Here is a 72,089-nt window from a genome sequence, read left to right on the forward strand (position 1 = left end):
CCCACCGAGTTGAAAAACTCGGTCTCACCGATTTGTCTTATACCATTGCACTAGTGACTCTCGGTCGGACCGAGAATTACCAATCGGTGCAACCGATTTGAGGATTCTGTGAAACCCTAGCAGTCTCGGTACCACCAAACTGAAACTCGGTCCAACCGAGATCATCAGTTTAGGTTCCAAAACTGCTTCGGTATCACCGAGTTTGAAAATCGGTGGATCCGAAATGCTTTCTGTGGAAAACTAAGACTGAACTTTTGAGTCATTCTTTTGGAAAAACCTCTGCATTTTGTGATGCTCATCTTTTCTATCTCATCTATAACTCTTCACAGGATCAGCAGTCAGCTTTTGCAGAATGTCTGATCAAAGTGACAGCCAGAACAGGCCAGAAGAGCAGATGGACTTGAGTGAGGGCCCTAGTCCCTCAACTTTAGATGAAGGGGGCAGAAGTACTCCTAGCAATTTGCCTACGGCTGCAACTAGGAAAAGGAGGAAAAGAACAAGGCTGAGGAAGATGAGGCTACTTCCAAGAAAGTGGTGCTCAAGAAGGAATATGGCTCAGCAAAGGATATAAAGCCAGGCATGAAGATTAAAAGGCCTGCAAGAAGGCAACCTATGCCCAAGGCCAGAGCATCAACTCAACTGCCTGAAAATCCTGATCCCAAAGAGCCAGCTGATGAAAGCAAGAAGAGGAAGGAAAGGGTCAAGAAGACCATGGCCAGAGTTGTTGGGAAACCTTCCATGATGGAAGAGGAAGAGCTTGCTGCACCAGCTCCAAAGGCAGCTAAGCTTATGGGTGATGCTATTAAATCTGGGGCTGCAACATCTAAGCCCAAGGAAGCACCCAAAGCTTCCCCCAAGGCCAAGTCTGCACCAAAGAGGAATACCAGGAGTATTCCAGCTGCTGAGAAGAACAAGGCCCCAGTGCCCAATGTTGTTGAGGAGGAAGATGAAGAAGGACAGGTTCTAAGAAAGCTCAAGCCCAAGATACCAGACCACAATGATGCCCATCCTGTGGCTGAGGACATGAGAATCAGGAAGGATTCAGGGCTGAGACTATGAAGGATGGCAGATCCATATGCCACAAGGAGAAGAACTGTTGTTGATTACAGGTTCCATACAAAGGAATAGCAGGACTTCTATGAGACAATCTTATTGGACAAGAAGCCCATAGTTTGTGATATGAGGTGGGTTGACTGGAAATTCATCAAGGAAAATGAACAGCACTATCCTGGAGTGCAAGACAGCTTTGTTGCTTGTGGAGTTGCAGATTTTGTTGGGCAAAAGCTCACAAATTGAAATGATGAACTTATCATGCAATTTTACTCCACAGCACATTTTTACCCAGATGGAAGAATTGTTTGGATGTCTGAAGGTACAAGGTACCAATCCACTGTAGAACAATGGGCAAAACTGATAAATACCCCAAAGGAAAATGATGATGATCTGGATGTATATGACAAGAAGAAAATGGGACACAATACCATGGCACACATGTACAAGGAGATCCCAAACAAAGCCCTAGAGACTTTCACTTTTGGATCAGTTCACTTTCTGCTGTCAGGGCTGCCTACCATAAATTGGATTCTGAGGCATACTCTGTTGCCCAAGTCAGGTGACCATAATATGATCAGAGGGCATGCCATCAACATGTTGCATGTGTTCGATGTGCCACAGAAGTTCAAAGTCATGAGCCTGATAATTGAAACAATCAAGAGGACTACAGCAGATCAGAAGAGGAGATGTGGATATGCCCCTCAGATTCAGGAATTGATCAACTCAAAGATGGGAACTGACAAATATCAGTTGGATAAGGAACACTTTCCACTTTATCCAGACTTTGAGGACAATGAGGTTGTCATGAATGAGGATGATCCATCATCAGTTCAAGCTCAGGAGAAGAAGGAGAAGGCAAAGAGGGAGAAGGCTGTCAAGATGCCAACTCAAGAGGAGGCATCTGAATATTTCTTGAAAACCAAACAGGAGCAGCTTGGTTACTTGATAGCATCATCTCTGAGGATTGAGAAGGGGTTGGCCACCTTAACTCAGTATCAGGAGAGCCTGGAAAGAATCATGGAACAAAAATTCTATGATCTAGATGTCAAGGTAACTGAGATTCAGTCAGTTGTGGAGCAGCTGCAGGATGACATGCAGGAGAGGAAGGGCAAGACTACCACCAATGTGTTTGCCAGAGTGCCCAGAGCCCAGAGGTCAGTTGTAGTGCCAGTGACAGACACTAGAGCAACATCTTCAGCACCAGCTACTGCCTCTTCAGCTCCAGTGCAACTAGCTTCAGCATCAACTCCAGCACCCTCTACATCAACTGAAGCCTTCATCCAAGGAGCCATCTCTACACCACCACCAGAAGATCAAGCCTGAGAGTCGATCTAGCACTATGCATTTTCTATGAACTTTTTGGTAACTTGTTGCCAAAGGGGGAGAAAAATGTATAGATCATAGGCTTCGAGAGAGAGAGAGTGTGTTGCTTTTGTTCTCTCTTGCCTTATTTGGTGGTTTTTCAATCTTTGTTTGTTTTTGGTTGAGATACTATGCTTGTGAGACATTGGTGATCATGTGTTTGATCATAAGCTACACTTATGCATGCTTGATATTATCCTATCTATCTTATGTGATCACTCACTATGCTTGGTGATGAGTGCATGTATTCATTGTTTATTATTTTTGAGCGCTCCACCAAGATGTATGTGACATGGAAGAGTAACCCATGAGCCTAATTCATTGTGCATTTGTAGTCCAAAGCAAATCTAAAACTATGCACAAATTTAGGGGGAGCTCTTGCTTATCACATAATTCTCAAAGCGCCGATGTTATTTAAATTTTATTATCATTTGTCGAAGCTTTGATCTATATGTTGTCATCAATTACCAAAAAGGGGGAGATTGAAAGTGCAACTATCCCTAGGTGGTTTTGGTAATTCATAACAACATATAGCTCATTGAGCTAATGCTATTCCAAGACACATATTTCAGGAAAGCTCAATGAATGGCATGGCATGGATGATGAAAGTGTATCCCTCAAAATACTAAGGACAAAGGATTGGCTCAAGCTCAAAAGCTCAAGACTCTTCATTTTACATTTTAGTGATCCAAGATCACATTGAGTCTATAGGAAAAGCCAATACTATCAAGAAGGGATGCGGTGTTGCTTAATGAGCCTCTTGCTTCATGTGCTTAGTGATATGCTCCAAAACCCTCAACTACTTTCCCACATCAACAAATGACCTAAACCTAAAGCCAAAATCAATAGCCACTGCCACAAACCCTAAGCAAATCGGTCTTACCGATAGGGATCTCGGTCTCACCGAGATGGGGTTGCAATCTCTCTGTTTCCCTTCGTAATGTTTCGGTCTAACCGAAGTGAGTGATCGGTCCCACCGAGATTGCAATGTAAACTCTCTGTTTCCTTTTTGTAACATTTCGGTATCACCGAAAAGAGCAAATCGGTCCCACCGAGTTTACCTGACCAACTCTCTGGAAAGCTTATTACCAAATCGGTCTCACCGAGTTTGTGTAATCGGTCTCACCGAGATTACGTTATGCCCTAACCCTAACCGAATCGGTCTCACCGAGATGCATGTCAGTCCCACCGAAAATCACTAACGGTCACTAGGTTTACTAAATCGGTCTGACCGAGTTTAATGATTCGGTCCCACCGAGTTTGGTAAATTGTGTGTAACGGTTAGATTTTGTGTGGAGGCTATATATACCCCTCCACCTCCTCTTCATTCGTGGAGAGAGCCATCAGACTAAACCTACACTTCCAACTTACCATTTCTGAGAGAGAACCACCTACTCATGTGTTGAGGTCAAGATATTCCATTCCTACCATATGAATCTTGATCTCTAGCCTTCCCAAGTTGCTTTCCAGTCAAACCCTCTTTCCACCAGATCCAAATCCTATGAGAGAGAGTTGAGTGTTGGGGAGACTATCATTTGAAGCACAAGAGCAAGGAGTTCGTCATCAACGCACCATTTGTTACTTCTTGGAGAGTGGTGTCTCCTAGATTGGCTAGGTGTCACTTGGGAGCCTCCGACAAGATTGTGGAGTTGAACCAAGGAGTTTGTAAGGGCAAGGAGATCGCCTACTTCGTGAAGATCTACCGCTAGTGAGGCAAGTCCTTCGTGGGCGACGGCCATGGTGGGATAGACAAGGTTGCTACTTTGTGGACCCTTCGTGGGTGGAGCCTTCCGTGGACTCGCGCAGCCGTTACCCTTCGTGGGTTGAAGTCTCCATCAACGTGGATGTACGATAGCACCACCTATCGGAACCACGCCAAAAACATCCATGTCTCCAATTGCGTTTGAATTCTCCAAACCCTTCCCTTTACTTTCTTGCAAGTTGCATGCTTTAATTTCCGCTGCCTATATACTCTTTGCATGCTTGCTTGAATTGTGTGATGATTGCTTGACTTTTCCTAAGATAGCTAAAATCTGCCAAACTCTAAAATTGGGAAAAGGTTAAGTTTTTAATTGGTCAAGTAGTCTAATCACCCCCCCCCTCTAGACTTACTTCATGGTCCTACAATAACAAAGCTCAATCACACACTTATTACATCGAGTCCTCATAAAGAGTATGATTACACAAAAATATGTTGGCTGAAGGCCATCTAATCTAAATAACTGCGGAAGCTTCGAAGGTAAATGAGTCCATTAACTCCAACGGCATAGCAGAGTGCAAAACAATGACCTATGGCACCTTATTCGCCGCCTGAGTAGTCTGCGACATGAAATGTTGCAGCTGTGTAGGTCAGCACATTGGATATGCTGGCAAAGTAACACTATAAAGCAATGAAATGCAAGAACTATATCTACATGCAATATTTGGCTGGTGGAGGCTCTAAGTTTATGATTTTGCATAAAGCTAGTTTTTCCCTACAACAAAGGAATAAATTTATTTAACTACTCCCAAGTTGCCCAATATTTGAGATGGTAACCCCAACTCAAATCCCAATTAAAAGTATCATCATTAAACCCAATCAATTAGTTAAAGAGTGATGAGATCAACATTAATATCCAATTCCAGATACTCAAGATGTCCATAACCGGGGACACGGCAAACCCAATCAATTAGTTAAAGAGTGATGAGATCAACATTAATATCCAATTCCAGATACTCAAGATGTCCATAACCGGGGACACGGCTAACCATGATTAGTTTATACACTCTGGAGAGGTTTGCGCACTTTTCCCCACAAGACTCGACCGCATCCATGATCGGATGATCGAGACATAGTCTTTCTGAAGTAGTCACTCTCTACTCTGGGCGGACCGGTACACCTACTTTCCCCACATCTGCTAGTCCACCTCTTCAAGAGCTCACGCAACTTACTCAACTATGCCAGAGCCCATAATGGCTTGTGGCTGCACGCGGAAGTTTCTAGGCATGAAATATCATATGATCCCTTTGAGCCTGGGTGGCGAACCGAAGGAAAAATCACACGGGTACTCCAGGATTTCCTTAAATAGGCAACATTGGGTTCCCTAGGTGCCTCAACAAATCCACCCAGATGTATATTAAAGTTGCCACCTTAATGTTATCCCAGATTAATAACTCTCAAACTTCCATGTGTAAATCACGATCCAATCCCTGTCTACGAGCATGGCTAAGCAATATGTAAGCAAAACGTATATTCCTGGGGTGATCAAAAGGTATTAGGTTCCTACCTCAAGTACTACAAACAAACCACATGTTCCCAAATCCTACTCATGCAAATATTTGAGGGGTGATACTAATGCATAGTAAAAACTGGGTATAGAAAAGTATGATGAAAGTGTAACTTCCTTGCTGACGATCTGCAAACTCTAGAGATTCATAGTAACAAGCTTCGCACTCCGGGTAATCTAGCATAGACAAACAGTAGCATACATAAGCAATCACTCAAACGAAACAACAAGAAAACCGAGAAAAGATCCAAATCAGACATGAAACAAGCAAAAGGCTTAGACTAACAAAAAGTAAAACCTAACAACATTATTATCATGTGGATTAGATCTTAACAGTAGGTACAAGTGATTAGCTACAATTTGCAAAAAGAAACAACTCAAACGGAGAAATGAAACTCAAAATACAAACGAAACAAGATCGTTTACTAATATGAACTAAACTCAAATTTTAAAGGTTCTAAATCATGTTCAAGATGGTTATCTGGAAAGAACAGAATGATACGAAGATTTAGGCGTTGGTTTCATCTAATTTGGATAAACGAGTAAAAAGTTACGCTAGTTTTAAGATCAGGGGCTAAATCATGATAAAACTATTCGCGGATAAGTCTGATAACCCACAAGTGTAGGGGATCGCAACAGCTTTCGAGGGTATAGTATTCAACCCAAATTATTGATTGGACACAAGGGGAGCCAAAGAATATTCTTGAGTATTAGCAGTTGAGTTGTCAATTCAACCACACCTGGATAACTTAGTATCTGCAACAAAGTATTTAGTAGCAAAGTAGTATGATAATAAAGGTAACGGTGACAAAAGTAAAGATAATTGTTTTGGGGTTTTTGTAGTAGTTGTAACAGTAGCAACAGAAAAGTAAATAAGCGAAGAACAATATATGAAAAGCTCGTAGGCAATGGATCAATGATGGATAATTATGCCGGATGCGATTCCTCATGCAATAGTTATAACATAGAGTGATACAGAACTAGCTCCAGTTCATCAATGTAATGTAGGCATGTATTCCATAAATAGTCATACGTGCTTATGGAAAAGAACTTCCATGACATATTTTGTCCTACCCTCCCGTGGCAGCAGGGTCCTAGTGGAAACTAAGGGATATTAAGGCCTCCTTTTAATAGAGAACCGGAACAAAGCATTAGCACATAGTGAATACATGAACTCCTCAAACTATGATCATCACCGAGAAGTATCCCGATTATTTTCACTTCGGGGTTGTCGGATCATAACACATAATAGGTGACTATAGACTTGCAAGATAGGATCAAGAACACACATATATTCATGAAAACATAATAGGTTCAGATCTGAAATCATGGCACTCGGGCCCTAGTGACAAGCATTAAGCATAGCAAAGTCATAGCAACATCAATCTCAGAACATAGTGGATACTAGGGATCAAACCCTAACAAAACTAACTTGATTACATGGTTAATCTCATCCAACCCATCACCGTCCAGCAAGCCTACGATGGAATTACTCATGCACGGCAGTGAGCATCATGAAATTGGTGATGGAGGATGGTTGATGATGACGACGGCGATGAATCCCCCTCTCCGGAGCCCCGAATGGACTCCAGATCAGCCCTCCCGAGAGAGATTAGGGCTTGGCGGCGGCTCCGTGTCGTAAAGCGCGATGAAACTTTCTCCTTCATTTTTTTCTCCCCGAATGTGAATATATGGAGTTGGAGTTGAGGTCGGTGGAGGTCCAGGGTGACCACGAGATAGGCGGGCGCGCCCTATAGGGGGGCGCGCCCCCTGTCTCTTGGACAAGCCGTGGGCCCCCTGGTGTATTTGTTTCACCCAGAAATTCTTATTAATTCCAGAAAGTGCCCGCGTGGATTTTCAGGACATTCCGAGAACTTTTCTTTTCTACACATAAAGCAACATCATGGCAGTTCTCCTGAAAACAGCGTCAGTCCGGGTTAGTTTCATTCAAATCATGCAAGTTAGAGTCCAAAACAAGGGCAAAAGTGTTTGGAAAAGTAGATACGTTGGAGACGTATTAACTCCCCCAAGCTTAAACCTTTGCTTGTCCTCAAGCAATTCAGTTGATAAAGTGAAAGTGATAAAGAAAAAAATTTACAAACTCTGTTTGCTCTTGTTGTTGTAAACATGAAAAGCCAGCATTCAAGTTTCAGCAAATATTATGAACTAACCATACTCACAATAACACTTGGGTCTCACAATTACTCATATCAATAGCATAATCAGCTAGCGAGCCATAATAATAAAACTCGGATGACAACACTTTCTCAAAACAATCATAACATGATATAACAAAATGGTATCTCGCTAGCCCTTTCTGAGACCGCAAAACATAAATGCAGAGCACCTTTAAAGATCAAGGAATTGACTAAACATTGTAATTCATGGTAAAAGAGATCCAGTCTAGTCATACCCAATATAAATAGTAATGAATGCAAATGACAGTGTGCTCTCCAACGGGTGCTTTTAATAAGAAGGGTGATGACTCAACATAAAAGTAAATAGATACGCCCTTCGCAGAGGGAAGCAGGGATTTGTAGAGGTGACAGAGCTCGATTTTAAAATGGAGATTGAATAACATTTTGAGTAGCATACTTTTGCTGTCAACGCAACAACTATGAGATGGATGTATCTTCCATACTACATGCATTATAGGCAGTTCCCAAACAGAATGGTAAAGGTTTATATTCCCCCAACCACCAACAAGCATCAATCCATGGCTTGCTCGAAACAACGAGTGCCTCCAACTAACAACAGCCCTGGGGGAGTTTTGTTTAATTATTTTGATTTGCTTTGATATTTTTGGATCATGGGACTGGGCATCCCGGTTACCGCCCCTTTCTTGTGAATGAGGAGCGGAGTCCACTCCTGAGAATAACCCACCTAGCATGGAAGATATAGGCAGCCCTAGTTGAAACATGAGTTGCTCGAGCATACAAAACAAAATTTCATTTGAAGGTTTGGAGTTTGGCACATACAAACTTACTTGGAATGGCAGGTAAATACCGCATATAGGAAGGTATAGTGGACTCATATGGAACAACCTTGGGGTTTAAGGAGTTTGGATGCACAAGCAGTATTCCTGCTTAGTACTGGTGAAGGCTAGCAAAAGACTAGGAAGCGACCAACTGAGAGAGCGACAACATAAACATGCATTAAAATTAATTCATACCGAATACAAGCATGAGTAGGATATAATCCACCATGAACATAAATATCATGAAGGCTATGTTGATTTGTTTCAACTACATGCGTGAACATGTGCCAAGTCGAGTCACTCAATTCATTCAAAGGAGGATACCATCCCATCATACCACATCATAATCATTCTAATAGCATGTTGGCACGCAAGGTAAACCATTATAACTCATAGCTAATCAAGCATGGAACAAGCAACTATAATCTCTAAATGTCATTGCAAATATGTTTACTCCATAATAAGCTGAATCAGAAACGATGAACTCATCATATTTACAAAAACAAGAGAGGTCGAGTTCATACTAGCTTTTCTCATCTCAATAAGTCCATCATATATCGTCATTATTGCCTTTCACTTGCACGACTGAACGATGTGTATAATAATAAGAGTGCACGTGCATTGGACTAAGCTGGAATCTGCAAGCATTCAAGTCAAAAGAGAAGACAAGTAATATGGGCTCTAAGTTAAATAAACAATCATGCATATGAGAGCCACTAAACATTTTCAATATGGTCTTCTCGACCCCCAAAGGAAAGAAAAGAAAATAAAACTATTTACACGGGAAAGCTCCCAACAAGTAAGAAGAAGAACTAGAAATCTTTTTGGGTTTTCACTTTAATTTCTACTACAAGCATGGAAATTAAACTAACTAATTTTTTTGGTTTTTCTGAAGGTTTATCAAACACACAAGAAGAAAACTAGAAAAAGAAATTTAAACTAGCATGGATAATACAATGAAAGAGTATGAGCACCGACGGCTAGTGTGTGAACATGAATGTAAAGTCGGTGAGAAATACATACTCCCCCAAGCTTAGGCTTTTGGCCTAAGTTGGTCTAGTACCAAGGGCCTCCGCTACTCTCCCCGGTGTACTGGGAAGTGTAGTCAGGATACCACTGGCTGGTCATCTCCGGATCCCACTGGACAGATGATGCACGATAGGGGTCCAGTGCAGGTTCTGGCTCAGGTTCATGTTCTGGAGTGAAAGCTTGGGCTCGATGATTGTACACCGCTTCTGGCGTGACAAGAAAATTTTCTGCAAGCAAATCAAACAACAGAGGCGCAGGCAAAATAATAATCTCAATGTGTTTCTTATTAAATATAAGTTTGTACAAAAGCATATTCTCTTCATTGTCAACAATAAACTTATGTGCTACCATGCTCTTGTAATCTAAAATGTGAGGAGGCAATCTTGTCTCCTCTTTCTCATGGTGCCTAATAGGTATCTGAAAATGTCTAGCAAGACGTGAAGCATAGATACCTCCAAATATGGAGCCTTTTGTACGATTCAGGGCTAGCCGTTTAGTAACGACGGCACCCATACTAAAATTGTTGTCTCCAAACAAGGCATGTTGAAGAACGATAATATTAGGAACACTAAAGTTTCCACTATTTCCACGACCAATCAAGCATCTACTAGCAAATATAGCAAAGTAGCGTAAAACAGGAAAGTGTATGCTAGAGATTTCTGCCTCGGAACCTTTCTTTGGCTCCTCTACAGCTATAGTGTTAACAAAGCCTTCCACATCTTTACGATGAGGTTCCTCTAATTCTCCCTCATAGGGTATCCTACATACCGCGCAAAAATCACGTAAAGACATTTCTCTGAATTCATCATATAAATGAAATGATACTGAAGGCGGTGAATTCTTAGGATAATAATAAAAAAATTGCACGAAAGTATTGGTAAGTAAGAGATACTGATCAACCCGGTCGTGGAGGAAATCGGTGAGGTCCGCATTCTCGATCGAAGAATAAAAATCTTCATGAATTCCAGCTTCTTTCAAGAAATTATCACATGGCCACCCACACGACCGTACTTCCGCTAAGCGAGGAAGATTATACTTGGCTTTTTCCTTCTCTTTAGCTTGTTTTTCTTGAGAGCCTTGGCTAGAAGAACCCCTTAAAAGTCTCCTTAACATTTTCTGAAAATTTCTGAAATTTAGTAACTTCAAAATAAAAGTGAATAAAACTTAACAAGAATGGTAGCAACTACTCCTACAAGTGCCTAGAGCCTATATCATGCATTAGAATTGCTTGGGACCTCATAAATTTAACATGCAAGCTCAAGAACATGGTCACCTATGCAGAAAAAATTTGCAATGAATAAAGCACTAGAACAAAATCTAATTGGACCCATGGATGAGTCACATACCAAGCAACAATCTCCCAAAGCAGTTTTGTGAATGGAGCTTTGAGCAAGGAGATCGAAAATCGCAGCAAAATGAGCTAGAACTCGTGCTTGAGCTGGATGGGGATTTTTTTAGGTAGAAGATGAAGTGTGTGGGTGCTGGCATAAGTCGAGGGGGGCCACTAGGGGACCACGAGACAGGGGGCGCGCCCAGGTGGGGTGGGCGCGCCCTCCACTCTCGTGGCCTGGTGCTTGCCCCTCCTGCAGTGTTTTCAGTGCCTAAAATCCTCAAATATTCCATAAAAATCATACTAAATTTGCAGGGCATTTGGAGCACTTTTATTTTCGGGATATTTTTTTATGCACGGATAATTTAGAAATTAGACGGATAATACTATTTTTACTTTATTTATTCTAAATAACATAAAGTAAAAAGTGGGTACAGAAGGTTGTGCCTTCTAGTTTCATCCATCTCGTGATCATCAAAATGAATCCACTAACAAGGTTGATCAAGTCTTGTTAACAAACTCATTCTGAATAACACGGAACCAGAGAAATTTCGAATAACACTAAGTTACCTCAACGGGGATATGAAAATCCCCAACAATAAGAATATCATACTTTTTCTTGACAGTAGGGAGAGGAAATTCAAAACCTCCAATAATAATAGTTGGAACTTTTCCAATAGAATTGATGCTATGAACTTGAGATTGTTTCCTCGGAAAGTGTACCGTATGCTCATTACCATTAACATGAAAAGTGACATTGCCTTTGTTGCAATCAATAACAGCCCCTGCAGTATTAAGAAAAGGTCTACCAAGGATAATAGACATACTATCGTCCTCAGGAATATCAAGAATAACAAAGTCCGTTAAGATAGTGACATTTGCAACCACAATAGGCACATCCTCACAAATACCGACAGGTATAGCAGTTGATTTATCAGCCATTTGCAAAGATATTTTAGTAGGTGTCAACTTATTCAATTCAAGTCTACGATATAAAGAGAGAGGCATAACACTAACACCGGCTCCAAGATCACATAAAGCAGTTCTAACATAATTTCTTTTAATGGAGCATGGTATAGTTGGCACACACGGATCTCCAAGTTTCTTTGGTATTCCACCCTTGAAAGTGTAATTAGCAAGCATGGTGGAAATTTCAGCTTCCGGTATCTTTCTTTTATTTGTAATGATATCCTTCATATACTTCGCATAAGGATTTACTTTGAGCATATCAGTTAAGCGCATACGTAAGAAAATAGGTCTAATCATTTCAGCAAAGCGCTCAAAATCCTCATCATCCTTTGACTTGGATGGTTTAGGAGGAAAGGGCATGGGTTTCTGAACCCATGGTTCTCTTTCTCTACCGTGCTTCCTAGCAACAAAATCTCTCTTATCATAACGTTGATTCTTTGATTGTGGGTTATCAAGATCAACAGCAGGTTCAACCTCTACTTCATTGTTTTTGCTAGGTTGAGCATCAACATGAACATTATCACTAGGTTCATGTTCATCACCTGATTGTGTTTCAGCATCAGAAATAGAAATATCATTGGGATTCTTAGGTGTGTCTATAGTAGGTTCGCTAGAAGCATGCAAAGTTCTATCGTTTTTCTTTTTCTTCTTTTTAGAAGAACTAGGTGTCTCTAAATTATTTATCTGAGAATCTTGCTCGATTCTCTTAGGGTGGCCTTCAGGATACAAAGGTTCCTGAGTCATTATACCAGTTCTAGTATCCACTCTAACAACAAAGTCATTTTTATTATTTAATTAATCAAGCAAATCATTTTGAGCTTTAAGTACTTGCTCAGCTTGAGTAGCAACCATGGAAGCATATTTGCTAATGAGTTGGAGTTACCTTTAACTCTAGCCAAGTTATCGCTTATGCGTCCTATCTCGAAAGCATTATTCTTTAACTCTCTACCAACATAAGCATTAAAACTTTCTTGTCTAGCCATAAATTCATCAAATTCGTCTAAGCATGGGCTATGAAATTTAGTGGAGGGTATTTCAACTTTATCGTATCTATAGAGAGAATTTACCTTTACTACCCGTGTTGGGTTATCAAGACAATGTGGTTCTTCAACAGGCGGTATATTAAGACCGTGTATTTCTTCAATAGGTGGTAAATTCTTAACATCTTCAGCTTTAATACCTTTTTCTTTCATTGATTTCTTTGCCTCTTGCATATCTTCAGGACTGAGAAATAAAACACCTCTCTTCTTTGGAGTGGGTTTAGGAATAGGCTCAGGAGTTGGGTTAATTGGTTCAGGAATTGCCTCAGGAATTGGCTCAGGAAGAGTCCAATTATTTTCATTAGTCAACATATTATTCAATAGTAATTCAGCTTCGTCGACTGTTCTTTCCCTGAAAACACAACCAGCACAACTATCCAAGTAGTCCTTGGAAGCATCGGTTAGTCCATTATAAAAGATATCAAGTATTTCATTTTTCTTGAGAGGATGATCAGGCAAAGCATTAAGTAACCGGAGAAGCCTCCCCCAAGCTTGTGGGAGACTCTCTTCTTTGATTTGCACAAAATTGTATATTTCCCGCAAGGCGGCTTGTTTCTTATGAGCAGGGAAATATTTAGCAGAGAAGTAATAAATCATATCCTGAGGACTACGCACACAACCAGGAGCAAGAGAATTATACCAAGTCTTAGCATCACCCTTTAACGAGAACGGAAATATCTTAAGGATATAATAATAGTGAGACTTCTCATCATTAGTAAACAGGGTAGCTATATCATTCAACTTGGTAAGATGTGCCACAACAGTTTCAGATTCAAGGCCATAAAAAGGATCATATTCAACTAAGGTAATAATCTCAGGATCAATAGAGAATTCATAATCCTTATCAGTAACACAGATAGGTGAAGTAGCAAAAGCAGGGTCAGGTTTCATTCTAGCATTAAGAGACTGCTGCTCCCATTTAGCTAATAATTTCTTAAGATCATATCTATCATTGCAAGCAAAGATTTCCCTAGCAGCTTCTTCATTCATAACATAACCCTCAGGAACAACAGGCAATACATAATCATTGGGAGAACTTTCATCATCACTATCATCAATAATAGCGTCTTCAATATTTTCATTCCCCCTAACTCTAGCAAGTTGTTTATCAAGAAATTCACCTAATGGCAAAATAGTATCACGCACAGAAGTAGTTTTATCATGCATAGCAGAAGTGGCATCATCAATAACATGCGACATATCAGAATTCATAGCAGTAGCAGGTTTAGGTGTCGCAAGCCTACTAATAACGGAAGGAGAATCTAGTGCAGAGCTAGATGGCAGTTCCTTACCTCCCCTCGTAGTTGAGGGCAAAATCTTGGTTTTATCGTCTTTCAAGTTCTTCATAGTGATCAACAGATATAAATCCCAAGTGACTCAGAGAATAGAGCTATGCTTCCCCGGCAACGGCGCCAGAAATTATTCTTGATAACCCACAAGTGTAGGGGGTCGCAACAGCTTTCGAGGGTATAGTATTCAACCCAAATATATTGATTCGAGAAAAGGGGAGCCAAATAATATTCTTGAGTATTAGCAGTTGAGTTGTCAATTCAACCACACCTTGATAACTTAGTATCTGCAGCAAAGTATTTAGTAGCAAAGTAGTATGATAATAAAGGTAACGGTGGCAAAAGTAAAGATAATTGTTTTTGGGTTTTTGTAGTAGTTGTAACAGTAGCAGCAGAAAAGTAAACAAGCGAAGAAAAATATACAAAAAGCTCGTAGGCAATGGATCAGTGATGGATAATTATGCCGGATGCGATTCCTCGTGTAATAGTTATAACATAGGGTGATACAAAACTAGCTCCAGTTCATCAATGCAATGTAGGCATGTATTCCGTAAATAGTCATACGTGCTTATGGAAAAGAACTTGCATGACATCTTTTGTCCTATCCTCCCGTGGCAGCGGGGTCCTAGTGGAAACTAAGGGATATTAAGGACTCCTTTTAATAGAGAACCGGAACAAAGTATTAGCACATAGTGAATACATGAACTCAAACTACGGTCATCACTGAGAAGTATCCCGATTATTGTCACTTCGGGGTTGTCGGATCATAACACATAATAGATGACTATAGACTTGCAAGATAGGATCAAGAACACACATATATTCATGAAAACATAATAGGTTCAGATCTGAAATCATGGTACTCGGGCCCTAGTGACAAGCATTAAGCATAGCAAAGTCATAGCAACATCAATCTCAGAACATAGTGGATACTAGGGATCAAACCCTAACAAAACTAACTTGATTACATGGTAAGTCTCATCCAACCCATCACCGTCCAGCAAGCCTATGATGGAATTACTCACGCACGGCGGTGAGCATCATGAAATTGGTGACGGAGGATGGTTGATGATGACGACGGCGATGAATCCCCCTCTTCGAAGCCCCGAACGGACTCCAGATCAGCCCTCCCGAGAGAGATTAGGGCTTGGCGGCGGCTCCGTATCGTAAAACGTGATGAAACTTTCTCCTTGATTTTTTTTCTCCCCGAACGTGAATATATGGAGTTGGAGTTGAGGTCGGTGGAGGTCCAGGGGGCCCACGAGATAGGGGGCGCGTCCTATAGGGGGGCGCCCCCCTGTCTCGTGGACAGGCCGTGGGCCCCCTGGTGTATTTCTTTCGCCCAGAAATTCTTATTAATTCCAAAAAGTGCCTTCGTGGATTTTCAGGACATTCCGAGAACTTTTCTTTTCTACACATAAAACATCATCATGGCAGTTCTACTGAAAACAGCGTCAGTCCGGGTTAGTTTCATTCAAATCATGCAAGTTAGAGTCCAAAACAAGGGCAAAAGTATTTGGAAAAGTAGATACGTTGGAGACGTATCAAAGTCCCTGGCCGAAAATAAACTAAAAAGAAAAAACTATGACGCGAACGTTCGCTAACAAAACTAATTCGACGAAAACCGTGTGTTAAAACGTACGAACGAATGAACATTCGTTAATTAAGTAAATCTAAAAAATAAACTGATCTAAACCGTAAAAAAGGGGAAAATACCGAACGATTTTATACCGTTAGCCGAGGTTTGACCGACGGCAGTGGGGCTGCGAGCGGCGGCGACGGCTTTGGTGGGGTGGAGAGGCGGCTGCGGGCGGTATATAAAGGCCCGGGGGGGCTCCCCGACTTGGAGGCGAAGCCGGCGAGGGGCGCGGCCGACCCGGACTCCGGCGAGTCTGGCTCTCGCACGAAGCGGGGGAAGGCGGAGGCGCTAGCTGGGCTGGCTGGGCCTTCGGCCCAATTCGGTCCGAAAAGACTTAAAAAAAATAAAAATTGCTGCAAAGGAAAAATCCTAAATAAATATAAAAAAATTCTAAAAATTCCAAAAATAATTTTCTCTGTCCAAACCTAATATTTAGGACAAGATGAACATTTTTCTGGACTAAAATGCAATTTTAAAAATGCAAATTTTTTCTAATTCAAATAAAATATCAATAAATAATAATTTGATTTTAAAATTCTTTCTCCAATATTTCTTTTAGGTTGAAGAAGGCATATTATCTTCTCTCATTTATTTTTAATATTGGAAATAATTGGAGAGAAAAAATAATAAAATCAAATTGATCCTCTTTTCAAATTTGAAATAAATTCAAATATGAATTTTTGTGAAACCTCCAACTCTCTCCTTGGGTCCTTGAGTTGCTTAAGATTTTTAGGATCCCAACAAAATGCAAAAGTAAATATGATATGCATATGATGATCTATGTATAACATCCAAATTGAAAAATTAGGATGTTACAATTTTGGTCCGTTTCGGGTGGTGCAACGGGTCGGCCAGGTCGCCTACAAGCTTCAACTTCCCGCCCCGTGCAGCATTCATCCAGTTTTTCATGTATCTCAACTGCGTCGAGCACTTCCTCCATCAGAACAGGCGCTGGAGGAATTACCAGCTGAAGGAGCATCCAGTCCCGAACCGGTGGAAATTCTGGGCACTCGTCTCCACCGCCGGGCCAAAACCCAAGTCCCGCAAGTGCTCATCCGCTGGACCGATCAACCGGCGTCTCTGGCGACCTGGGAGGACCGCGACGAGCTGCAACACCATTATCCAGAAGCTCCAACTTGGGGGCAAGCTAGTTCTCAAGAAGGGAGGAATGTTACGGCCCAACCCGCGGCCACTACTACACCAGCCCACACCAGCGATCAAGCCCAAGACAAGAATGAATGAGCCCGCAAGCCCAGCAAGCGATACAGAGGCCTAGAATGGATGACCTAACTACTTAAGCTAGCAGGCACCAGGAAGAGGCAAGCGGAGAGAAGACACTGGCGGGCGACGGCTCTCACTCCTGATCCCCTTTTCTCCTTGTATCCCATGAACCCTAGACAAATTCCTCCAATTCCTGTGTAATTCGACTGTGATTGTGCCAAGCTATCAAGTGTGATCGTAACAGACTTTGAGTAGTATTGTGTTTAAATAGGATATGGAGTCGTGTCCTAGTAGGACACTTGTATCCTAGGCCTCTCATATATACTGGGGTAGACACACGATGTAACATATGCCAACATAATAGCACAGTAACGCAGCAGAAGCCGGCGTCATGTGCCGGTGTCCAGGGCGACCGGGTGCGGTATTGTAGCGGTGTCATGGGAAGAAGCGCCCATAATCAGACCCCGGGGATGTAGCCATATCGGTGAACCTCGTTAACAAATTTTGATGGCGTGCTCGTATAATTGCTTGGTCCTCGGATGATTCATGGTATGCCTCAGATTTATTCTAATGCTTTTAATGAAGTACATGGGCTTAGATCGCGAGGCATTGTCATCAGTCAGTATGGAAGTGCTCTCTTCTTTTTGATTATTATATTGTGTCATATATTTTTTGCTTATGTGTCATGCTACCTGTAAACGATGGAACACTGACAAGGCCTTATCAGCCTCGGTAAAATCAGCGAATCTCAACCCCTCCACCCGTACTACCGCGCGTAATGAGTCAAAGAGACGGACCCGGCCATGCAAGAAGCTGAGTGTTTTATTTCCAACAACGTCCAAGCGCCTTAATCGCAGGGCTGCAATCTTCCTTCGGTCCTTTTTACTTCGCGTATTAAATTTGAATCAAATTCAAAGATTGTGACAGTACAGAAAAGCAATGAGCTCGTACAACTTTGCTGCTCCCTCGAAATCGCCAAGATCAGCGCAGCTGTTAGCTATCACGTTGTAGGCCTCAGTGCAGCCATCAGCCGTTTGCTTTGATAGCGCTAGAACCTTTTAGTACCAGCACATTGCTTCTCTGTTTTTTTTAGCGGGGTGAAAGAGAATTTATTAATCAAGCGGCGGCGATGTCTGCATTACAAACAGCAGGTACCTCGTCAGGACCTGAGTGAAGCCACACCGCAGTGCGCTTCTTTATTCTATCAAAGTTCGCTAAAAAATGGCTAGCGAGTTTTGTTCCCGTCTAACATGCTTGACTAAAATTTCTCTATCTCCTTTGAGAATCTCCTTGATCTCTTGCGCCAACATCAAGTTTGTTGACCGGTTCTCATCTGAGCTGGTAATAAGCTTAACAGCCTGCACACAATCTGTTTGGACAATGATTGGTAGATCACTCCATTGAATCGCTATGTTCAAGCCTTTCAGGCATGCAACTAATTCAGATTGCAGAGGCGAGGAGCACAGTCTTAGTTCCCGACAAGAGGAATAGATAATAGCACCGGCCGGGTCAGGCAAGACCATACCAGCTCCCGCCGTTCCATCATTTTCAGCATACGAACCATCACTGTTCAGGGCAGTCCAACCCGCTGGAGGAGGTTCCCATGTTGCCAGCTGCCTTGGATTCAAATTTGCATCCGATACTACCTTCCTGGAGGGCTGCGGTGCCACGGTCATCTCATTGCTTCTCTGTTCTGTCCCAAATTATGAAAGCAAACATACATGCAGATAATAATCGTCTCGTGCACAGCTGAAGTGCAGAATCCCCATCTATTGGAATAAATAGGATGATGTTCTACTTCCGAGTTAATTACTTGCCAATTGCTCATTCTGATTTCGCGCACTACAGAATCTATTCAAGTAGGGGGAGCAGTGATACAATTGCTTGCAGGAGTAACTTAAACGCATGGGGGAAATACAACCTAGATGAAACAAAATCAAACATTACACTTATTTCTTGGGATATTCCGACATTATGCTATGCTATTCTACATGTTAGTCATCAACCTTGTAGCGGCCTAACCAGAGAATTATATACTTAGAATGGTGGAGGGTCAATATTGACCAAATGCACTTTTGTTTATCAGCGACCAAAAACAATGTGATGCATGACTGTCATTATCAGGAAGAGGAAGAAATGAACCTAATCCTTGCACAGCTTTCTTGTCTTCAAAGCGATCTCCAGACTTGTCTTGGACTCCATTACTGCCTTATCAAGGTCTTGATCCTCATATAATTCTTTCCGCTTTTCAAATTTGCCACCAACTGTTGCTTCATGGGGATGGGATCAACAATAACCTCAGTTTCTCCTGCTCACCCTACATGCACATACGTAAGGCCGGGAACAAATGATTCAATCTGCGCCTGCACGCCACCCTCCCGTCTCTCTGCCCTTTCTCCCGTCGCCCCTGCCTGGCCGGCGCTCCCCACCCCTCCGGTCAGCGATGCGGGAAGTAGTGGAGCTTGTCGGGTGCGTACTGTCTCCACCACATGGGAAGGAGAGGAGGCCTCCAACTGCTTGCCGCCGTCCAGCGCCTCCACTGCCACTGAAGCCACTGTTCTACCCAAGACGGCAAGGCCCGCCATTGCCTAGGCGAAAGCCTCGACCTAGCCTCCTCTGCTGGCCAAAGGGACCGACTAAGCCCACGACCAAGTCAAAATAGACGGGACCAAATCCAAATCGACACAATCAGGGCTTTTTCCTATGAATTTTGTAGAATTTTTTCCTACGGTGCTCGTTTAATTCGTAGGATTGAAATTCTTAGGAATTTTTCTGTAGAATTCATTTGTACTACATTTTGGAGGAAAATTTACATTCAATCAAACCTCTTTGTTAAATCCCTTTGTTTTTCATATGCTATCAAACACTCTTCCAAATCCTCTTGGGTACAAAAGGACATGACACTCTATTCCTGTGGTGAGTCCTCAATTGGCTGTGAGGCCTTTAAAACCAGGGAGCATAGTGCTATAGATGATTGCGGTTTTCACAGTACCAAGTATCCAAGACTACTTGGCAGAGTTTTGGGTCGTCATAGATTAGCTCGACTTGTATGTATCCTGAGCTCTCGACAGTGTCCTGGCCGAATTGAAGGTGCATCTTCAAGGATAAAAGGGTCCAATTCAGATCGCAGTCAGCAAATTTATTGTAAAGATGCACATCTCTCAGTTTGTTGAATACAAGAATGAGTGTTTGTGGACCTCCAGGCTGAATCAAAATCTGCAACAAGAAAGAAAATAAAGAATGAAGCTGTTTGGTTCACTACCATGTTGAAGCACAATTAGTTTGTTGTGACAAGTTAAAGCCAAGAAACAACATTATTGTCAGCATTTCTACAATTATAATTATAATTCTTAACAGGTTTAATATCGGACAAATAAGTGAAATTAAGAAGAGCGCTGCTGCAGCACTACAACGGTAGGCTGCTAGAGCATCACAGTTTTCTCATACCAAATAAACCAAAAATTCTTTAAAAGAGAGTTGAACAGCAGGGTGAAGCAGTTCCATACCTTTAATTCAGAGTCAAGTCATCTACTCCAACATAAACAAGTTTTCGGTGTCCTTATTTCTTTTTCCCAAACGTAAAATTTGCAATATCTTCAACCTGTGGGATGACAGGGAAATTGGGGGAAGTTTGAATAGGTTGAATAACAGATCCACTAACATTTTGAGCCTGTGTGGCAGAAAAGAGAACAGTTTACCTATTCTGCATAACAATTCCAGGACAAAATACAGCAATTCCAGCAGAAAGTTAAAGGCTGCACTTTGCATATGAAATGAAATTGCCAGATGATGACATACCTGAGGGAGGTAAATATTTGTTTCATGTCCTCCTCGAAATTTTGCTCAAGTATGTGGTCAACTTCATCAATTATAAGGCACTGCAACATACTGTAAGTTATGTCAGAGAAATTAGGGTAGATAGAGAGGTCAGTTATGACATTCATTGCCTTCAACAGCAATTTTCATGTAATTCAATGTCATTTTCCTGCTAACTAGTGACCCATGGCACATGTGCATGCAAGCAAAGGTTTGGAGTTCCAGTGGGCTGACAAGCAGAGTTGGCAAAATATGCCAAGTTCCAGTGGGCTGACAAGCAGAGTTGGCAAAATATGCCATTTGACAAGGTATGAGTGGGCAACAAGGTCGATTCCATCCCTGCCCAACAATATATTTACAATGCAATTATACGTTCCTTTCATTAGAAAACAGAATTTCGTATTGGTGATGGCTATGGAAAAGAACTTTTATCAACAGATCCAACACTTCTACCACTGTAATTAGTTCCCACTTAATTCGGTTTACAGAATAACAAACAACATTTATATCCACTGGACTTGCCAATGCAACTACTCCCTCTGTCCCAAAATCAGTGCATTTCTAGGTTTGTCCTTAGCCATCCATTAAGTTTGGCCAAATTTAGATTCATGGAAAAAAGTATCATTAGAATCATCACGAAATATGTTTCATATTCTACCTATTTGATGCTATAAATGTTGATACTCTTTTCTGTACACTTGGTCAGAGTTAAAATAGTAAACTTAGGATAGTGTTAGAACTGCGGTTAATCTGGGACAGAGGCAGTAATAACCAACGAAGATGAAAACATGTAACACAGCTAATAATAACTTTGCAAAAATAGAAACCATTAGCTTTCACGATTTTGCATATACTTGGAATAATATAGGCTGAGATTTCATACATACTCTAATTCAGTATTAACAGGTAGACACTTCCAGTCCTGGACAAGAAAAAGGATAGACTGTAGACGCACACAAAAGTTAGTATATGAAATAACCAGGTGACTGATTATGCAAATAGAATAGATATAAGTATGAAATTGCTGGGCGCATTTGTTGTTATTTAGTATGTTAACTTAAACATGCGCACTACTTCGACAGAAATATTTCCTTGAAGCTTTGAAAAAATGATAGAGGCCAGAGTGCCTTTACCTTTAGCCCTTTGTAGTTGAAACCACCGGTACTTTTCAGATGGTCCAGAAGCCTGCCCGGCGTAGCAACTAATAGATTGACTCCCTTCACAAGCTGGTTGGCCTCACTTCTCATGTTAGTGCCACCAATTAAAATATCCAAGAGTTTGACAACAAGTTCAGGGACGGGGCAAGATCTTAAATAGAACGACCAAAGAATGAGAGGAATGACCGCACCTCTGCAACTCGCCGCCTTGAGCTAGGGCCTCCATCAGAACCTCGATGCCATCCCCTTCCTCCCCTCCTCTGCAACCATCATGGCGGCATGGTGGAACGTGAAGACCAGAAGGTTTGGGGGAGAAGCGGATCTGAGAATGCCTTGTCCAGTGGACAGCCCGAAGGAGCTTGGACGGGAGGCGGCGGCGGCCCCAACCCTAGCTATGCACGGCTTCGTGAGGAAGGGGTGACGAGCAAAACTTGTCCAGGTAACACCTCACTCATCGAGCACCCTACTCTTTTTGTTTTCTCTCCGATCGACACAGTACCCCTGATGACGTGTCTATTGCGAGACGGCGAGAGAGCACCCTTATTGTGTTTGATTACGAAATACGCAGATCTGAAAGTAATGATTTTTTTTTTGTCTTTGTTGTACAGCATGACAACCCCCAGTGGCAGGTTTTACCCTCACAAAAGGATATGCTTATGGGTGAGTAACTGTGAGCATCATGCCAATCACATCTTATAATTTCCTTTGTATTCAATCAGGGTTTGAATTACCATATGACTTTGTTGTTGCAGTTCATCCAGAATCGTGGAATCCAGAGTGGTCTGTAGCAAGGTATGCACGCACTAACCTGGTCAGTGAGTATAATGTGTTTTCTCTTCCCCGCAGAATATATTTCTTCATCGAGTTCCTTAATACGTACTCCCTCCGTTCCTAAATACTTGTCTTTCTAGGCATTTCAACAAGTGACTACATACAGAGCAAAATGAGTGAATCTACACTTTAAAATATGTCTATATACATCCGTATATAGTAGTTATTTGAAATGTCTAGAAAGACAAATATTTAGGAACGGAGGAAGTACATTTTTGGGGTATCTAAACCAATACATGCCGTTTCAGCTCCTAAATTTGAATGTGGATTTGCGACCATCAGATGTTCCTGTTTCAATTTAAAGTACTTGAGTTTATGGTCATCAGTTACTTACCATCAAATCATTCTTCAGTAGCAAGTCTTGTCATCCTATAGGAAGATTCATGAACCGTGATTTTCTGTTGCTTGCGAGTGAAAAAAACTTTATATGTAACTATAAGAGGGTGGAACTTGCAAGAACATCAAAGCGTACCTTCACTTTTCGAGCGATACAAATGATCTTTCATTATCAAGTTGTGCATGTATTTTGCCATAGAGAATTCTTACTATTTTTCATCACTGGTCTGACTCTCTGACATATATCTTTGTGATGCAGCATACTAACAGCGCTCCTATCATTTATGGTAAGTTACTTTTTCATCAGCTACAATTAGCAAAAAGAACAGCTTACTAGGAGATGAACCACTATTCAAGCCTAGAAATTTGTACTCTTAACAACTTACTAAGCACTAAACTGCTTCTGCAAGCAATTCTTCAGAGTGTTCAGATAACCAACACTGGCATTTCACTTAAGCAGTACTATGATCGATTTTTCTGTTCTACTGATAAATCTTACTTAATTTGCATGCTAGTCACCTAAATCAGTACTCTGGTGCTTAAGTGACAACGATTTGTTTCTTGCAGCTTACTATTTTCTATCCCTTATAACTATTTGGTTGTTTCACTAAAAACAATCATCCAAGCATTTTAGTCCACAAACTAAACAAGCGGAGCATTCATAGAGGATATAGAAAATCTCAGAGACTTGATGAGTGTTTGTTATGGTTCAGGCAATAGAAAAATGAAAAATTCACTGTTTGCATATTCATTTTTTGAAGCCCAAGGTCACACATTTTTGGAACTTTCTTGGTCTAGAAACAACGATCGGAAGTCATAACCGACTGAAGCTTGCAAGTGCCAATAATGAATTAATAATTTTACACAAGCAAGCAAACTCACAAGCATCCCCTGCCAATAGAGATGCAAGTGGGATCCCGCCAAAGTCACACTTCTAGTTCATTTTGCGATTTCTAGTATTCCCTCCGACCCATATTACTTGTCACGGATTCAGGGAGTACAAAATTTGAGCTAGAAAACACAGAATGAATTAGAAGTGGGATTTTGGCGGGATCCCACATTCCCACTTGGCACCTTACCTGGCAAGTCCTTGTAGACAAAGTGGCTCTGTAGTGTCATGTTCAGATAGTAAACAGGCAAGCCGTATATAAGAGAGAAGGAACAAATCGCATATATAAAGGCCAAATTTATACTACTCCCAGGACAACTAGAACCAAGCATAGCATATTGTTCTCCCTCCATGTACACACATCCGTGCATTCTTTTTACTTCTCACTTGCAAAGAGAATAACAGAAATTACCATAGCACTTCAATGAAAACCAGCATAATACATCAGGTAAACTCACAGGCTTACCTGTGCGACTTGAGAAACAAAATGACTAGGCAGACTAAAAGTTCGGAAGTTGAAACGTCACTCTTCAATGGCTAGAAGTTTGCTATACATATTTGTCTAGCTCAGTGAGTGTCACAGTTTCAATACAAAATTATTCCGTGAAGTAGCTGAATATAAAATGCATATATATATATATATATATATAACTGAGGCCGCAACCAAGTGTGCGAGTATACCTGAAACTTTGATCTGAATAATAGCTTGACAGTGCCAGGACACTTGCTTTGTTCGATGCAGAGTTAATAGTGCAAAAAGAAAGATCGGGGTGGCAACCATCACAACATGGTTGAACTCCTATTGGTCAACAATTCAGCCAAAACACCTTTCTCGATCCAACTTTTAATTTATCACCAAAAGCATCGAAGATTGCCAGCAGAAGAGGATCAGTTCAGAAGAGAAGTCTGAAGTCCCGGCATCTAACAGAAAATGTTTTGCTACTGGACCACATTTACTGGACATGGAAGAACAAATCATCAAAAGACTCAAATTATCACAAAATTGACAACTTCTATCTCCTTGTTATCATCTCTTGGTCGATTTTTATTTGGCCAGAATGCTTTTGTAGTAACTAAACAAAGATTGGTATTGATCTTCAAAGGATCTTTAGAAACACATAATGACCAATGAAACCAAAAAGAGAACACACCATGATATAGAGCATGAACTTTAATACTCCCTCCAATCCATAATAAGTATCGCAGTTTTGAATTAAGGTTGAACTAATCTTAGTTCAAAACATGTGATGCACAATTAACGAACATGTGATGCACATGTGAACATGTGATGCACAATTAACGAACATGGAACAACAGCAGAACAAGTAACTTATCACAAAATGTGTAGTGTAAAAAGTAGCTGCTAAATCATGTTTTGCACTAGCATAACAATTAGTTAAGGCTTTCTTTGGCAACTGATTGTAAATCAGTAATGCATAAAAGCAACTAAACATGGGATGATTTAGTTGCCAAGAAATAAATTCTTTGCATTTTAACAGAATGCAAATTGTAAATAAGTAGACCCGGCATTAGCCATGTCATGTACTCCCTCCGTCCCAAAATAAGCGTCTCAAGCTCTAGTACAAAGTTGAGACAGTTATTTTGGGACGGAGGGAGTAAAATATTATTTTATCGGCATTCTTCACACAAGCATCCTAATGAGTTTACATATCGATCAATGGTTAGCTTCTCCATAAAGTGAGTCCGAAACCTGATTGTGTTCTTTTATGAAACACAAATCTGAATCCTAAAGATGTTCGAAATTTAACCTATTCTTGGACTTATGGACAGGAGAATGTACGTATTACCATGTCAAGGAAAGGAAGCGACCATGAATTAACATTCTCCAGTCCATATAATAAATTAGTAAATGTTTGCGATAAGATGAGAATATGTCAGCTATATTCATCAAGAGAATAGATTCCAACTCACATCTATATTTATTATTACAGAAATTAACATAAGTTGCTGAAACACGGTTTCTGCATTTACAGAATTAACAATTAAGAGCTCCGAAAGGTTCCACACAATAAACGGTTTGCTTTTTATTAATTCAAATCATACTCCCTCTCTTTTCTAAAGGCCATTTCATAATTTGGGCTTAACTTTGATCATCAATTTGAGCAACAAAATTATATGTTATATGCCCATAGTTTGCGTGGAGTATACATATATTTTGTTGCTCAAATCGATGGTCAAAGTTGGACCCAATTTACAAAGTGGCCTTGTATATAGAAAAATGGAGGGAGTAATTTACAGATAGGATGATGAACATAGCTGACATACAGCTAAATAAATAAAAACAGCATGAGCAGTTTCCTTTGCTGTAGCTACATCCAGAACGCATGAGCAGTTTCCTTTGCTGTAGCTACATCCAGAACGCCACAGGGGAGAACGTCGAGAGTTGCTTAGACACACGACAAGAGGTAGTGTTCCTGTCTTTGATTCGCAGATTTCCCTCACTATCGTACCTGAGATGAAACGTGGTCATGTTGAGCACGCAGCCACGAGAGTCACCAAAAGCATCCTGGAACTCTAAACCATCGGCCGCCACACAATCAACAAGGAAAAATCTGGAGTTGCCCATGTAGGTGAGAGTAGGCCCTCGCCCTCTAGCCAACTGATGGTATGGGTTCCACATCCTGTGCTCCTTGGCCATCTTCCAGTTGGGCTGCTGCAATGTGCTGCTGCTATTGCTGAGGGAGGGAACTTGGCAGGAGCAGATGTAGCCATCAGGGTGTAGCCCAACCCATGCATCTAGGTCGGCGTCGAAGTAGCCTTCAAGCACGAAAGGGAACATCCATTCCCCATGGCGCCTCCACTCACGGGTCTTGGTGTCAAAGGAGAAGGTGCCACGGTTGATGTCGTTGATGTACGAAGACACAAATATGGTGTGTCCGTCCGGGTGAAGGGCGTAGGATTCGATCTTTTCATCCTTAGCGAAGGGTGCCGGCATGCTTTTCCAGGACCAGTCAGTGCTTGGGCACAAAGTGTTCATGTCATCCTTGGTGGCGGTCAGGACTTGAAAGGAGTGAGGCCGCCTCATGAAGTAGTAGGCAAACGCAAACAGCACGTCACCGGCGGCGGCGGGGCGCTGTGGCTCTTATATTTAGCGATCGTGGGGAGGTCGGGCCGGGCACAAATCAAATCAAATTATACTGTAGATAGTAGCTCTACACACACTGAGGCTGTGTTTGGTTGAGCTGCAGATTCTGTAAAAGCTGCTGTGAGATGTGAGCTGTGAACTTTCAGCTGTGGAAAAGCTGAAAGCTGTTTGGCTGAAACAGCTGCGAAACTGTAGATTTCACTGTGAATTGTCTGTAATGACCTTGGACAATGATTCAATATTTTTATGTGCAAGTAGACCGTAAAATAGTGTTATGTACATTGGTTGCAATAGAACGACCGTTTTGCAAAGAAAAATTATGACAATTTAGATGATTCATAGCTAACACATACGAATTCAACGATTATACTTTAATGTTGCATATTGCATATAAATAGATATTGACCCCATAATAATACTCCCTCCATTCCTAAATATAGGGTGTATCGTTCTCCACCTCTTCAACGGGATCCGCTTGTGTCGGTGCTACTTCCCGTCGTAGCACACAATCATCCAATGTACAACAAAATGCAGCAAGTATTCATCAATAAACAGCCAGTGTACTGGACATGCAACAATGTGCAGCAATACTATCAAAATCTCTTCCACTTCACATCAATACACAAAAATATGACAAGCAATATGCATCATCGCATCCAAATTTCATCCACTTTAAAACATCAATTGGCGACAATATGACATAGCAAAAAAAAATACATCCTCTTTCTACTTGTACAGGAGGCGGGAGGGGAATGGCGAGTGGGAGGAAAGGGGAGCATCTACTTTGGAGAATGGAGGGAGGAGGTCACAGCGGGGCAGCGGGAGGCGTCGCCGGCGGTGGAGGGCGGCGGCCCTTGCTGGTTGGAGGAGGTCCGGCAAGCAATGGAGGAGGAAGGAGGTCGCGGCGGGGAGGCGAACGCAGGAGGCGGCGCCGGTGGGTTGGCATGCGGCGGTGGAGGGGCGGCGGCAGCGCTGGCGGCGGCTAGGAACCCTAGCTGCCGCTCGGGTGGATGGGGATCGAGCAGGAGGTTTCTGGATGAGCCCTCCTCTCGTGTGGGCTGCCCTTGTCCATCGACCGAATCGTTTTCCACTTACCAGTGGCAAAGGTGGGTAAATACCATCAAACTCTCAGGGGACAGCTAAAAATGCATTGCTGAAGTTGGGGGTTCACCTGCTTCGAAAAATACACTACGAGGAAGTTGTAACTTCTCCAGATCCTGCTTCTCTTTTCCCCCCTTTGGTTAGCTTATAGCTTCCAAAAGCCAGGAGTAGGCTTCAAAAGCTCAACCAAACACAGCCTGAGCCTGAGCCTGAGCCCTGAGGCGAGGCAATCTGCTGATCGCGTGCCACTGACCACTGTGTTGTGGCTGTGGGCCTCGCTTGTCCTTATTGGCACTTTCACCCCTTCGGCCTTGTTTGATAGGAAGGGAATGTGAAGGTTTGGATACGACGGGATTTGGTGAATCCCCCTCTTCCACCCAATCCCCTTGAAACCTCAAACCCCCCTCTCCAGCCACACATACCTCAAATCCCCCTCCGTACAGAACACTGTTTGATTGGGAGGGATTTTCATATTGAACTAAAATGGTGTAAAACAGTTAAAAATCTAATCTTGCAACAGTTCTTCACATGAACAACATAATTTGCTTGACTTGGAACCAATATATCATCACATAATTGCAATGTCACATAACAGCAACATAATCTCTCACATCAGCATGACTTGGAACCAAAAATATCTCATACGTTTTCGGCATTCACAAGTCCAAGGAAAGACAAGCGTACATTTAAGCATGCTGAGAATACATAAGACATGCGTACATTTAAGCGTGCTGACAACAATAGCGTCGACACAAAAGCAACTGACGAGACTCTTAAACAGACGATTTCGAGGGCCCTGCAAACGTCCCATTCTTCCTCTGCTTTGTTCGACTTCTCAACCTGGTTTAATGACACCAGAAAAAACTGATGATATTGAAGAAAACAAGGTAATGTTGCTACTGTTGACAAAATTACATCTCATTTCAATTCAATGCAGATATTTCTCATTCAATTTCAATTCCAAGACCCACAAATAGAGGATCCAGTTGACAGAGGGAGTACTTATGTACAAGTAAATGATCAGGTATGTCTCAAGTAAATGATATTAAGAGCACAACAACAATCAGGTATATTTCAAGGAATTATATCATGGCCTTGTTAGAGCTACATCAAGACCAACAGAGGCTGTATACAGGCAACATCAAGGCAACAGAGGCTACACCAAGCAACTTTCTCAACCTTGTTAATCCTACATAGGTATGCTTCCCACATTTGCATTGCTATTTCATCCCTTAGAGTGTTCCCTAAGTCGTTGTTCCCATAGTTATTCTCGTCGCCATTCGGGAGATCAACAAAAACATTTGGCGCTATGTTATCGGGCTGGTTGTCAAGCCAAGTCTCGTCACCATTCTCCATTTTGATGATATTGTGACGAACTGCGGCAGCTGCGGGAAGTTTCACTTGGTTCTCGATTGAATGCAGTGTGCCAACATGAAGAATTGGGAAGCGCTTCTTAAGAATTCCTAGAGACCTTTCCACATGGTTCCGTAGAACAGCATGTCGATGATTGAACTATTCCCTGTGGTTTTGTGGTTGAGGATGTCCATGACCAAATTCCTTCAAATGATACCGGACACCCCGATAAGGTGCGAGAAATGACTGAGTGTTTGCATAACCCCCATCAACTAGGTAAAACTTTCCCTCGGGTACTCTAAATCCTTTGCTAATTGCAGAATGAAGAACCCTCGCATCCGTAGTTGAACCCTCCCAACCACATGATATGAAAGTGAATCTTAGATCGAAGTCACAGGCAACCATAATATTATGACTCAAGGTACCCTTCCTATTCCGAAATGGAGCAGCAATTCTAGGTGTTGCCGTTATAGGAACATGTGACCCATCAATGGCTCCTAAACAGTTCTGGAAGAAAAGATTGCAGGTCAATAAAGAACTATAAGTTAGATAAGAAAAGGAATTATGGAAGCATTAAAAATGGAAACCTGGAAGTAAGGATAAAATCTTGTGTCGGTGGAGATTACTGGATGTGGCTCATCAATGTTCGGGGGCTTCAAAAATCGACTAGCTAAAATGGGGACGATGTTGAAGAACTCATTGATGTACTCATGAAATGTTTGTCCACTATGCTGAAATTCTAGCTGAAGATCTTCATAAGATGCGTTGTGAGACACCATGTACAAGAAAAAGGCTAACTTCTCCTCCACCTTAATTCTTTTATTCAATATCAGATTTTCTCTTCTAAGGTAAGATGCCAAAGCCCGGAAGATACGTGGCTCCATCCTATAAGCTACTAGGTAATTCTTAACATGCCCTGTAAGGATATCATCAACCCGCTTCTTGCCATATAAGATGGAGCTATGTCGCTGAGTTCTCTCGATTGGCCCTCTACTACGCGTTCGATGCAATACGGGCAGAATAAAGGACATCATATCTTCATCATCCTTGCTTCTCCTCTTCCTAATTCGATCGATAATCTTGGAGTTCATCTCGGCACTAAAACTAGAATCAGGAAGCAACAAATAAGAACTACATTTCATGGTTTACTTGACTCGAAGCAAATTATTAATAAGACATACCACATAGTAAGACTACAAGAGCCATCAAGTAGGATATAGTACTTCGGTTAAGACATGATAGAAATGAGGTCAAGAGGCCAAAAAGTTGGTCTATATTACCGAATTTAGGCGTGACAACTGGATCCCAAGATGGAGGCAACTCGTCCACCCCAACAAGAATCCAAGCAGCAGGCCTCTGTCAAAATAAGAACATACCAGCAACATGTAAGATGACACACAATCATTCATATATACTATAGAAACAAACATCCCTACTGCATTGTTCCACCAACACTCACGGAGAATTAACTAAAAGTTACATCTTACTGGGGAAAAGGCCAGCTCTTCGGTCGGGGTTAAGGAGGCTGATGGTGGTGGAGCATGGAAGAGGCTGCAAGGTCCATGGAGGGAGAACAAGTTAGCAAGGTCCATTACATAGATTCAGTTCAATGGAAATGCTAGCTAGCTAGATAATAAATGAATGACAGAAATAAGAACCAATCTGCGTGATACCATTAATACAAGACCAAGTTAGCTAGCTAGCTAGAGGACTATTTGCTTCACTAAAAGTGCACAGAAATTAGACTTGTAACTTGTGTTGTCCATGGTCACAGGCTCACCGCACATACGAATAACAGTTACAACATCAGACCATCACCATCACCATCACTAATACAATTTGCACCACACTGCCATCACAAAGAGAACACAGAAACACTCTTTGGTAGCCATGGTAACATTATTACAGAGATTTAGTTTTATACAATAATACAAGTAGTTCTTCTACCTGCCTAATGCTTCTACAAGGCTCCTATAAGGATTTCATTGCCGAGTCACGCATACCAATTCTATTTACGCAATATCCATTGTGGAGAAGCTCAGGAAAATGCCAAAACTATCTGAATCAAAAAATCATCTAAGATTACGTAAACACAGTCAATTATACATGTGCAACCAACATATCGATCATCGCCCATAAACCATTGACTAGTCGCTCTCTCGAAACACACGACAACAGCAGTAAAGACCTCCACTACATCCACAACACACCAATAATGGAGGGAGGAGGTCACAGCGGGGCAGCGGTTTCGAGAGAGCAGATAAACTAGACTGTGTGGCTCGCTTTCCAGTTATCCCAGTTAAGCAAAGGGAAGAAGCAGAGCACTAGGAGTCTGGAGCTGGTGAACAGGACACGTATGCATGCAATCGGCTGGCCACTAAACCAATTAATTAACAAGGTCCGGAAATCTCACAGGCTCAACTTGAGCTTGACACAAGGTCCAGCAAAGGGAAGGAAAGCTAAATCACATGCAAATAAATCTTCTACTAAGCTTGAAAGTCAGTATGTGCCATGCTTATAATCTCAACCAAGGGGGAAGTTAAATCAGAACTTAAAATTATTGCATGTTAATCAAATTCTAAAAACAGAACTAGAATCTTAATTCACTGACAAGATGGAAACTACAAGAGTGAAAATAAATTGTAAACAACATATGCATAGAGCTCTGATTAGACCAACCCCACGCCTTTGAATACTTGCTCAAAACTGAAACTATTTGGTTAATACCAAACTACGTAAAATAGCAACTATGAAAAGACAAAGGGCTAAATGATGGCATCTGAAAGGATCGATATAGTTGACTAGAGGGGGGGGGGGGTGAATAAGCAACTAACAATTTTTAGCTTTTCTTTACCAAATTAAACTGTGCATCAAAGTAGGTTGTCTAGATATGCAACTAGGTGAGCAACCTATATGATGCAACAACAACAAATACACAAGCAAGCAAGGGATACAACACAAATAAGCTTGCACAAGTAAACGCACGAGATAACCAAGAGTGGAGCTGGTGAAGACGAGGATGTGTTACCAATTTCCTTCCTTTTGAGGGGAAGTACGTCTCCGTTAGAGCGGTGTGGAGGCACAATGCTCCCCAAGAGGCCACTAGGGCCACCGTATTCTCCTCACGCCCTCACACAATACGAGATACCGTGATTCCACTATTGGTGCCCTTGAAGGCGGCGACCGAACCTTTACAAATAAGGTTGGGGCAATCTCCACAACTTAATTGGAGGCTCCCAACGACACCACGAAGCTTCACTACAATGGACTATGGCTCCGCGGTGACCTCAACCATCTAGGGTGCTCAAACACCCAAGAGTAACAAGATCTGCAAGGGATTAGTGGGGGAATCGAATTTCTCTTGGTGGAAGTGTAGATCGGGGCCTTCTCAACCAATCCCGAGCAAATCAACGAGTTTGATTGGCTAGGGAGAGAGATCGGGCGAAAATGGAGCTTGGAGCAACAATGGAGCTTAGGGATGGAAGAGGTGGTCAACTAGAGGAAGAAGACACCCCTTATATAGTGTAGAGACAAATCCAACCATTATCCACTTACTCAGCCCGCGACCTGCGGTACTACCGCTCCAGACAAGCGGTACTACCGCAGGGGCTGACGGTACTACCGCGGCGGACCGCGGTACTACCGCTGCAAAGGCAGGAGCTAGTCTAGGCCAGAGCCGCCAAGGCTGAGGGCGGTACTACCACTCCCCCTTGCGGTACTACCGCAAGGCCAGATTGGACTAGCCTGGGAAGGGCGCGGATGAATAAAAATACATCCGTGCCTACTTCTGCTGAAAATCAAAGAGTGCAAAAATCCGACACGGTACTATCGCGCCTGGCATGCGGTACTACCGCGCAGGGAGCGGACGTAAAAAATTACATCCGCCCCTACTTTCGCTCATGTTGTTGTGCCAGACCAGGACTCACGGTACTACCACGCGCATGGGGCGGTACTACCACGTAGGACGCGGATGTAAAAATTTACATCCGCCCCTACAGCCGCACGAGAGGTTGAGTCTGATCTGAGGCCACGGTACTACAGCTCCTTAGGAGCGATACTACCGTGTGCGCCTACGGTACTACCACAAGGGCTTGCGGTACTACCGTAGGGTCCTGCGGTACTACCGCTCCTAGGAGCAGTACTACCGCATGCCTTAGAAAAGCAACACTAGGAATCCTTCTTTTTGCATAAAAAGGAAGACAAAGGAGGATGCTCCAAAGCGCAAAGGGAAAGGCGGTGCAAAGGGAGTAAATGTGTACGTGATGATTCCACCCGAACCTTTCCAACGCGGACGCCCCTCTTAATAGTACGACTTTCCTACAACTCAATTCCACCAAAAAGAAACGTAGAAAAATGCAATCTTCAATAGTCTTCGAGGGGCACCAAACCGTCTTGTGCTTAGTGATGAAACGTCTGAAAAACTCAAGGCACACGATTAGTCCGCAAAAGCATTGTCATCAATCACCAAAACACCTTAGGGATAAATATGTCCTTACAGCATCCATATATCATTCAACAATTACATCGGTTACAGTACGCGACATCACAACAGATGCATAATTGACAATTGTGTACAACATAAATTGCATTAGAACATACTAATCATAAAAACATGGCTACAGATTACAATAAGACCTAGACTATGCGACAACACCGATGTGCCGTGTTGTATAAGTACACAGAGCAACTATAAGAACTAATGAACAAGCTTTGCCTGTTTCATCACAGATTATTTGAAACATTATCCGGTCATGAAGAACAACACATGGATCAAACTCCAACCAAGTATGCAAAAGTCTAGCAAGTATATGACATATTTGATACATAGCATATTGGACGCATATTGTGAGGACACGTATGCATGCAATCGGCTGGCCACTAATACCAATTAATTAACAAGGTCCAGAAATCTCATAGGCTCAACTTGAGCTTGACACAACTCCTTTCTTTCCTTTCCAATGTTTCTTCATCTAGTTAACTGGCCACAAAAGCACCTTGCCAAGAAGATACATATGTCAGGCTCAAGAATATACTAGTGTTGCGGGATCAACAGCAGTCACCAAGAGGGGGCAAATTTGGTTTAGAATCTGCCAATTTATCCTCCTAGATGCATCAGACGAGCTAGGGTTAGGGTATAAGAGGGGCTAGAAGAGGACGCCGTCCTTGGCGAGCTATCCAGGTAGGGTTAGGGTAGGATACACCGTTCTTGGCATGCTCGCCGGTGAGGACGAGGCGGACGGAAGGCGTGCGGGAGGTGGCGGCCATGGCATAGACTTCTCCCGGGAGAGGAGGGGGGAGGGAGGGGGGGGGGAGAGGCGACGATGACTTACCACCGGGGAGAAGTCCAGTACGCCGGCGTCGAGGCGTCGGGTGGCGGGGAGGAGTCGGCGACGGCGGCGTCTTGCGAGGAGTGTCGGGCGACCAAATCCTTGCCCCCCCTCGAGTCTTCTGAAGCGCGTGGGTAGAAGGGGATCGAAGGGGAACCGAGTGGTTTGGCCCATCTAACCCTCGCGTACCAAACGGGTTGCCTGGGCCTCGCGGGGATAATCCCCTCAAAACCCATCCGACCCCCTTGTGCCAAACGAGGCCTAAAGGGATCTCATGGGAAGAGTTTGCATCTGTGTATAGTTTTTTGCTTTTTGTTGGGGGTTGGGGGGAGGGAGACGTGAGGGAGTTTGGTCATGTTACAGAAAGATTGTACCATTTTTTCTTTTTTTGGTTGGCCTGCTTGCTCGTGGCCTTGTGGGATTGTCCAGCCTTCGGACTCGTTGTGATCTCGCATATGGGGTCCATCTGGTTTATGTAGATCTAATGGTTGTACTCTGTTAAACGGAAATAGGCACACCGAATTAAAGGTCATTTGTTTCTAATTATTATGGAATTTTTAAGCTAATTATCTTTATTTTCGTAAGTACGTAAAATATTTTTTAAATATAATAGATGATGTAACTCTTTTGATATGAGCAATAAACTTTGAGGGTTTCAAATAAAAAATGTGTACAATTCAGTGTCCCAAGGACCAGGCCGTTGGAGGAAAATGCCGGGCCAAAACACAGGAGATCAAAAAACGCCGTCTGTGGGAATCGAACCCACGACCACGTGGTTAAAAGCCACGCGCTCTACCAGCTGAGCTAAGACGGCTCTTGTAAGAATGTTTCAACCTGGCTTTATAGTCGAATTCAAGTTCGCTAGCTTGATCTCAGACGCGCGAGGTTTCAAACTTTGGAAGTCACTGCAAGCTCCGTGGGTGGGTCCGCTTCTTCAATTTCGACACTAGAAAGTTCATCCGTGTCCGGCTCGATCTGTTCAAAGACTACTGCATTCTTGCACTTCATCGTTGCATTAAATGTGTAGCCTTTGCTACCCCAGGGCCAGGGACCAGTAATGGACTCTTTCAAGTTGGAAGATCCTGGACTGTTCTAGAATATTGTTGTTCAAAGGAAAGTTATACGTGGTGTCTAAGAGCAACTCCGACGTAAGGGGACGAGACTTGACTGCTCCCCGCGCGTGTGCTCATCCATGCTCCCGCGTATGTGGCTAGATTTGATTGGAACAAAATAAGGCCCGACCCCACCTCCTTAAAATCAGGGGGGGGGGGAGATGATTAGATTAGAAAGAAAAAAGGAAAAAAAAACAGCCGTAGGATGAAGTGGGAGTACGGATGGGAGCATAGGGAGGGAGCAGGCAAGCCGGATCCAACTTAAGGACCCAAACGGACACGGATTTTGTCCATTTCGTGTCCGTTTGGGTCACCTGTCCGCCTAGCGGATATGGGGCGGACAAGTGTTGTATCCAACGTGCGGCACAAAAGCAGACCCAAACTCCTCGCGCCGCACACCCCCTTCTCTCTTCCTCGCGCCGCCCGCCCCCTTCTCTCTCCCTCGCGCCGCCCGCCCCCTCCTCTCTTCCTCGCGGCGCCCGCCCCCTCCTCGTCGCGGCGCCCGTCCTATCTCCCTCACACCACCCCTTCTCTCTCCCTCGCGCCGCCCCTCCTCTCCTCCTCGCGCTTCTGCTGTAGCCACCCTCTGCTCGCGCCGCCGTTCGGGCCTCGAGCCCCAACAGGAGCGCGCGGAGGAGCCCTGCGCCGGTAGCCTCGCTGCGGCGCAGAGTAGCGGCCGAGCGCGTGGAGGAGACCTGCGCCGGTGGCCTCGCGGCGGCGCCGAGGAGCGGCCGAGCGCGCGTCGGCGACCTGCGCCGGTGGCCTCGCTGCGGCGCGGAGGAGCGGCCGAGCGCGCGTCGGCGACCTGCGTCGGTGGCCTTGCTGCGGGCGTTGTGGAGGCAGAAATCGCAATGGTGTTGTGGAGGTAAAAGTTGTAGTCGCTGACATATGGGACAAGGGGCCGACACGAGCGGGCGACAGCGGTGGACGAGAGCGTCCGCTTCCGTCCACTTCGTACCCATTTGTTCCCAGATTTGGGCCAGGTTTGGGTCGGGGACGAACAGCAGGCGGACACAGGCGTCTGTTTGGGTCGCCCCGTTGGGCCAAGTTTTCTGTTCGGATGACCCAAGTTAGTGCTAGATATATCCATTTGAAAGACAAGCTTGGGACAAGTTTTTTCGGACGAAGGAAGTATAAGTCTTTGTAGAGATCTCACTATGGACTGCATACGGAGCAAAATGAGTGAGTATACACTCTAAAATGCATCTACATACATCCGTATGTGATTCATAGTGAAATCTCTATAAAGACTTATATTTAGGAACGGATGGAGTAAATGGCTTTGCCCCAAGCCCATATAGTCTCATTCATGTTATCTTCACATGTTGCTCTAAAATGCAGTGGTATGTACTGTATTTAATTTTTCCAATGATCACCTTGATAAGAATTGCTCTTTGAAGATTCTTGTTTTACCAGCTGGCTAACTATGTTCTTTGTGTGTTTGCAGGAACAAAGGACTAATACACTATCAAGAATTATGCATATTCACACTAATACACTGTATCAAGAACAGAGGACTAATACTCTGTAACCCTCATTAGCTATATATAGCACAACATGGTACACAACTTTTTTAGCTTCCAAGTGTGGGCATATTGTCATTATGTAGTTAACTGCATTGTTGACTGTTTGAATTGATGATTCTTTTTTTGTGATTTATGTGCAACATTTGTTTATTGCACATGGTGTGAAGCAAAGCTAAAATGACAGCACCACTCTTAGGAAGTTGTAAGGTGTTTGAAAGTACATGTAGTCCCCATGTGTGGTTTTGGTAATTAATGACAATCCTTATGGACTAATGTTTGCATTGAGATATATACATTTGAAGGTTAGTCCCATTGGAATATGATTGAAGAATAATGTAAGACAACTCCTTTGAAGCAACAATTACATTGAGATGATCAAAATGAAGTTCATTGGAGTATCTTAAGGAGTGGCTCAAAGATATGATCATAATGGACTCATGTGTGAGTCATGATTGATCAAGTATTCAAGCAAGCTATTCAAGTGAAGAATTCAATATACCCTTCAAGACGTCAAGATTAAACATGGAGTAGAGATATAGGTTGACCAAGATGAAGCTCAAAGATCGAACTCTAAGTGGTCAACACACGAGCGCAAAAGATGCACCACATAGGATCTTGTGGTATGATAAGAAATTATCAATTGCACTCTGTGTACTAACCCATACTATGTGTTGTCTATGTTTCTGAGGGTTAGGTGATGCTCATGGGCTCGCATCGAGAAAGAGATTTCAAGTGTCTATGAGAGGATGACATCAAGTGTTGGTGATCATGGTTGACAAGGGCAAGTTCAAGATAACCATCCCAAAGGATTACATGCTTGAAGCTTGTGGATGATCACATGATGGATAAGTGAAGATGAATACAAAGCAAAGCTTCCCCACATTGTGTATGGGGGAGAGACTTGAAGACTTCACCAATGTCTTGCCTTCATCTTGAGCCAATAAGAAACATCAACATCAAGCTCAAGTGAACGGCTCGTGTCAAAGGTATTAGTTCCTTTGACATTAGTGTTGTGGAGTGATGACCACCAAAAAGAAACATATACACTCAAAAATGGATTCTCGATAGCTATGTAGTGTAGCTCTTTTATGATTCTTGAGTTATAGGGATCCCGCACTATTAAGAAGGGATCAAAGGGGTTTGTGATGGCTTTGCTCAAGTCAACATCTTTTATACATAATTCCACTCATATCCTTTATACCAAAGAAAAGTCAAAGCCAAATAGTTTCCCAAAATATATGATCTAACATTTCCATACTTTGTACCCTCCATTTTGGTTTATTTTGGGTGGTTCTCTATTTGAGGACCTGGAGCTTTTCCATAGCTTCAAAACGAGCCCAAGATCATCAAAATCGGAGTTCGTATGAAAAAGTTATGCATGTTTTACTTTCGGTATGCTGGCTGTTTTCTGCGGGGACGGAAGTTTCGGGCAGCCCGGAAGTTCCGGGGCCTGGAAGTTCCGGGCAAGTTCCGGGGAAAGTTCCGAGTTAACCAGAGAGTTTGCACATATGTGTTTAATAGGGGGCCTGGAAGTTCCGGGCTTGCCTAGAAGTTCCGGGCTGCGTTTTTCTGTGCGTGACGGGCAGATTTGGTGGGGCACTATATAAGGCACCCTTCTTCCCCATCGAGTGTGTGCTTTTGGATCTGAGATTTCCCCATTCTTTTGAGCTCTATCCTCCTCCCCCAAGCCTCAAAACTCCAATCCATTTGGGGGGAAACTACTCCATGGATCTAGGGTTCATTGGTTGACCTCCTCCATTGTTCCTCTCCTCTCCCATCCCTCCATAACATTAGTTGCTTTTGGTGTGATTTGAGAGAGAGGGATTTGAGCCTTCTCGTGCTACACCTCGAAGAGATTTGTGAGAGTTCTTGAGAGAGATTTCATCCAAGCATACAACCACTTCTCCTCTCTCTTTTTACCAAGCAATTCGTGATTTGAGCAAGTCTTGAGCATTCCCCCCTTAATCTTGTTACTCTTGGAGGTTGGAGACTCCTAGGCGGTAGGAGTGCTCCGGTGAGGAATCAACTTGTGATTTGTCCCCTGGAAAGTTTGTGAAGGTTTGGAGGCCACCTCAAGGTCTACCACTAGTGGTTGGGAATCGCCTTCATGGTGATATCTCAAGGAGAAGAGGGTGAGCCTTCGTGGTGTTGGTGTGCCTTCGTGGTAACATCCACCTCTCTAACGGTGACTATCGGTTATCCCTAACCCTAACTCCTTACTTGTGGTTTACCTTGGTCACTTGACTGTGCATTCACTATTCTTGTTGTCCTCATTATATTGTGTTGGTTACCATATCTTAGAGATTATTTAGGCCAACACTTTATAGTCCGCAACTCATACTTCCTACTATTGTTCTATCTTGTGTTTAGTGTGAATTGCTAGCTTGTAACATATCTTGTGTAAGCTTGTAGTGCTTACTTGAGTTTGCTTGTATCATTCAATTCCATATATTGTGATACAATTTGTGTAAGCTTGTATTGCCTACTTGTGGATGTGTGTATTATTCATTTCCATATCTTGTGATATACATTAAGTAAGTTTGTGTAACTTGTGCTTACTCATATCCTTGTTGTGCTCATCTTGTTTATGCTAAGTTGTTGGTGCACTTAGTGAGCCTAGTATATTTATGATTTGTGCTTGAAAAGTATCCGCTTAGTTTATTCCATCATTAGGATATAGCCAAGTCCGTAAAAGATTTTAAAATGCCTATTCACCCCCCCTCTAGGCGACATCATGGTCCTTTCAATTGGTATCAGAGCTAGGTCTCTCCTTATTAGGCTTAACCGCCTAGAGAGTAATGATGTCGACTAGTGAACTAGCGCATGATGACACATTTTGTTTTAATGGCACAAATTACATTATATGGAGATTGCGTATGCTTTGTCACTTTCGGGCCATGGGTCCAAATGCTTTGCGGATTGTGGTTGTAGGGAATTCAAATCTAAAGGATGGACAATCTCCATCACTTGATGATATGCATCTTGATTGTGAAGCTTTAAGTGTCATTCACCAAGCTATAACCTTCGAGGTGTTCAAGTCAATCTCGTCTTGTTTGTTGGCTCATGAGGCTTGTACAAAAATTGAAGATATATATGGTGGGTCCAATCTTGATGAAGACAATATTATTTTTGGGGAGTTAATGGAGGAGTTCTCCACATTTCTAAATCATGAAGAGCTCTTTATTGCTTCCACCTTCGATTACTTGCATACCCTCAAAATCTTTCACTTCACGAACATGTGGCTTACCACAAGGTAATGACATGGTAAGTGAAGACATATCTCGTGATGATGGTATTAAGATCTTCATTGATGATCTTGCTTATGTTGATATGAGTGATGTATCTTCTATGGACACGAGCATATCTAACACCGAAAATATCATACATTCTTGTGTAGAGAGTCCTTGCATATCATCTAATGATGCACTCATAAATTCGTGTGATGATATGCTTGGTCGTTTGTGTTGCTATATTCAAAATGCCGTGATTCCCTCTAGTTCTCTTTGTGAAACTAACCATGTAGAGGAAATCAAGAAAAATGAGGCATGCTTGGTTGATGAAGAACCCTCCTCTCCAAAAGAATCATCATCAACCCCTTGTGTTCACATGTGCCTCATGGCAAGAGGTAATGACGAGGTATCATCTTCTCTTAGTGATAATGATGATAGTTGTAATGAGGAAGATGATGAAGTCTTGACTCAAAATCTCTATGAGATTGGGAAAACTCTTCGTAGAGCTAAAAATAACACTTATAAAAGGCTCCAAGATGTTCTTGCCTGCTTTAAAAAACATAACGACTTATTCCTTTACGAGCAAGCAAAAAGTGAACAACTTGAACATGAACTTGCTATGGCTCATCAATGTCTTAGTGACTTGAGGTCTTTAAAAGAAGAGATTGAAGTTACTCATTGTAAACTTAAAGAGGATTTTGAGCACCTTGACCTTGACTACAAGAAGGTCAAAAGGAGAGCTCACCAAAATCTCTAAGTCTCATGAGGAACTTCAAGCTACTCATGCGGAGTCTCTAGCCTATACATGCTCCTCTCATATTGATAATGATGCTTGTGCTACTAACTCTATCTTGTGTGAAGCATCGATATTAAAAGAAAATGTTGAGCTAAGGACTCAACTTGATTTGCTAACTAGCAATTATGGGAAATTGGGAGAAAGTCATAAAAAGCTCTCAGGCATTCATGAGGATCTTCTAATCTCTCATGATGAGTTAAAGTTAGCTCATGAGGCTATGGTCACCAAGGTAAAATCATGTGAGACTCATGTGGATATTAGCACATCTTCTACTCGAAATGCCTTATTGTCATGTGCTAGTCCTTGCAATTCCTCTCTACATGATATTGGTATATCTTGTAATGAATTGCTCACCATGCCTTGTTGCTCTAACAATGAAGCTTCTACTTCCTCTAGTTCTTTTGTTAATACTAACCTTGTAGAGGAAAATAAAGAGCTCAAGGCCCAAGTCACTAGTTTGAAGAAAGACTTGGAAAAATGTTGTGATAATATCTTGAGTGTGCAAAAGGACCCTCAAGACAAAATAGGACTTGATTTCATCTACAACAAGAAGAAGCCCAAGAACAAGAAGAAGGGACAAGCTCAAGTCAAGAATTCGTCCAACATTACTTGCTTCAAGTGCAAGAATGTTGGACACCATGTGAGATCTTGTCCATTGAAGAAGAAGGCTTCAAATGTGAAGCATCAAGGGAAGTGGCCTCAAGTTCAATATCAAGATAATGAAAGGCCTCTTCCCATGACTAACCAAGATAATGCTCTCCAAGTTAAAAAGGTAAAGAAGAAGAGAAAGGGGAGCGCATGTTGCTATATTTGCCGTAAGAAGGGACACATAGCTTCATCTTGTCCCAACGGTAACATATCTAAGACTCCTATAGTCAATAATCATTATTCGCTAAGGAAGGATATTGTTGGCAATGTGTTTGCCAAGTTTGTGGGTTCCCAAAGAAGTTTGAAAGTGGACAAGACCATTTGGGTTGCCAAGCCTATTGTTATTAACTTCTTAGGACCCAACTTGGTTGGGGACCATCAAGCTCAAACTTGATCAATAGGTGTGTGGAGGGCATTGGAGACTTGGCTACTTCATGAAGAAAAACTATTTTCACCATATGTTATGGCTAATGCCAAGTCAAGTGGATTATCATCGTATCTATCAATCCAATACTCCTATTTGCGGTAACTTGTACTTGCATTGTTTACATTGAAAGTTACTATGTCCCTTGCATGTTTAGGTTTTGTACCTAGCATGTGCTTGTATAGTTGTGCTTCCTAGTATGCTTGATTTGTGTTATCTAGCATTTGTAGGTTCAATGCACTTAATATATTTGTGTGTGTGGTTTCAAGCCTTTATTGCTTCATTAGTTGAATCTTCCTTGGCTCTTTTGAGATATTTACGGATATCACAAACCTTAAATGTGTATGTAAGTGGGATACCACCCAGTATTGTTAGTGCAATATTATCTAGTTACTATGTGGTATGTAAAGCTCATTTGAAATTCAAATTCTCTCCATTAATTATCATTAGTTGGGTTTTATTTGCTTCTTGTGGATAATACATGGATCATCATATTATGGGGGAGTGATATGCTTTGTGCATATCACAATCCTTATTAATATGAACAATTATGGGATGCCACTTATAATATATTTGAGATTATCTTATATCTCTGTGGCATGCAATGCCTTGTTTACATATGGCATTTTTGTGTGGTTTTGCCCATGGCTATCTTCAAAATCATATTTGGAAAATCGGTTGATTAAAGCTATTCCAATTGTTGCTTTGCATGATGATCTATCTAATTGGAATGTTAATAATATACTATCCAAGCATTGTGTTTATTTCTAAAACTCTCATGTTATGCTTGTGTTAGTATAGATGATCATGTACTTATTTTGTTTCTACACCGAATGATAACCCAAAATGCCATTTTGTTCAAATTCATCTTATTGGTTTGTATGGAGGTATGGGATTTTGCTATCTCATTGTTTATAGTGTCCTACATCTACTTGAGTGAGATATTCCTATGAGTATGTGTGCAATGCATATCTTATACGTGCTCGTTGGTTTTCTTTGGTTCATATGTTGAACTTTGTGCGCTATCATATGTTGATTTGTCACTTTGATTCATTTTAGACACATTAATGACTAGTGATGTTATTGGAAGTATTAACGGTTATGTGTTCATTTGTCCAATTTGTATCTCCCTAGCTTTTGGTAGGCTTGTGCATGCATATTTACTATGTGTAAATTCACATGCCTTGTTTTCTTTATTTTATCCATCAAATTCTTAATAGCTAAGATGTGCATGAAATTCAAATTCATATCGATATGCACATACTTAAGTGGTTTTACCCTATGTGTTGTAGTTGTGCTAACTGCTTCGGACCCAATAAGTTTGGGGACCATATTATATTTAAAATGTTTTAGGTACATTTGAGAAGCATTGGGTGCTTGGCTTATTCATGAAGGTGGTGGCACTATGAGGAAATTAGAACCAAGATTGGACATATTATTGATCTACGACTTCATACCAATGCTATCTCGGTAACAACTATTTACTTCATGCATATATATATATAGAAATGGGGTCAACCGTGTGTAGGTTGCATCATGGCATGAATTTCTTGACTCATTCATGTGATACTTGTATCCTTTCTCAAAGCATCCCAACAATGATCTCTTGTTGCTAGTTATGATGTCTTTGATGGTTGTGTGTTTGGAGTTCATTAATATACAATAAGATTATATTAAGCCATGTGCTATGCTTTCAAGCAAAGATCTCATTGGTATATTTTATGACTCCCGTTTGGATATCTTATTCTTTCCTTTAGTAACTATTTCATGTGTACATCCTTCTTTGTGGATATCATCTACCTAGAATCTTATACACATGAGAGAAGTTACATCTCTAGTTGATATCCCTATTCTTTCATGTCCACCATTTCATTCTCTTTTTATATCTTTGGTGGCTCCATGGAAGCATTTGTTGTATGAGTGCGTTTATTACCTCTTTGCATCTTAGTGCACTCATTTTTGGTGAAGATTATTGTCCTCATGCTTGTCTTGAGAAACCTATTATTTCCTATCTTCATCATGGGTTGTCACAAGCTTTGATTTAATTTTCTATTAGTGAGCTTGTGAACCCATTTGCTTGATGTGTGTGTGACCTTCTTAACTTCGTGTGTGTGGGAAGGACATGTCTTGCACCTTGTATCTCATTTACTCAAGACTATGTTGATTCTTAATTCTCATCCTTATATTAGTCTTCTCAAGTGCTTTGACGTGATTCACACACATCATTTTGGTTGTGCCTATTCTTAGGTTGCCTCATTCACATGTTGCTCAACCATATGCTTGTTGCAAATGCTAGGCTTCTTTTCTTATCTATGCTTGCTTGCAATTGTTTTGTGTTCTTATTGATTTTGGGGGAGTGATGATCCTATTTTGTGCACTTGTATCCAAATACAGAAAATATATTCTAAATAGTGCACAAATCATGGCGAGCTTCTCTATTTTCCTTAGAACACTCCTTTGCCCAAATCATAATATTCTTTTATCCTTTTGGCTTATCGGATCTTTTGATTGCTTGCTTCACTTTGTGTTATGCAAATGAGATCAATTTGTGCCATGTGCTTTGTGCCATGTTCCTTGCTATTATGACTAGGTTTCAGTGGTATAATAATGGATTCACTTGTGTATATCATGTTCTTATCAATTGCGTCTATTTTGTGTATGCATAGTTTCTTTGTGGATACATATCATGATTATGATTGGACACTCAGAAATTTTTCTACATGAGAAAGTTCATATCTTTCCTTGATATCATTTATTCCTTGCCGGCCACTTTGTTTGTTTCCTCTTATTCTTATGGTAGCTTTGGTAAGAGGTTGTGTCATGAGTGCTTGTATGTTTGACATATAATCTTGCACACTCATGTGTTTTGATTGTTTTCCTCTCATGTCTAATGCTTGTTTTCATATCTTCATATCTGGTTGCATTCTATAGATTCTGAGCTCCTCAAATTTTTAATTATTGTATATGTGCACTTGCGTTCACTCACATTTTGTGATATGCACACATCAAGGAGGAACTCATACTATATTGGTCTTCTAGATGTTTTGTGTCACGCCCAATATGCGACCCTATCCAAAAGGAACTCGAAGGTCCCACCAAGGATAGACCCGCATATTGAAACGCTTTTGCAAGGTGGATATCATCACATTAACATTACATAATAGATGGGGATACATACATAAGGCATACAATGCCACACGAATACAACATCATCTTACATAAGAGCACCATCCGACTACGGATGAAACACAAACAGAAACTCAAACGACATCCACCCTAGCCCAGGCTGCCGACCTGGAACCTATCCCCTGATCGAAGAAGCAGAAGAAGAACTCAACGCAAGCAAGCATCGCTCTCGCGTCATGATCATCGCAAAAACCTGTACCTGCAACTGTTGTTGTAGTAATCTGTGAGCCACGAGGACTCAGCAATCCCATTACCATGGGTATCAAGACTAGCAAAGCTTAAAGGGAAAGGAAGGGGTAAAGTGGTGAGGTTGCGGCAGCGACTAAGCATATATGGTGGCTAACATACGCAAATAAGAGCGAGAAGAGAACAAGCGGAACGGTCGTGAAGCTAGCAATGATCAAGAAGTGATCCTGAACTCCTACTTACGTCAAACATAACCCAGAAACCGTGTTCACTTCCCGGACTCCGCCGAAAAGAGACCATCACGGCTACACACACGGTTGATGCATTTTAATTCGGATCTGGTATCAAGTTATCTACAACCGGACATTAACAAATTCCCATCTGCCTAGAACCGCAGGCACGGCTTTTGAAAGATTATACCCTGCAGGGGTGTCCCAACTTAGCCCATGATAAGCTCTCGCGATCAACGAAGGATATACCTTCTCCCAGGAAGACCCGATCAGACTCGGAATCCCGGTTTACAAGACATTTCGATAATGGTAAAACAAGACCAGCAAGACCGCCCGATGCGCCGACAATCCCGATAGGAGCTGCACATATCTCGTTCTCAGGGCAACACCGGATGAGCAATCCGTACAACTAAAACCAGACCTCAAGTTTCCCTGAGGGGGCGCTGCAAAGGGCTCTAGTTCGGACCAACACTTAGACAAGCACTGGCCCGGGGGGGGGGGCTATAATAAAGATGACCCTCGGGTTAATTACTCCCAAGGGAAATGTAGGTGGTGGTGAGGCAAATGGTAAAACCAATGTTGGGCCTTGCTGGAGGAGTTTTATTGAAAGCGAACTGTCAAGGGGGTCCCATAAATCACCCGACCGCGTAAGGAATGCAAAATCCGAGAACATAACACCAGTATGATGGAAACTAGGGCGGCAAGAGTGGAACAAAACACCAGGCATAAGGCCGAGCCTTCCACCCTTTACCAAATATATAAATGCATTAATAATATAAGAGATATTGTGATATCCCAACATAACCCTGTCCACCATGGAGCAATCTTCAACTTCACCTGCAACTAACAACGCTATAAGAGGGGCTGAGCAAAAGCGGTAACATAGCCAAACAACGGTTTGCATAGGAAAAGTGTCAAAGGTTAGAGGTTCATGGCAATATGGGAGGCTTGATAAACAGGTGATAGGTAGCGCAGCAAAGCGATAGAACGAAGCAACTAGCATAACAATGATAGTAGTGAGATCCAGGGTAGCGGTCATCTTGCCTGAAATCCCGCAAGGAAGAAGAACGAGTCCATGAAGAAGATGAAGCCACGAAGACGAACCAAGCGTAGACGAACGAATCCTCACGATCGCAACGAAATGGGAACTATCGAGAAGAAGCACACAACATAGTAAACACACCACACATGAACAAGACATGATGCTCAACCAAGTATGATGCAAGGCAAGACTACATGAAGCTTCTCATGGCAAGAGATGATGCAAACAAGAGCAACACATCAAGACAAGATTAAATGAGGCCGGGAACAACATATAACAATTGCAGTAAGTCCTCATATGCAAATTTCGAAGTTGGTACAGATCTGAATAAACCTTATGTTCAAGTTGTTAAACATCAAGTTAAGATGCACCATGATGATCTATACGAGATTCTAGTCAAGTTACATATAAAGTTCATTTAATTCGGAGCTACGGCCTAGAAAATATGAGCAAAACAAGTTAAACATGGCATTGATGCGAAATGCACCCAAACATCAAGAAAACACCTCAAAACAAGGATGCAACATGATAATATGAAACTACATGAAATTCTAAGCAAGTTTCATATAGAGCACACTCAAAACGGAGCAACGGTTCAACACACACTCTATACAAGTTTAAAGGACAAGCTGTTCAAAACATCAACTAGGCATATTGCAAGCACCAAAACAACATCCTACAGGACCTCAACATGAAAACAAACGACATGGGCATGAAGTACAGGTAAAGCATAACAAAAAATGAACACTGAGCTATCTCCAGAAATCACTAGAACATGCTCAAACACACATGGCAAGATTGCAAATAATAACAGTTTCAGACTTTACAGAAATTAACATCAGGTTGCAATGTTTAGAGCTATCAAACCACATGTTACAGGAACTTAACATGGCAAACAAAGGCATGTCATGAATCTACTAAACCCATAGATCAAAAGTCCCTTACTGACCATAAGCCAAAAAGGACCAGAAGATATGATGGCACCCATGTAAACATAGCAAGTTTCGTTAACAGATTCAGCAAACAGAGCATGGCATTGACAGAATTATGAAGGCATCTTCGTGAGCTCGATGCACTCACTATAGAGCATTTCATGATAAACTAAGCATACATACATCAAGAAGACATGGCATACAAGCTATACATGGCAAGAAGAACATCATAGCATACACGGATCAACTACAACAACCTTGGCAAAATTGAATAACATGTAAACAATCTGCCAGGAAACATTTCGAAGCAAAAGTAGAGCACGAAAATGACCTGCTAGACTACTCCATAATTGCAACCAAGGGCATTAATGGATAGAGAACAACCATATGTTCAAAACACCCTTACTAAAGTATCTCAAAATATGCATGGATCTCTTTGTAGCATCATGTTTACATGGCATCAAAATAATAGCAGAACAGGGACTGAAATCAGCAACATTACGAAGCCTAGTTTGCATGCTTGTGCTAGTCACCACATTGATCACAAAAATACATGGTAAGCACCTCTGTAAAGAAGACATAGCATAGATTAAAACACATGTAGACATCAACCTCATAGGATGCACACATCAATCATGGCAAAAATGACAAAAGAGCTCGTTATAACAGTTTCAGCAGATTAACATCATGAAGCACTCTTGCAACGATGATTCGGGCATCAAGATGAGCTCAAATGAATATGATGCAATGGAATGAAATGATTTACTCGTTGAGGCGAACAATTTGACATATTACACGCATGAAACGGAGCTACGGATGCAGAAATACACTGCGATGACCATGGCATGATAATGTAACAGATTCGGGGACAACAGTTTTCTGAAAAAGACAGACCGAGCGCAATATAGCAATATGTCGCCTGGGCGGGGAATAGGTGTATCTCACCACGGGCTTCGGCCTAGAGAGGAAGGAGAGGCAGGCCGGGGCTGGGCCGAGGAGATGGGCCAGCCGGGGGGCGCGACCCACGTGCAGAGGCACAGCTGCGCGTGTGCCCGCACGCGCGCAGGGTCGGGGAAGGTCGCGCTGGCGGCGGTTTCCGGCGATGGAGGGGCGGCGGCGGGGTCCGACGGGGCCGGCAAGGGCGGAGGAGGCCATGGGGCGCGGTTCCGGCCGGATCCGGACGGATCTGGCCCCGAGGAGGCCGGCGGCGAGCGGGATGCGGAGGCGGCAGCGACGAACTCCGGCAGGCCGGCGCGGGAGGCGTGCGGGACGGCGCCAGCGGTGAAGGCGAATGGCGGCGGGGCACCGACGAGGAGGCGACGTCCTGCGGGGCGCGGGGCGGAGTCCGGTGGCGGCGGCGAGGGCGGGACTCCCTCCCGATCCAGATCGGATCGAGGAGCGGGACCGCGGGCGACGGGCGCTGGCTGCGAGCGGGATCCGGGCTCGGGCGGGCCTCCCAGGGCCCGATCTGGGTCCTAGCGGCCCTGGCAGCGCTGACTGGTGGGGGGAGCGAGGCAGGGACATGTGGCGCGAGGGGATTGGAGGGGAGCTGCGGCTGGCTGAGGTGGCGCCCTAGGAGTGCTGGAAAGACGTGGTGACGGCGGCGCCAAGTGGCGGAGGCGGGATGGGCCAGCACGGAAAATGAGGAGAAGGTGGGAGGTGGCGGCTGCAGGAGGTTAGGGGAGGCTAGGGGCTAGGGTTGCCCAATTTAGGAAGGAGGGGTGTTTATATAGGGTAAGGCTAGGGTTAGGGGGGGTTTTGGAGGGGTTTCGGACCCTCGGATCTCGATCTGGCGGTCCGGAGCGGAGGGGGTTTTAGGTGGGCTGCAGGTGGGCTGTGACGAGAGGGTCTGGACTGAGGGGAGAGAAGAGAGGTGCGGCCCGGCGGCAGTTTCGGAAGCCGAAACGTCCGACGAAGGTACCGACAACGGTACCGCTATACATTTAATGGTTGGGCTATCAGATGGACTCCGAATGTGACGAAACTTGGCAGGCGGCCTGTCTACACTATAATAAGACCGCACGACAAGTTGCAACCCATTCCGAGAACATTTTTATGCCACTTATAAAATAATATTTCGGAGGTGCCGCGGGCGCGTGCGAGTGTGTCTAGGCTCCGAACGGACAACGGAGAGGACCGGCGGAACCCGAACGGATGCAAGTTTTGAAAAACATGCAAATGAAATGCAGATGATGACATGGCAAAATGTAACACGCAAGCAAATGACATGGCAACGACGGCAAATAACTAGGAAACACCTGGCACATCGAATCCGGGGCGTTACATTTTGTCTTCCATTTTGGCATTTGTTGCCAATGGGGGAGAAGTTTAGAGGGTTTAAGATAAATATATTTGAAGTTCTTGTTGTAATTCATGCATACCCACCCTAGTTATATATGCTTGTTGCATGAATGAATATATAGAAAAAAACTCCAACTAGTTTATATCAACCAATATATGCAATGAAATTCAAAGTTCATTCACACATGCATATATTGTGGGGGAGCTTGCTCTATATATTGAGGTCTTACTAACATCAAATGCTTGTGTAGTGTTTTGATGTTAGTACAACCGGTTTTGATAAACATCAAGTTTCTTTGTGATAATCAATGTTATCAAAGTCACCGCAAGTATACAATTTATCCTAGAAAAAGTGTGTGCTTGTGTAAAAATTCATTATATAAACCCTCTTGTTGAGATTGTCATCAATTACCAAAATGGGGGAGATTGAAAGTACATGTTGTCCCCATGTGTGGTTTTGGTAATTAATGACAATCCTTATGGACTAATGTTTGCATTGAGATATACATTTGAAGGTTAGTCCCATTGGAATATGATTGAAGAATAATGGAAGACAACTCCTTTGAAGCAATAGTTACATTGAGATGATCAAAACGAAGTTCATTGGAGTATCTTAAGGAGTGGCTCAAAGATATGATCATAATGGACTCATGTGTGAGTCATGATTGATCAAGTATTCAAGCAGGCTATTCAAGTGAAGAATTCAATATACCCTTCAAGAGGTCAAGATTAAACATGGAGTAGAGATATAGGTTGACCAAGATGAAGCTCAAAGATCGAACTCTAAATGGCCAACACACGAGGCGCAAATGATGCACCACATAAGATCTTGTGGTATGATAAGAAATTATCAATTGCACTCTGTGTACTAACCCATACTATGTGTTGTCTATGTTTCTGAGGGTTAGGTGATGCTCATGGGCTCGCATCGAGAAAGAGATTTCAAGTGTCTATGAGAGGATGATATCAAGTGTTGGTGATCATGGTTGACAAGGGCAAGTTCAAGATAACCATCCCAAAGGATTACATGCTTGAAGCTTGTGGATGATCACATGATGGACAAGTGAAGATGAATACGAAGCAAAGCTTCCCCACATTGTGTATGGGGGAGAGACTTGAAGACTTCACCAATGTCTTGCCTTCATCTTGAGCCAATAATAAACATCAACATCAAGCTCAAGTGAACGGCTCGTGTCAAAGGTATTAGTTCCTTTGACGTTAGTGTTGTGGAGTGATGACCACCAGAAAGAAACATATACACTCAAGAATGGATTCTCGATAGCTATGTAGTGTAGCTCTTTTATGATTCTTGAGTTATAGGGATCCCGCACTATTAAGAGGGTCAAAGGGGTTTTTGATGGATTTGCTCAAGTCAACATCTTCTATACACAATTCCACTCATATCCTATATACCAAAGAAAAGCCAAAGCCAAATAGTTTCCCAAAATATATGATCTAACATTTCCATACTTTGCACCCTCCATTTTGGTTTATTTTGGGTGGTTCTCTATCTGAGGACCTGGAGCTTTTCCATAGCTTCAAAACGAGCCCATGATCATCAAAATCGGAGTTTGTATGAAAAGTTTACGCATGTTTTACTTTCGGTATGCTGGCTGTTTTCTGCGGGGACAGAAGTTCCGGGCATCCCGGAAGTTCCGGGCAAGTTCCGGGGAAAGTTCCGGGTTAACTAGAGAGTTTGCACATATGTGTTCAATAGGGGGCCCGAAAGTTCCGGGTTGCGTTTTTCTGTGCGTAACGGGCAGATTTTGTTGGGCACTATATACGGCACCCTTCTTCCCCATCGAGTGTGTGCTTTTGGATCTGTGATTTCCCCATTCTTTTGAGCTCTATCCTCCTCCCCCAAGCCTCAAAACTCTAATCCATTTGGGGGGAAACTACCCCATGGATCTAGGGTTCATTGGTTGACCTCCTCCATTGTTCCTCTCCTCTCCCATCCCTCCATAGCATTAGTTGCTTTTGGTGGGATTTGAGAGAGAGGGATTTGAGCCTTCTCGTGCTACACCCCGAAGAGATTTATGAGAGTTCTTGAGAGAGATTTCATCCAAGCATACAACCACTTCTCCTCTCTCTTTTGACCAAAGCAATTCGTGATTTGAGCAAGTCTTGAGCATTTCCCCCTTAATCTTGTTACTCTTGGAGGTTGGAGACTCCTAGGCGGTAGGAGTGCTCCGGTGAGGAATCAACTTGTGATTTGTCCCCCAGAAAGTTTGTGAAGGTTTGGAGGCCACCTCAAGGTCTACCACTAGTGGTTGGGAATCGCTTTCGTGGTGATATCTCAAGGAGAATAGGGTGATCCTTCGTGGCGTTGGTGTGCCTTCGTGGTAACATCCACCTCTCTAACGATGACTAGCTTCCCTCCAATGAAGTGAACATCGGGATACATCATCGTTTCCGTGACTTCGATTATCCCTAACCCTAACTCCTTACTTGTGGTTTACCTTGGTCACTTGACTGCGCATTCACTATTCTTGTTGTCCTCATTATATTGTGTTGGTTACCATATCGTAGAGATTATTTTGGCCAACACTTTATAGTCCGCAATTCATACTTCCTACTATTGTTCTATCTTGTGTTTAGTGTGAATTGCTAGCTTGTAACATATCTTGTGTAAGCTTGTAGTGCTTACTTGAGTTTGCTTGTATCATTCAATTCCATATATTGTGATACAATTTGTGTAAGCTTGTATTGCCTACTTGTGGGTGTGTGTATTATTCATTTCCATATCTCGTGATATTTTGTGTAACTTACTTGTGCTTACTCATATCCTCGTTGTGCTCATCTTGTTTATGCTAAGTTGTTGGTGCACTTAGTGAGCCTAATATATTTATGATTTGTGCTTGAAAAGTATCCTCTTAGTTTATTCCCGCATTAGGATATAGATAAATCCGTAAAAGATTTTAAAACGCCTATTCACCCCCCTCTAGGCGACATCGTGGTCCTTCTAGTGTTGTACTATTGTTTTGCTGTAGGTGACTAGCAACAGAGGAAAGTTTTCCAGGGGGTTTCATTTACACCCTTGAAGCTTACTGATGTTTCGTTAGCAGGAGAGGAAACTTAAGTATTTGTATTAAGAACTGTAGATTCAATAAAATAGTGTAATATCTATGAGTTGTTGTGTTAGAAAGGTCGGTTCCGAACTAAGATTCAGATTTCAGAACATACACACACATTGCCCAGTTGCTACTTTCTAGAAGTTTTACCAAGTACAGTTACATGTCAGCTTTTAGAAGTTTTACTAAGTACAGTTACATGTAAGCTGTTAGGAGTTTTATTAGTAAGTACAGTTACATGTCAGCTGTTAGAAGTTGTACTAAGTACAACTACATGTCAGTTGTTAGAATAAGCTGGGATAAAAATATATTAGAAAGGCCTGATAATGCCATAGTCATTTTCCTTGTAAAAAATAAAATAAAATGTTACCCATTTTGGACTGAAAACATGTTGCACGATCAGGACTACATTGATGTTGTATGATTACTTCTTGCTACACAAACCTAAATCTTTCTTGTAGTTGGTGACATGTGCTTTAATGTCTTCACGTTTTGCTAGGCATAATTGGCTTGTCCTGAGGAGATAATCCTTGGTTGCTTCCTACTTGTTTCACCTTGAAGAGGATGTTATAGGTTTGACAAAATCTGTGGTGCATCACATACTTCTGTTGCTGCAGCATCAAACTATTGAGAGTCTCATTACATACTTCTATAGTTCTGTTGCTGCACCATCTGCGGTTCATGTTTGTTCTGCACATACCAAATTTCTGGCTTCCAGGAGCACCGAAGAATCTGCTTAGTTTTTGTCTGAGCTATGTGTTCGTTGACTGTAAATGCCTCTATGTTCATGGCTATGGATCATTCCCTGCAGAATTAGCAAATGTGTGATATTTTGTTATTCTTTCTGTTTCTTGCTGAGCATATAAATGAGCACAATCGTAATTTTTGTTGAAAGGGAGATGGCCCTAATGCAGTGGTAACTGTTGAGGTTGCTGCTGACAACAGGTAGCGAAAAAAGGGTACCAATATTTACATATTGTGAGCTTGCTGATAAATCATCGTACTTGCTTAATCATCCATTATCAACCAGTATATTAAATGTTTATTTGATGTGGATGCACCATAGAGTAGTGTTCTTCTTTTGCTATTGCTTTTAAATTTCAATGTCAGTGCAATAAAACAGTATGGCTTTTGCTGAGATTTTCAAAATTGAAGCTAATTGGTTTGATGTTGTGCAATGTTGAAAGTTAGAATCTTTGAAATAAATGGACAAAGTAGTTTCTTCTGTATACTAGATCAGACAATCCTTATCTACTGGAAGTACATTGTTGAATCTTAGAGGTTGATTGGTTTGCTACCAACATTTGGCAAGCGAAACATCTTGCAAAATCAAAAATTACCAACATTTAGCAACCTTTTGTGAGATTTACAACCAAAATAGACAAGCAACCAATCTCTAGCCAACATTTGACAGCTGCCAAAATTTAAACTTGTTTGACATTGCGAACAATTTTTGGAGAATATGGAGAATCTTTGAGAACACATAAAATCATTTTGAAATTCTTAACACATTTTTAAAAATGAGAATAAAAATTGAAATTATGTTTTTTTATTTGAAGCAATTTTGGAAACACGAACAATGTTTTCTTAAAAAATGAACAAACTTTTCTTAAAAGGCATAACTTAAAGACTTCGAATATTTTCTTAAAGAATAAACAAATTTTAAAATATATTAAACATTCTTTGAACTTTGTGATTTTTAAAAAGAAAAAAGAAGAACAAAAAGTAACATAAAAGAAAAGAAAAGAAAAGAAAAGAAAAAAGAAACAAAAAAAATCGATTCATTAACCTTGTGTAAGGTCCCAGACCAGTTTGTGCTTTTAAACATTTCTTTAAAATTTTAAAAAACATTTGCTTCTTCAAAAAAGTTAAAGAAATACAAATATTTTTCACTTTTTTTACAAAAATTTCAAAAAAATGTTGTCTTTCAAAATTGCTCAGAATGTCAGAACATTCGATTAAAAGGCCAATAAATGGCAAGACGTGTTGCATCGTGCAAACGGTGTTGAAATTCGATCAAACCTTGCATGAATGTCTACCATGGGCATGCCCACCATGTTGCCAAAGTTGGTGTCATTTCAAGAATGTCTAGAAATAGACCATGTTCAACGAAGGGTGTCCGAGTAGCCACAAGGCTCCGTTTGAGAGCACGTTATTTCTCAACATCCTTGAAATGACCCCAAGTTTTTCCATAGATTTGTATGACCAATTCGAGGTACCATGCCATGTTGTTTTGGTTTTTGACAAATTTTGCATTTTTTGGAGTTTTCTCGGCCAAGAAAGACCAATTAATGACCGGACGTGTCACAACATGCAAACGTCGTTGGAATTTGATCAAACCTTGCATGCATGTCTAACATAGGCATACCAACATTCTTTCAAAAGTTGGTGTCATTTCAAGAATGTACAAAAATAGACCATGTTCAACGGAGGGTGTCCGGATAGACCAAAAGGCTTCGTCTGAGAGCATGTCTTTTCTTAACATTCTTGAAATGGCCTCAATTTTTTCGTGTCCTTGTATAACCAATTGAACACACCATGCCAAGTTGCTTTGGTTTTTCACAAGTTTTGCGTTTTCTGGAGTATTCCTGGTGAAAAATGACCAATAAATGGCCAGACATGTCGTAGCATGCATACGGTGTCGGAAGTCATTCAAAGCAGGTATGTATGCCTAACATGGGCATGCCCACCTTCTTGCAAAAGTTAGGGTCACTCCTGAGATTTCCAAGAAACTACCATGTTCAACAGAGAGTGTTCGGGTTTGCCAGAAGGGTCCATTTGAGAGCACGTCGCTTCTCAACATTCTTTCAGTGACCCCGATTTTTTTTGTGGCCTTGTATGACCAATTCTAGGCACCATGCCAACTTGTTTTAGTTTTGGACAAGTTTTGCATTTTCTGGAGTTTTCTCAGTTAAAAAAGGTTGATAAATGATTAGACGTGTCACAACTTGCATACGGTGTCGGAAGTCGTCCAGACCAGACATAGATTCCTACCATGAGCATGCCCACCTGCTTGCAAATGTTGGGCTCATTTCAAGAATGTCCAAAAGTACAACATGTTCAACAGAGGTTGTTCGTGTAACCATGATACGTCTCCAATGTATCTATAATTTTTGATTGTTCCATGTTATTATATTATCCATCTTGGATGTTTTATATGCATTTATAGGCCATTTTACATGATTTTTGTGACTAACCTATTATCCTAGAGCCTAGTGCTTGTTTCTGTTTTTTCCTTGTTTTGAGTCTTACAGAAAAGGAATACCAAACGGAGTCCAAATGACCTGAAAATTTACGGTGATTTTTCATGGACCAGAAGAAGCCCCCGAAGAAAAAAAGATTTGGGCCAGAAGAGTCCCGAATCAAGCACAAGGGTGGAGGGAGCGCCCTACCCCCCGAGAGGGTGCTCCGATCTTGTCGTTAACTCGTGGACCCCCCTGACATGAAACCAACGCAAAAAATTCCTATAAATACAGGAACCCTCGAAAAGAAACCTAGATCGGGAGTTCCTCCGCCGCAAGCCTCTGTAGCCATGAAAAACCTCTCAGGACCTTGTTCCAGCACCCTGCCGGAGGGGGAATCCATCACCGGTGGCCATCTTCATCATCCCGGCGCTCTCCATGACAAGGAGGGAGTAGTTCACCCTCGAGGCTGAGGGTATGTACCAGTAGCTATGTGTTTGATCTCTCTCTCTCTCTCTCTCTCTCTCTCTTGTGTTCTTGATTTGGCATGATCTTGATGCACCGAAAACTTTGCTACTATAGTTGGATCTTATGATGTTTCTCCCCCTCTACCTTCTTGTAATGGATTGAGTTTTCCCTTTGAAGTTATCTTATCGGATTGAGTCTTTAAGGATTTGAGAAGACTTGATGTATGTCTTTCATGTGCTTATCTGTGGTGACCATGGGATATTCACGTGATCCACTTGATGTATGTTTTGGTGATCAACTTGCGGGTTCTGTGACCTTGTGAACTTATCCATAGGGGTTGGCGCACGTTTTCGTCTTGACTATCCGGTAGAAATTTTGGGCACCCTTTGAAGTTCTTTATGTTGGTTTGAATAGATGAATCTCAGATTGTGTGATGCATATCGTATAATCAAACCCGCGAATACTTGTGGTGACATTGAAGTATCTGGGTAACATTAGGGTTTCGGTTGATGTGTGTCTTAAGGTGTTATTTTAGTACAAACTCTAGCCAAATAGATCAATCAGAAAGAATAACTTTGAGGTGGTCATGTACCCTAGAATAATCTCTTCGTTTGTTCTCCGCTATTAGTGACTTTGGAGTGACTCTTTGTTGCATGTTGAGGGATTGTTATATGGTCCAATTATGTTACCATTGTTGAGAGAGCTTGCACCAGTGAATGTATGAACCCTAGGCCTTGTTTCGAAGCATTGCAATACCATTTTTGCTCACTTTTGTTACTTGCTACCTTGCTGTTTTTATAATTTCAGATTACAAAAACGTATATCTATCATCCATATTGCACTTGTATCACCATCTCTTCGCCGAACTAGTGCACCTATACAATTACCATTGTATTGGGTGTGTTGGGGACACAAGAGACTCTTTGTTATTAGGTTACAGGGTTGTTTGAGAGACACTATCTTCATCCTATGCCTCCCACGGATTGATAAACCTTAGGTCATCCACTTGAGGGAAATTTGCTACTATCCTACAAAACTCTGCGCTTGGAGGCTCAACACGAGTCTACAAGAAGAAGGTTGCGTAGTAGACATCAACCTCTTTTCTGGCGCCGTTGCCAGGGAGGTTAGTGCTTGAAGGTATATCTTCAAATCTTTCAATTGAATCTTTTAGTTTCTTGTTTTATCATTAGTTTAGTCTATAAAAAAGAAAACTAAAAAAATATGGAATTGAGGTTGCCTCATATGCTTCATCTTTTTAATGTCTTTCGTGAAAATAAGGATTCCGATAATTGTGCTCAATTGCTAGAGGAAGAATGCAATAAAATGTTTGGCACAAAATCTTTTTATGATGAGCATGATTGCAATGTTGTTAGTATGAATTCCTTGAATATCCATGATGCTAATGATATGCAAAGCCACAAGCTTGGAGATGCTATGTTTAATGAAGATGATATTTTTGTCCCCCAAGTTTTGACGAGCAAATTTATTATGACGAAAGCATGCCTCCTATTTATGATGATTATATTGATGAAAGTGGGTTTGGAAGAGTGTCAACTTTAGGAAGTAATGATCCCACTATTTTGGAGGGTGTTGAATCTTATTGTGATAATTATGAAAGTGGATTTGGAGAGGTCGTGACTTTATTTAGTGATGAATCCACTATTTCGGAAGAAGGTTCCCATTGATTATGAGAACAAAGTTGCTATCTATGATGATTATTGTGATGACATGTATGCTATAAAGAATAATGATAACCATCAAACTTGGCATCATGATTTTAATTTTCAATTGGATTATGCCTCACATGATAGTTATTTTGTTGAGTTTGCTCCCATTACTATTCATGAGAATAATTTTGCTTATGTGGACAGTAATAAAATTTCTATGCTTGTGGATCATGAAAAGAATGCTTTATGTGATAGTTATATTGTTGAATTCATTCATGATACCACTGAAAATTATTATGAGGGAGGAATATATGCTTGTAGAAATTGCAATAATATCAAGTTTCCTCTCTATGTGTTGAAAGTTTTGAAGTTATGCTTGTTTTGTCTTTCTATGCTAGTTGATTCTTGTTCCCATAAATTGTTTGCTCACAAAATCTCTATGCATAGAAAGTGGGTTATACTTAAATGTGATAGTAATATTCTTCATCATGCTCTCTTTGTGTTTCAGTTCTTATCTTTTATGTGAGCATCATTGACATCATCATGCCTAGCTAAAAAGGCATTAAAGAAAAGTTCTTGTTGGGATACAACCCAACGTTTACCCCTACTATTTTTGTGGGTTCACATGATTAAGCTACTATAGTAATCATGTTTTGTAGCTTTTGTTTCAATAAAGTGCCAAGTAAAGCCTTTGGGATAGTGTGGATGATAGTTGACTTGATTCTGTGCAAAAACCGAAACTTTTGCTCCCAGTCCTGGAATTTTGAAAATTCACTGCAACTTGATTTTGATCTGATTTTTTTATAAAATATTGATATACAAATTTTCCAGGTTGTCCTAATTTTTCAGAATTTTTGGAGTTACATAAATATGGAAAGTTTCCAGATTACTACAGACTGTTCTGCTTTAAACATATTCTGTTTTCTATGTGTTGTTTGCTTATTTTGATGAATCTATGAGTAGTATCATGTGGCACCCCGGCTCAGAGAAAACTGGAACACCCCGTATTCCAGCCCAGAGATCGAGGAGAAGTCTTCTGGAATACGGCACTGCTTAGCATAGAACAAACCAGCTCTTTATTATTACACGAATATGAACACATGGTCTCCAATATTACAATGAATAACATCGGTACGGCGACACTACACCATCCTCAGTTGCTCTATGCAAGCAGCAGAACAACTCGAAGCAGCGGAATAACTCTAGCAGCGGAACAACGATGACAGTGGTGAACTCCACTCCGCAGGGACTCTGGCTGGAACGCTTATCCTAGCTCGCACGAATGAAAACCACGACAATCAAGCAATCAAATCCGACATGACCTGCAAGCTAGCATGACACGCCAGGTCAGTACATTGAATGTACTTGCAAGCTCACAATAACTAGAAGCATTCAAGACAAACAACAACATGACAATTACAGGTTAAACAGGAATTATCATGATATCATCAGAACAATATAACATGGCATGACCAACATAAACACGATATAACTATCACAACATGAATATAATAATCCGACAATACTAGCATGCAACATGATGACACTTCATGCACCATTTATTCTGCTCGGGTTACCTCGTAACCAACATATGCATCACTTACCAACCTCGGACATCACACGATCATCTCAGGATCAAATCAAGCTTGGTATAAACAATACCGTAGTAATCGTTAAATGACCACAAGGAGCTTGACCTTTACCCACGACTCTCGTCCAACATCACGAATATACAACAACTCGGTATCCTCAATACCATCGTGATCTTTACGGCGATCACCACCCGACCAACACTTGGCCCGTGATCCTTACGACGATCACAACCCGACCAATACCTGGCCCGTGATCCTTACGGCGATCACAACCCACTTTTCTCACTGTTATTAAGCACATTATTCTTATTACTGTTGACTCATGGTGTGACCTACTTTCGACCTGGGCCCTTATCCGCGAGCACGGCTATCGATAGATTTAACATACACTCTGTAGAGGTTAGTACACTGTACCCACACCACGGAACCCATGGCCTCGCACTCCCATTCAGGTGGACCAACGGTGTTCTGACACAACCGATCTACTGCCATGACACTCTCCCGGCCAGTCCGACTCACTCCTCACTGAGCTAAGTCATGGGTGGCCCCGTGCCTACCTCCAGACACAACGACCACCGTCGTGGCCAAAACATAAACGATCCCACGCGGGGATTCGCCGGCTATAACAACTATGGGCACACAAGGATTATGTTCGCCTACCTGATCAGGGTAGCGCGCGCCCATAACCTTCCCTCGTTGGAGGCACCGGCGAGAGGCGCAACAATAGACCCAGTTAGGACCGTCCCATACCGGTAAGCGTGGTTGCACTGGTCAGCATCGATTCAGCGGCACCATGTATCAGCCAACAGTTGTTCAAGTTCAATTTAATCCGGTTAACTTGAATGCAAATATGCTGAGCCATGATAAAATGCATGAACATGATATCCACATCATCATGAGGATATCACATAACTATCCACCATATCAACAATAACTCATATCATCTGAGCATGGCAAACTGACTAGCATGACCATCTCCAACATCAACATGTACTACTAACAAGCACAGAGTACAAAACAACATAGCACAAAAGTGAACATGCAAATCTGAACATTACCGGAACAACGATAACCATCTTTTCAACAATCAAACATTTATTAAATATTCAAGTTGAAAACCATGGCTACTGCATGACTATCATGCAAGTGGGTATTGTGACTTGCCTGGGGATGAAGAAGGCACCGGGGAGAAGTGCGGTGAAGCTGCAGAATGATTCGCCGGAAAATATTCTCTCTCGGAGGGGGCTGAATAAGGGCAAGGGCATAAATGTCATTTTCACAGTGTCAGACCATAGTGAAAACATGACCAACAGAACAGGCTCGGCAAAACGAAGAAGTGAGAATTGGATTCACCTCAAACGGAGTTACGGATAAAAAGATATTGAGTGTTTTCTGCCAGGGACCCATCTGTAATGAAAATATTTTCAACTAGGGGCCTGAGCAGAAAAAGTGAAAACGCATTCTGGGAAATACGCCTTCACCTTATCCAAAGGAAAAGTGGCGGGGCTGACGCGTGCGGGTCCCACAGGTGGGGCCCATGACTTTTCCACGTGGGCTGGGCTGGTCAACGGCCAGAGGCCGACAAGTGGGGTCGAGAGGGGCGCAGGACCCACTAGCAGGGGCCATGCTGGCGTCGTCGTCTTCTTCCTTGCCCTGGCCCGACCGAAGCAGAGGAGGAGCGGTGAGGGGGCCGGCCAGCTTCGGCCATCTCCGGCCCGACCAAGGGCACCGACGGATGCGTAGAGGCCAGCCACACCCATTCAGAGGGGAAGGGGTCGCCGGGGAGGCCTACGACGGCGGCGGCGGGCGGCGCCATGAGGAGGATTGAAGCGGCACGGGCGGAGGTGGAGCTCGGCGATGAGCGCAACTCCGGCGAGGCTGAGGGTGTGGGGCGGCTCAGTGGGACGAGGGGAAGACGTTGGCGGAGTCAGGGAAGCACAAGGAGGCTCGAGACAGCCAGACGATGAGATGGCCGAATGGCGGAGGCCATGGCCGTGCATGGGGAGGCGTGGCCAGAGGTACTCCGGGGTCGAACGAGTGGGGTGGGGCGAACCTCAGAGGGGTGGGGAGTGTGGTGGACAGGCCAGGGAGGCGAGAGGAGGCTTGGCTTGGCCGGAATCATGCCAAAGCCAAGGCGGCATGGAGGAAAACGGCGGACTCCAGCGAGATGTGGCGATTCCAGAGGGCAAATGAGGCGAGGGGGAGATGGGTGAGCTGCGGGAGGGCTCGGGGCATGCTTATATAGCCGAGGGGAAGGCTCTGGAGCTCACAAGCGAGCTTGAGCAGTGCTCTAATGTTGGTCAGAGGCTGGGCACAACATGGGAATTGTTCTAGTGGTGCATTAATGGTGAACGAAGACGAGCCATCGATGCAGGGAGATGCAGGGCATCACGGGGCAGCTACTAGACATGGATGGAGGTCGAGACGACGAGGGAGACGACGGGCACAGGGCCGGGAAGAAGCCAGAGCACGAAATTTGCCTGACATCAGCATCATCACCACGCGCACTGGTGCAAATGGCTAGTTTTGGCGTGGCCGACCATGTCGAGTGGAATGACCTTAGTGACCTAAGTATAGATGAGGGAATAAATCATTCCAGGGGCAAAGAAGTGATTTGCACTTCGCTCCAAAGTAAACCAGCAGCCAAGTGTTTGTGCTGTGGAGTGGGGACACCAGCTAGGTAACTCAGTAACTAGCTTGTCTGGGAGGTTTAACTATCGAATGACATTCATCCTGGAGGTTTTGAGGGTAAAAGGATCAAGATTTACCGCAGTTGCTTCACAACTGCATTCTTGGTCCAGAAATGAAGATCAACAAGATGCACTCATATGGAGTGTCCAATTGAGCTAAAATTGGGCAAAGCTTAGTAATTTGGTCATATGATGATGCTTTAAAAAGCTCATGCTAGATGGACAAGCCAAAATTGCACTTTCTTCACAAACATCATTGCTGACCAGAAACTTGGAATAATTATGGTGGTCAAATGGATCATTGAAATGATGCCAAAATGGGTGGAGAGATGTTTTATGGGTAGAAGAATGATCTGGTAATTTGTCAGAATTTTTGAAGCAATATAAAATATACTTGCTTCACAACCTGGAAATATTGCCAGAAACAAAGATTTGCTCCTGTGCTCACATAGATGATTGGATGGGGCTGCAAATGGGTGTAAGGGGTTAATATGAGCACATTAAGGTGTGTGCAAAAGTTCAACTCATTTGGGTACTCCCAGCTAGTACTTCCTTCACAAAGCTTTCTGTTTGACATAAACTTTGAAAATTCACTGAGGAAGATTGGCTAGGAAAATAAATTTTAACTTGTGCATGAGGCAATTATGTGGACATATAAACATGCCCAAAAAGGTTGGGAGTCAATAGGAGAAATATAAATGATACTTCCTTCACAAAGTGGCATTCAGGGCAGAATAGAAAAAGGAATATTGGGGAATTATTTTTGAGTATGGCAATGAAAAGTTTTGCCATATTTGATCAAGATATGACCCAAAAAAATTATGAGAATTATTTGGGAATTTTTGGAGTGATGGAAATATAGGTTGCTTCACAACCTAGGGCAATTTGAGTTATTCCTTTAATAGAAAGGGAATATTCCCAATAAAAGAATATTGGGATTTGGGCTAGGATGGAAATGACAGGGTCTAGGGAAAGATTTGGGAATGGCAAGCCACTCTGGAAGCAAAGAAGAGGGCATCTTCTTTAGTTTCCAGACCACAAAGCCACGGAAAAAGAAAACTCAGGCAAAAACCTCGAAAAAAGAAAAGAAAAAGAAAGGGCCAAAAATCAGGCTGTCACAAACCTTACCCCCTTAAAGAAATCTCGTCCTCGAGATTTGGTTGCTCAGGGAACTAGTTTGAATATTCTGACTTAAGGAAATCGTTTCCAACTCGGGTATCCTTTTTTTTCCTTCATTGTTGTTCCCGCTAAATTTTTATCCGACTGGCCCTGGGGTGGTTTGCTTTACTGTATCCACATTCTGACAGATCTTACCTGGCTTGCTCATTTTTATACAGGCTCTAATTTCTTTTTAGATATGCTGACTAGCTGAGTATGATTTGATTATCACAACTGAAATATATGTCCGTCTCACAAATCCAAAAGTGATTTCCGCTGGGTGTGCCACTTGGCACTGACAACCTTTCATGTAATGATGATCAGATTTTCTGATGAAAACTCAAGCTCTGACTCATTGCATTGGGTTTCTCCACTAAACGCAGGTCCTTTTGGGTTCCAAACAGTGAGTTAAAACATAATCGTTTCCTGACAGATTCCGACTCATCGCAGAAGTTTCTGAATCATCTTAACCGGTTCCACTGTCATGAGTATCAGATCCGTACCAAATATTTGATTGTCTCCTATCGTGGCCAACATAAAGGGTTTGGCCTGTATGATAATATCTGCAGACTTGGCTGATGGTGGTTCTGGCAGAAATTTTTTGTTCATGACAAGCTAATCATGATGATTCATATAAGTGAGGACTCGGGCTTCCAGACTGTTATTCCTCATGCCGATTACTCATGCTGTAGGCATATCCATGTGGATCAATACTGTCTTAGACTGTCCAGGGAATCTGCACCATGGGGGTCGTGCAACAATTTTCATTCCTGCATCACTGGTCTTGCTCCTTCATTATTGTTTCTTCGTATGACCATAGGTATTGTCGGTGCAATTTTTCGGCAATTGTAGTTTATCCTCATTTTTCTGATAGGGTAACCCATTAAATGGCAGGTTCAACACCTCTCATTTTCTGATTGTTGGGAAATGATCATCCGAAACCCTTGCAAGAAATCAGCAAATAAATCAGTAGCCGCCAAAACGGTCTTTACAACTCAGATCTGGGACACTACTGAAATAACTCAACCACAGCTCAGGACGAAAAAGCAGCTCAGAGCATGAGACCGGGTCGATAAGAAGAAGGTGGCAGCTCCCTAAAATAGCCAAAAAGCAGCTATAGCACTAGTAGAAAAGGGGGCAATGGTCCAGGCCGGGTCAGCCCATTAGTCCCGGTTCAGTCCAGAACCGGGACCCATGGTGGCATTGGACCCAGTTCGTGAGCCCCGGGGGCCGGCCGGGCCACGTGGGCCATTGGTCCTGGTTCGTCTGGACCTTTTGATCCCGGTTGGTGGGATGAACCGGGACCAATGGGCCTCGCTCCTGGCCCACCACCATTGGTCCCAGTTGGTGGCTTGAGCCGGGACCAAAGGCTGCCCTTTAGTCCCGGTTCATGCCACCAACCGGGACCAATGAGGTGCCTATATATACCCCCTCGCGTAAGAGTAGAGAACACTGCTCTGTTTTTTCTGGCCGCCGAGGGGGAGAGGGCTTGGTGGTGCTCTAGCTTACCTCCTATGCACACAAGGTGTTCGATGGAATGCGCGAGCCACGCTACTTAAGCTTTCTCCTCTCCAAGCTCGACCTCCAAGCTCCATTTTCCTCAATAGTTGTCTAGGTTTAGCGGTCCATCCCGCCCCGTCCCCGTCTTCACCATCGTTGATCACCCGCGCCGATCTCATCGCCGGCACCACCGTGGTGAGCCTCTTGTTCTTATCTTCTTTCTGAAAGGAAAAATATTCTTACTTGTATGTTTAGATAGATACTTGTATTATTTTCTTACTTTTATTATTGCATCTTATATAGTGTGATGGTTTTGGTATCCGCTCCCATCGGCCCTCGTCCTGTCTATGATTCGGATGTGGTATATATATTATCTTTCATAACTATTGGTTCATTTATTGTTTATGAAAATTATGCCAACCAACATGACATAGATTTTATTTATCTAGGAGGTTGTTGAACCGGAAATTCCAACCGACCCTATTGTCGAGAGGTTAAATTAAGTTGAAGAAGAAAACAATTCTTGAAGGAAAAAATAAGAAAAATTGAGGAGGAGCAGATGATATTGGAGTTGCATGTTGCGGATGTCGTCGATGATCACAAGATCAAGATGGATGCAATGCGCTTGAAGATTAGAAAGATTAGAAAATATGCCATTCATATCGAGGCTTGGTATCATTATGCTGTTGGATCAGTTGTTACCTTGGTTGCAATTATGATCACATTTGTTTTCGCATTGAAATGTTTTACATAGTTTCAATGTATGGTTTAATTAATTTAGATGCTCTGCAAAGCTTTATGTTGTTAGATGAGAACTATGTATGTACTTTGGTTTTAATGTGATGATGAACTTCTATTAATTTGGTCACTTAATTATCTATTCATGATGTTCTGTAATGATTTTTGACACACTTAATTATATATAATGCACGCAGATGAACCGACAATGTATGTACGGTGACAGACACACCTCCGAGTACATTAAGGGCGTGCATGATTTTCTCAAAGTGGCTAAGGCAAACAAGCAGAATGGTTTTATGTGTTGTCCATGCCCTATATGTGGGAATACGAAGTCTTACTCTGACCGGGAGATCCTTCACACCCACCTTCTTTACAAGGGTTTCATGCCACACTATAATGTTTGGACGAGGCACGGAGAAATAGGGGTTATGATGGAAGACGACGAAGAAGAAGAGTACGATGACAACTATGTGCCCCCTGAATACAGTGATGCTACTGAACATCAAGAGGAACCAGACGATGTGCACGATGATGCTGCAACGGGCGAAGCTGCTGAAGATCAAGAGGAACCAGATGATGTGCCCAATGATAATGATCTCCGCTGGGTCATTGTCTATGCAAGGACACAATGTGAAAGTCAAAAGGAGAAGCTGAAGTTCGATCGCATGTTAGAGGATCACAAAAAAGGGTTGTGCCCCAATTGCGAAGATGGCAACACAAAGCTCGATACCATACTGGAATTGCTGCAGTGGAAGGCAGAGAATGTTGTGCCTGACAAAGGATTTGAGAAGCTACTGAAAATATTGAAGAAGAAGCTTCCAAAGGATAACGAATTGCCCGACAATACATACGCAACAAAGAAGGTCGTATGCCCACTAGGATTGGAGGTGCAGAAGATACATGCATGCCCTAATGACTGCATCCTCTACTGCGGTGCGTACAAGGATCTGAACACATGCCCGGTACGCGGTGCATTACGGTATAAGATCAGACGAGATGACCCTGGTGATGTTGACGGCGAGCCCCCCAGGAAGAGGGTTCCTGCGAAGGTGATGTGGTATGCTCCTATAATACCACAGTTGAAACGTCTATTCAAAAACGGAGAGCATGCCAAGTTGATGCGATGGCACAGTGAGGACCGTAAGAAAGACGGGAAGTTGAGAGCACCCGCTGACGGATCATAGTGGAGAAAAATCAAGAGAGAGTACTGGGCTGAGTTTGCACGTGACCTAAGGAACATATGGTTTGGTTTAAGCGCGGATGGCATTAATCCTTTCGGGGAGCAGAGCAGCAATCACAACACCTGGCCGGTGACTCTATGTATGTATAACCTTCCTCCCTGGATGTGCATGAAGCGGAAGTTTATTATGATGCCAGTTCTCATCCAAGGCCCTAAGCAACCCGGCAACGACATTGATGTGTACCTAAGGCCATTAGTTGAAGAACTTTTACAGCTGTGGAATGGAAATGGTGTACGTACGTGGGATGATCACAAACAGGAGTAATTTGACCTAAAGGCGTTGTTGTTCGTGACCATCAACGATTGGACCGCTCTCAGTAACCTTTCAGGACAGACAAACAAGGTATACCACGCATGCACGCACTGTTTAGCTGACACCGAAAGTATATACCTGGGAAGCTGCAGGAAGAATGTGTACCTGGGCCATCGTCGATTTCTTCCGACCAACCATTAATGTTAAAAGAAAGGCAAGCATTTCAAAGGCGAGGCAGATCACCGGAAGAAGCCCGCCATGCATACCGGTGATCATGTACTTGCTATGGTCAATGATTTACACGTAATCTTTGGAAAGGGTCCCGGCGGACTAGCTGTTCCGAGTGATGCTGGGGGACACGCACCCATGTGGAAGAAGAAATCTATATTTTGGGACCTACCCTACTGGAAAGACCTAGAGGTCCGCTCTTCGATCGACGTGATGCACATGACGAAGAACCTTTGCATGAACCTGCTAGGCTTCTTGGGCGTGTATGGGAAGACAAAAGATACACCTGAGGCACGGGAGGACCTGCAACGTTTGCACGAAAAAGACGGCATGCCTCCGAAGCAGTATGAAGGTCCTGCCAGCTACGCTCTTACCAAAGAAGAGAAGGAAATATTCTTTGAATGCCTGCTTAGTATGAAGGTCCTGACTGAATTCTCGTCGAATATAAAGGGAATAATAAATATCACAGAGAAAAAGTTTCAGAACCTAAATTCTCATGACTACCACGTGATTATGATGCAACTGCTTCTGGTTGCATTGAGGGGGCTTCTACCGAAAAATGTCCGATTAGCCATTGTGAAGCTATGTGCATTCCTCAATGCAATCTCTCAGAAGGTGATCGTTCCAGAAATCGTACCAAGGCTAAGGAGTGATGTGGCGCAATGTCTTGTCAGTTTCGAGCTGGTGTTCCCACCATCCTTCTTCAATATCATGACGCACGTCCTAGTTCATCTAGTCGACGAGATTGTCATTCTGGGGCCCGTATTTCTACATAATATGTTCCCCTTTGAGAGGTTCATGGGAGTCCTAAAGAAATATGTCTATAACCGCGCTAGGCCAGAAGGAAGCATCTCCATGGGCCATCAAACAGAGGATGTCATCGGGTTTTGTGTTGACTTCATTCCTGGCCTTAAAAAGATAGGTCTCCCTAAATCACGGTATGAGGGGAGACTGATTGGAAAAGGCACGCTTGGAAGGGACTCAATAATATGCAGGGACGGATATTATTGGTCTCAAGCACACTGCACAGTTCTACAGAACTCTACCTTGGTGACCCCTTATGTCGATGAACACAAGAACAGTCTGCGCTCCAAACACCCGGAGCAGTGCGACGACTGGATTACATGTGAACACATCAGGACTTTCAGCAGTTGGCTGGAAACACGTCTCAGAGGTGACAACACTGTTTGTGATGAGTTGTACTTGTTGTCCAGGGGACCATATTCGACTGTTATGATTTGGAAAGGATACGAGATAAATGGGAATACATTTTACACGATTGACCAAGATCAAAAGAGCACCAACCAAAACAGCGGTGTCCGCTTTGATGCAACCACCGAGAGGCGAAAGGACACATATTATGGTTACACAGTGGACATATGGGAACTTGACTACGGACATGATTTTAAGGTCCCTTTGTTTAAGTGCAAATGGGTCAATCTGTCAGGAGGCGGGGTACAGGTAGACCCACAGTACGGAATGACAACAATGGATCTGAAAAATCTTGGGTACACTGACGAACCGTTCGTCCTAGCCAATGATGTGGCACATGTTATCTATGTGAAGGACATGTCTACCAGACCGGAAAAAAGAAAAGATAAGGAAGCGAATACATCATACGATGAGCCAAAGCGCCACATAGTTCTTTCAGGAAAAAGGGACATCGTGGGAGTGGAGGGCAAGACAGACATGTCTGAAGATTATGAAAAGTTTCATGAAATTCCTCCCTTCAAAGTCAAGGCTGACCCAAGCATCCTGATAAACAATGAAGATTATCCATGGTTATGGCGCAATAAGAAAATGACACAAGCGAAGAAAAAGTGAAGACTTTCTCCCGCAACCATTATGATGATACCATGCCAACTTTGTAACAGACGAGTATGATACCATTGTCCGTTTTGTACATGCACATGCTATGTGGGTGAAATTATGATACCATGCCAACTTTCAACTTTTTCAGAGTTCATTTGAAATGCTTTAATGTCTTATGGTTCGGCCCTCATAATACCATTAATCCCAGTTCGCTCAACTATGTTCTCACCAAGAACACTCTCAAGAGGGCAGCCACGTGGGCCATTGGTCCCGGTTCGTATGGACCTTTTGGTCCCGGTTCCACGCACGAACCGGGACCAATGCTCACACCGGTTTATAAGCCCGTCCCTCTCTGCCTTGTTGAGCTCCTCTCAAAGTGAAAATAGATGCCCCTATACAGGGAATTTGACCTAAATTCATAGTGAATTTCTCTGAAATTCATAGAAATTTATTATGAATTTAGGTTGAATTTTCTCTATAGGCGCATCTATGTTCATTTTTTTAGTAAAGTTAATCACAAACTTGTGATTCACACAAATTTCAAAGAATTCAAATTTTAACTATTCAAATTTGAAAACTAATGGCACTAACAGAAAGTTTATAATTTTTCTAAAACTAATGGCACTAACAGAAACTTTATAATTTTGCTGACCTAAAAGCAAAAAGAATTTAAAAATAAAGCAAAAAACAAAAGAAAATAAATAATGCAGAAAACAAAACAAAAAATAGGAAAAAAATAAAAATAGCAATAATAAGTATTTTGTTGTAAGTAGAAACAAAATAAAATAAATAAAGCAGAAAAGAAATAAAAAAAAGTGTTTTCAAATTTGAAAACTAATGGCACTAACAGAAAGTTTATAATTTTTCTAAAACTAAAAGCAAAAAGAACTAAAAAATAAAGCAAAAAATAAAAGAAAATAAATAATGCAGAAAACAAAACAAAAAAACTAGAAAAAATAGCAACAATAAGTAAAGAAAACAAAAAAACAAAAAGTGCCTCCTACTGGGCCCCCACGGCGTGAATACGACTAGAAACCCTACAATGGGGCAGGATTCAGGCCCGTGGTAAGCCCAGTAGGCCCACAGGCACATAGAGACAGATTAGGCCCGAAAGCCTGCTTTAGAGAGGAGCTCGAGAGGGTTGGCGCATCACACCTTATAAACAGGTGCGGCTCTCTCTCAGCTAGCGAGGTGGGACTAAACTCCCACCACCACGGCATTGTGCAAGGCCCATTGGTCCGGGTTGGTGGCTCCAACTGGGACTAAAGGGGTGCATTGGTCCCGGTTGGTGCTACGAACCGAGACCAATGCCCCCCTTTAGTCCCGGTTGGTGCCAACAACCGGGACGAAAGGCCGCCGCTTCCCGCCCTTTGGGCTGCTGAAAAGAGGCCTTTGGTCCCGGTTGGTGGCACCAACCGGGACTAAAGGGTGCATTAGTCCCGGTTGGTGCAACCAACCGGGACTAAAGGCTTTGCTATATAAGCAAACACTTTGCAAAAATTCGGAATTTCATCGCCAGTTGTCCCCGACAACGCCGACCTCCTCGACGCCGCCAGGCTGCCCCACCGCCGTCGCCGTCGCTGTCGGCATTCTGGGAACGGGGGTCCCCAGACTTGCCTGCCTGCGGCCTGCGGCGTGGCTCAAAGGGGGCCCAGCACGGCCCATCTTCATCAGCACAAGCTCAAGACCCTCGTGAGGGTCCAAGCCTCACGGGGCGGACGACAAGGAGCTTCCTCAGGCACGGCCTTGTCAGGCTGGCTCGCGAGGAGGCGGAGAGTTCAAG

General features: G+C 42.6%; 2 protein-coding genes and 1 non-coding gene across 15 annotated transcripts; all 3 read right to left on the reverse strand.

Moving 5' to 3' along the window:
• Nucleotides 1-19,926: 19,926 nt before the first annotated feature.
• LOC123136483 (DEAD-box ATP-dependent RNA helicase 27) lies at nucleotides 19,927-22,624 on the reverse strand. 13 transcript variants are annotated; one of them, XR_006467026.1, is made up of 6 exons: nucleotides 22,340-22,624; nucleotides 22,125-22,230; nucleotides 21,879-21,934; nucleotides 20,974-21,053; nucleotides 20,682-20,845; nucleotides 19,927-20,391 (listed from the first exon to the last, which is right to left on the reverse strand). XR_006467026.1 is itself a non-coding variant. In XM_044555859.1 (6 exons), the coding sequence occupies exons 1-5, from the start codon at nucleotides 22,372-22,374 to the stop codon at nucleotides 20,704-20,706; spliced, it is 360 nt and encodes a 119-aa protein (XP_044411794.1). In that variant the 5' UTR covers nucleotides 22,375-22,624; the 3' UTR covers nucleotides 19,927-20,391; nucleotides 20,682-20,703. The 13 variants fall into 13 exon arrangements, 4 of the variants coding, with proteins under 4 accessions (XP_044411794.1, XP_044411791.1, XP_044411795.1 ...); XR_006467019.1 differs by having other exon boundaries at nucleotides 20,974-21,063; nucleotides 22,125-22,217; nucleotides 22,340-22,604; XM_044555859.1 differs by having other exon boundaries at nucleotides 20,682-20,776; nucleotides 20,974-21,063.
• A 3,791-nt stretch (nucleotides 22,625-26,415) lies between these two features.
• Nucleotides 26,416-27,351, reverse strand: LOC123133912 (uncharacterized). Its single transcript, XM_044553295.1, has one exon. The coding sequence runs from the start codon at nucleotides 27,248-27,250 to the stop codon at nucleotides 26,573-26,575; it is 678 nt and encodes a 225-aa protein (XP_044409230.1). The 5' UTR covers nucleotides 27,251-27,351; the 3' UTR covers nucleotides 26,416-26,572.
• Nucleotides 27,352-35,832: 8,481 nt separating this feature from the next.
• TRNAK-UUU (transfer RNA lysine (anticodon UUU)) lies at nucleotides 35,833-35,905 on the reverse strand. Its single transcript has one exon. It is a non-coding gene; the product is annotated as a tRNA-Lys (tRNA).
• Between the last annotated feature and the right edge of the window lie 36,184 nt (nucleotides 35,906-72,089).

Source organism: Triticum aestivum, chromosome 6B (assembly GCF_018294505.1).
Source record: "Triticum aestivum cultivar Chinese Spring chromosome 6B, IWGSC CS RefSeq v2.1, whole genome shotgun sequence".
In the NCBI taxonomy this organism is placed as follows: Eukaryota; Viridiplantae; Streptophyta; class Magnoliopsida; order Poales; family Poaceae; genus Triticum; species Triticum aestivum.

Bases quoted from the DNA above. Each gene is read 5' to 3' on its own strand.
- LOC123136483 (XM_044555856.1), bottom strand. From the start codon at position 22,374: ATGGAGGCCCTAGCTCAAGGCGGCGAGTTGCAGAG. The intron at 22,231-22,339 runs GTGCGGTCATTC...TAACATGAGAAG, and splicing joins CAAGGCGGCGAGTTGCAGAG to TGAGGCCAACCAGCTTGTGA. The intron at 21,935-22,124 runs GTAAAGGCACTC...GTGCGTCTACAG, and splicing joins TCAACTACAAAGGGCTAAAG to TCTATCCTTTTTCTTGTCCA.
- LOC123133912 (XM_044553295.1), bottom strand. From the start codon at position 27,250: ATGAGGCGGCCTCACTCCTTTCAAGTCCTGACCGCCACCAAGGATGAC.